General features: G+C 35.7%; 3 protein-coding genes across 7 annotated transcripts in view; all 3 read left to right on the top strand.

Annotated features, from left to right (window-relative positions):
• Nucleotides 1-6557: 6557 nt before the first annotated feature.
• Nucleotides 6558-18276, top strand: LOC101204851. Of its 2 annotated transcripts, XM_011656216.2 has the most exons (7): nt 6558-7148; nt 7363-7808; nt 8271-8453; nt 14983-15090; nt 15193-15396; nt 15478-17360; nt 17458-18276. In XM_011656216.2, exons 1-7 carry the CDS (start codon nt 7073-7075, stop codon nt 18005-18007), a joined length of 3450 nt encoding a protein of 1149 aa, XP_011654518.1. In that variant the 5' UTR covers nt 6558-7072; the 3' UTR covers nt 18008-18276. The 2 variants fall into 2 exon arrangements, with proteins under 2 accessions (XP_011654518.1, XP_011654519.1); XM_011656217.2 differs by lacking the exon at nt 14983-15090.
• A 5245-nt stretch (nt 18277-23521) lies between these two features.
• On the top strand, nt 23522-24424 carry LOC116403961. Its single transcript, XM_031885922.1, has 2 exons — nt 23522-24193; nt 24266-24424. Exon 1 carries the CDS (start codon nt 23570-23572, stop codon nt 24191-24193), a length of 624 nt encoding a protein of 207 aa, XP_031741782.1. The 5' UTR covers nt 23522-23569; the 3' UTR covers nt 24266-24424.
• Nucleotides 24425-64289: 39865 nt separating this feature from the next.
• The window catches only part of LOC101212476 (nuclear pore complex protein NUP155), an 18382-nt gene continuing 17193 nt past the window's right edge, over nt 64290-65478 (top strand). For 3 of the 4 annotated variants that reach the window (XR_004216498.1, XR_969413.2, XR_004216497.1), the window contains exons 1-2: nt 64619-64777; nt 65134-65303. Coding sequence is in view for 1 of the 4 variants with exons in the window: in XM_011656214.2 (XP_011654516.2) it covers nt 64619-64777; nt 65134-65303 (329 nt within the window). In the remaining 3 variants the exon portion in view is untranslated. Of the gene's footprint in view, nt 64778-65133; nt 65304-65478 lie in introns of all 4 variants that reach the window. The other variant, XM_011656214.2, reaches the window with a different exon arrangement.

The following is a 65478-nucleotide window of genomic DNA, read 5'->3' as shown; positions in this document are numbered from 1 at the left end:
CAGAGTTACATCTAGTGGTTACTATTTCGCGGTCCGGTCTTATACAAACTCATTGCATTTGATACCCTCACTCGCATGTCAACTACACGAATGCGTTGAATCATTGAATTTGTATCAAATACAAAGTGAGTTGTATCAATAGTGTTACCTGGATAAGATACCCAACTTTATCCCTATACTATATATCCTTTAAGTTGATCTTGAACATTGATCTTTGTATGTCTCTACATACTATTCAAGACTCATTAAACATCTTAGGATGTTAGTTTATTGGATTTGAGTTATTAAGACAAAATTAAGAATTTAATCACTAACAATTATACAATAGTAACACTTTATTAATAACGGTCAATGAATTATATTTACAATCTACCAGTTTTAGGACATAAATCCCAACAATAATAGTCATTAGTAGCTTTTCCATCAAGACAGGATGGATAAATCATTCCAAAATCAGTGTCATCTCTATATAACTCCTTAACATGGTCAAATCCAAGAATTTTTGCACTAAGGAGTAAAAGGATTGTACCTTCTTGACAAAGCATCGACTACTACATTGTCTTTACCTTGCTTATATTTGATTACATAGGAAAATGTTTCAATGAGCTCAATCCACTTTGCGTGCCTACGATTCAATTTGCTTCGTTCCTTAAGGTTCTTCAAGCTTTCATGATCAATGTGAATCACAAAGATTCAAGCATCAAAGATTAAGCTTTGATGATTATGGTGTTCCACTCGTTTCAGAAGGACCCATTACAAGATCTCAGGCATCAAAGATTCAACAATCATTGATTCTTCATGTACAATAATGGATAGGGTCGGTTCACCATAAATTTCATGTGTCACATACTGATACAAGGGACTAAGGATCATTTGGAGTTTTGAAGGTCAATTTTTTCTCGATTGAAGTGGACTATGGGGTAGACATTAAGCTTCCATGAAGCCAACATTTTGAAGACCTTATGACCTACTTAATATCACATTTTTATTATATTTTCATTTGTTTTAATTTAACAAGTTAAGGGTAACTACCATTGATAGCTTAATATTAAAGATGATGGTTGGAAATTAGTTGTTGGAAGATAAAAGGATTAGTTAATGAAGACTTTTTGGTATTTTCATTAATTAGGATAGAATCTCTACAAGGCTATATAATGTCTTTATCCTTTCAGTTGTAAAAATAAAAATTTATGAATGCAATTTGAAATCTCATTTTGAGAGTTTTTCCTTAATTTGCAATTCTTGTGATAGAATGTACGACAGCCATTCAATCTAACTTTGATCAAGTTTGATTGTGGAGTGACTCAATTTAGAACAAGATTTCCAAATCTTGCTTCTAGATCTTTGATCTAAGAGGTAATCTAATCCTAACTTTCTCTTGGTTGATTTAAATTAGTATAAAGAGGTGTTAGTTTCTTATTTCAAAGGTTCTTGCTACGTTAATAGCTTCGATCTTTGGATTGAGGATTATGATTGTGTTATCACATTACAACTGGTCCCATCATCTTTGCTATGACTGTGTACTGCTTCTTCAAAATTTTCACTCTCAACTCTAGATTTGGAGTTATTTGTATGTTGCTTTAAAAAAAAGATCTTTCATTAATTTTTGTACTTGTACCAAATATCCAGGTTTGAATGTCTCAATATCAGCCATCTAACCACCTTCTTCCACTAGTTGTAATAAGCACTCAACTAATACCTCATCCTCAATGGTTGTATATCAATGCTTAGTGGCTTTTGAATTTGTTAACACTATCTAAATTAGCATGTGAATTTTAGAAAAGAATATATAAAAAATCTGTAGATTGACATATATATAGCTTAGTTCCCATAAGTTAGAAGGAACCCCCATGTATTTCTAACTCCAATTACACACAAAAAATAGTTCAAGTACATAATATTGGGTTTGTCATAGCATAGATGATGGGGTCAACAAGTAGAGACACCCTGATGCTCTAGGTCTAATGAGCAAACCATTTCCTTATTTCTATGACTTAAAAATTGTGTTTGGAATAGATAGGGCTACTAGTGGTAGATGTAAGACACCCATTGAAATGGGATTACAAATTGCAAAAGATACTGAGGAAGATGACATGAACATTAATCTCGAAGATTTAGATATTTCAAATCCACATGGACTCGAGCGACCACCGTGGATGGATCCACTCCAACAAGTATGTCACATGATGTAGGGTCATCTATGCAAAGTAAGAAAAGGCGATCATATTCAGGTGACCTCATGGACACATTTCATGTAGGTTTGCGAGAAGCTTCCATGGAAATTGGAAAGATTGTTGCATGACAGGGAGGAAAATAGAAATAGAATCATTTCTAAATTTATCATTTTTACATTATTGTCATGAAAATTAATATAGTAATGAAATTAAGTCGAAGGTACAAAATATGAAAACACATTTCAATCCAATAATTGATATATCATAATTATGATGTAAAAAAAAAAAAAAAACTAAAAAGACTAACTATACCAAGGAATGCAAAAACAAAACCCCAAACACAACCATCAGGTTGGAATTTATGTCCAAAAACTTGTAGTTTGTAGTTTTAAATTATATTCTATTCAATAAAATAGTTATTGAGGACTTATTAGTGAAAATAAAATACTATAATCTTGAATCCAATAAACTAAGATCTCGAGGCTATCTAGTGTAGACTTGAACTTTATGTAGAGACAGAAACGTGAGTCAAGTTCGAATATATAGCCCAAACGGTTTATAGTATATGAATAAGGATGGACACCTTATTTTGAAAACATTATGAATGCAACCTGCTTTGTAGTCAGTACAAACAATGTAATCTTGAATCGTTCATGTAGAGACATGAAAATGGGGTATCCTATGCAAAGAGTTTACATAAAGACTACAAACTGTCTTTTATGATTTTGATACCAAAATAAAATAGTGTTTTTGGTCTAATTATTCTTTCTTGCTCAAAAGCGGGAAATTTTTGTAATGCATACTAAATAATAAAGAAAATTTGAGGTTTCTATACTATAAAAAAATTGTCACTTTCAAGTTATAACTGACTATTTCGATTATTGATGACCTTGGTAACTTAATCTTAATCTTGAGCTAAGTATGAACTTCTGTTCATATGGAATTATCCTTAGATTTGCATAGGTGAGGGCAGCTCAACAGCGCTGACCCAATAAGCTTTCTATTTTAGGGGTAAGAAGGGATGGATAATTAGAAACATAGGGTGCTAGATGAAGTTTACTCCTACCCGTTTTAGAGTTAGTAGATAAGTTGTTCTCTGAAGGACTGAATCCAAGTCTTGAACAAGGAGCCCCACCCTCTCATTGGCCCGAGAGGGATTCGGTTTATAAGTTGAACCTTAAACCAATTGTTCAATAGTGGATCAGTGGGACTCAAGGAGCAAGATGTAATCTCGGAGGTAAAACGGTGTTTTGACCCAACCGAGATTATGAACAACTTGTGAAGGATTAACTTACTGATCATAGTTATATCAGATGGACATAAATATATATATAGTGAGGGGAGTACAAGAGAGTTTAGTAGAATGATCCATTAATTAACAAATGTGGATTAACTCTGTCTAAAAGAGTTTAGTTTGTTAATCTCATATCATTGGAGCTCATTATCTATAGGTTCATTAGGTTCCCCTGCTAGCTCATATGGAACAAACTTAGAACAATATGTTAGAATAATTTGAATTGTTCGAATTAGGTAAAGAGAGAGAAACTGACCTATATGTGATATAGTTGTCGGTTATTAATTTGAGATAGAACTTTATGTTTAAATATTTAAAATATGAATACAGATTCATTTTCGGAAGCTCAGAATTGATGGAAATTATCAAAGTTGAAAAAGTCAAAGTGTTGACGTTTGACTTTGAAAAGTCAAACTTTGGCCGACTTTATATTCAAATGTGATTTGAATTCAAGAGAAATAAATGCAGATTCATGCTCGAATGGTCATAATTAGTCAAGATGGATAAAATGGTAAAAAAGTCAAAATATTGACTTTTTACTTGAAAAAATCAAAGTTTGACTTTAACTTAAATGGTCAATGACCATATTGTCCCTTGACTTAAGTTAATAGAAAAATCCAACATTTTGTTGGATAATCCCACTATCTCTTAGTGGGCTAAGTTGAAGCTTACATTGATGACACCAAGCCTACTAAGAGAAAATGCAATGGTGACTAATTCCACTTATTGTAAGTGGAAAGTGAGGTGTTGAATTTGGGTGAACTAGTTGAGTTAGGCTATTTAAAGATCTTTTTTTATTTATTAAAAGACTTTTGAAATTTTGAAATTGTTTTTATTTTTTTTTTACAAAATCATACTAATTGGTTTGCTCCGAGATCTTCAACCTAATTCCCTCCTCCAATTTCTATATCTCTTTCAAATTCCTCCACCTTTCGGGTCCCACCACCCATTTCTAAGTCTGAAGTATAGCATGTCAACACTAGTGGTGGTTTCAAGTTCGTGTTCGTGAGGAATTATCGAGAAATCGGGAAGCTACAAATGCATGACTTCTATTAACCTTAATTTCATTTAATTAAGATAGTAAAAAATAAAATACATGTTAATCTCTTATTAGGTAGATGCAATTAGAGTAATTTTTTGATCTGCAACTCTACTACATATGTATACTTTCCATCACATCAAAAACTAAGGGTGTGTTTGAGGGAGGGGTTGGATTATGGGGGGTTGGGTTAATCCAACCCCATGTTTGGGGGAAGGTTTATCATAACCCTAGTTTTACCCCTCAACCCTTTCTTAACCCTTCCTCAACTCTTCCCCAACTCTTTCTCTAACTCTTCTTCATTTATAATTAATCTATTTATTTATTTATTCTTATTTATAGTTTCTATATACTTATTAGTTTTTGTTAATTCTGATCTTTTTATTTTAAAAACACTTATTTTTGAGTTATAAATTTGGTTCAATTACATTAATAAAATTTTAATTTCTTCCTTTACTCTTGAATTAGATAATTTATTATAAACTTGATAATTAAAATTTTAATTTAATTATCTTTAATAAACTCTAATTTAGAATTCATGTCAATATATTTGTGAAATTAAGATTTTGATATAAATCTCAACCTTATTGTATTTTGTTAATTAGCTTAAATATCTAAAGAATGTCAATTCAATAAAAAAAAATGATACAAATTTAACAAATTACCATAAATTGATTATAACAATTACCAAACTATAAGGACTATTTGATTAAATTAAAAATTAGCGGGACCGTAATTTCGACAAACCAAACCTAGAGGTGGTTTGTCTATATTTCGTCACTTTCATAATATTATTTTGGTTATTAAATTAACATAACAGATTCTTTGTTATAGAGATGGTAGAATCATGATTTTTTACCCTATAATTATTGTAGAATGACTAAAATAAATATTTGAAAGTATATAAACCATGGTTAAAAATAATAAAAAATTAAAGTTGATATTTTAAAAGTAGCCTAAAATAAATTGAAGAGAAACCTAAAATTAGATTCATTGTAATTTCCCACAAACTATAGTTGGTAAAAGTCTTGATTGTTATTTTTTGTTTTTAGAACTTTGTAATTTCGGTGGTTATTTGTACTTATTTACATGTTTATGGGTCACGTGTCACATTCATAAAAAACAATTTATGAAACGTAACGTATATTAGCAAAATGTTGAAAATGAACGTTGTAGTTAAATAAATTAAGACAACTTATTTTACAAAAACTAGGACGATTTGGTAAATTAAATAAACAAAATTTGTGTTATTGAATTTATAATATGAATTAAAAAAGAAAATTATTCGCACTTAACAACTACTTAAAAAAGAGTGAAAATGAACGTCGTATTTAATGAAATTAAGAATTTTTTTTAATGAAAACTAGGACGATTTGGTAAATTAAATATACGAAATTTGTGTAATGGATTTAGAATATGGTTTTTTTAAAAAAATTGCACAAAAGTTGAAAATGAACATTATACTTAAAGAATTTAAGACAAATTATTTTACGAAAACTATGACAATTTGGTAAATTAAATATACAAAATTCATATATTAGATTTAGTATATGATTAAAAAAAATCATCCGCAAGTAAGGATTAATAAAAAAATGTTGAAAATGAGCGTCGTATTTAAAGAAATTTAGACAAATTATTTTACGAAAACTAAGATGATTGAGTAAATTAAGTATAATAACTTGTGTATTAAATCTATAATATAAATTTTAAAAAATAAAAAATAAAACTTTTTATAACACTACTCATATAACCTTTCCCCCAAACATATCTTATTATAACGATGTCATAACCCTAATTACATAATCTTTCTCCCAAACACATTTTATCATAACACTTTCTCCATAATTCTTCCTCCAAACACATCTTATCATAAGAGTAGGTTTATCATAACACTAGGTTTATCATAACTCTAACCCTCTATAACTCAACCCTTCCCCCGAACACATCCTAACATTTTCAAATTTTACATTCCAAACGGGTGCCATTCTAATGTTGGAGTGTCAAAATCCAATTTTACATTCCAAACCGGTGCCATTCTAATCTTGGAGTGTCAAAATCCTATCAAATAAATCCAAACAGCCCACATACATTTAATTTTAACTAACTGATTCCGAACCTAAGCAGCAAAACCACTTGAGAGCTCAAATACTACCAAGCTCTCTACTACTCAACCTTCTTCTTCTTCTTTCTTTCTCTTGATTCCCTAACGTTAAGTTTGTAAAGAAACCAAGGAATACACTTTCTATAATCCCCTGATTCAAAATTGTACTCCATTTTACCTCCAATTCCACAGGGTTTCTGCTTCCCCATTTGTGTTATAGGGTTCCACAGAAGATGGCATTGGATGAGAATATTGTGTTGCGCGATGTCACTAATGCTGGCATTGTCATCAGCGACCGCACTGTCAAACACCAGAGGCGCTATATTAAGTAATTGGGTTTGAAGATTTGGATGCCGTGTGCTGTGGTAGGGACTATTTGGTGATGGTTTTGTAAAGGGGTTCTATGGTTTCAGAGTTTATGTGTGTCTGTGACTAGCTATCATTTTTGGTCATTTGCTACAAATATGGAGAGAAGTTCTGCAGCTTGCGCTATGGAATGGAGTATTGAGCTGGAGAAGGCTCTCCGTTTGAAGAAACCAGGTTCGTCAATCGTCTGACTGATCTCTGTTCTTTAATTTCAAACGAAAACTGCCCAGTTTAGTTTCTAAAGTAGAGTAATCTGAGAAGAAAGGCTGCTTGTCTCTAGATTTCTTATCGGCTGTGAAATAAATTTAAACAACATTGATATCTAGTTTGGTACAGTAATAGGACTCTATTTATGAGCAATAATACTTGTAATTTCTGGTTTATTCAGGTCGGGCTGTTGAAGCTATACGTCAGATTGGCTGTCGACTTCAGCAATGGAGTAGAGAGCCAGAACCCAATGTAGCTGTATATAATATGTTTGACCTTGTTACTTGGGAGGATAGGCTATTTTCCAACACTATTCTCCTACGGCTTGCTGATGCCTTTAAGTTTGATGATAAGCATATTAGACTTGCAGTTGTTAGAGTTTTCTTATCCGAGCTATATAGCCGCGACAGCTCACGAAGTAAACAATACCAAGGGATTCTTTCAAAGGCAAGGGTGCAAAATCACCATGAATTACTTACTCGAGTCAAGGTTGTTCTTAATGGAGGGGATCCTGAGGCTAGAGGTCTAGCTTTGATTCTATTGGGATGTTGGGCACATTTTGCAAAAGACAGTGCCCAGATACGTTATTTGATATTTTCTAGTTTGTTTTCTTCTCATCTTTCGGAGGTAAGATTGCCTTGTACAATATTTTTTTCTACCAAAAATTTTGACATTTTTTTACAATCTTAGTGTATGTTTCCAATAGGGTTCAGTGCAGAAGTTGAAAGTTGCCTTATGATGAAAGAATATTTAAGAAATTTTTTTGTTCCTTTTCTTGCTTAATAAGGGTTCAGTAGAATATACCGTTGAAGCTAGAATAATTCTAATCATCATTATTTAGAAAAATGTCATGGATGCTCTCGAACCTACCAAATTTTATACTGCCTTTAATAATTTCATTTACCTAAGGTTTAGCCCTGATTTATTGTGAGTTGTGTTGTATTAGTGGATTAATAGGAAATTTAACAAAGTGTAGGTAAAGCTAGACCCGATTTTATGTATAATGGACATTCCTGTTAAAGAAGAGACTCTTTTCCTTCTTCACAAAGTTTTAGGCATATTTTAAACCATGGGCATTCTCTTATACAGGTAAAAGCGTCAATATTTGCTGCAGCATGCATTTGTCAGTTAGCAGATGACTTTGCGCAAGTTTTCTTAGCGATTTTGGTTAATATAATGACTTCTACTACATCCTTGACCATCAGAATGGCTGGAGCTCGAGTTTTTGCAAAACTGGGATGCTCACATTCAATGGCCAAAACTGCTTATAAGGTTATGCTCGTCTTTTGAGTTATTTTGATCAAATAGACCGCATAGATTTTGAGATGATAATATCGAGCATTTAGTTTTAAACTTAACCTTGAAAAAGGTGGCATTTCTTACTGTTTTGTAACGCCATGACATATTGAAGTTGAGGGAGTGTAAAGTTTCCTTTAGTCAAGGATGTGAGCTTGTTCACCTTTGAAGTACTTTTAAACATTTCAGACTTACATATGCATTAAATTAGTGTTCATGTTGATTCTCTCAGGGGGCATTTGAGCTGGTTGAGAACTCGACAATTTGTTTATACAAATGCCAATATCTTAGAAGTTAGTTCTGATCTTACAAATCAATTTGAGCATAGTTCTATGGATTAAACATATTGAAAGAAGAGACAAAGCACACACTAATTTACGTGGAAATTCGAGTACTCGGAGAAAAACCATGATTATTTGTTCTTATTTTCTAATGAATAATACAATAGGTAGAAGGGACAACAAATAAAAAATACAAGGGAATAAAAAAGGAAAAGATTTAGGAAATAAGGAAAATATTTAGAAAATAAGGAAAAGATTTTAACACACCCCCCAAGTTGGGACGTAAATATCAATGAGGCCCAACTTGCTAACACAAAAGTCGAAGTTTGGCATGAGAAGCCCCTTGGTAAGAACATCAGCAACCTGTTGACTCGAAGGGATGTACAAAATGCATATGCTCCCAATGTCGAGTATTTCTTTGATGAAATGCCGATCAATCTCAACATGTTTAGTTCTATCATGTTGAACAGGGTTGTTAGCAATACTAATAGCGCCTTTATTATCACAGAAAAGCTTCAATGGTGTCTCGCATTTCTGATGATGATTCGACATGACTTTCTGAAGCCAAATTTCCTCACATATTCCCAAACTCATAACTCTGTATTTGGTCCCAACGTTGCTCCTAGGCACAACATGTTGCTTCTTACTCCTCCCAAGTTACAAGATTGCCCCAAACAAAGGTACAATAACCGTAGGTAGACTTTCTATCAACAACAGATCCTACTGTCCAATTCGAGTGAGTATATGCCTCAATGGTCTTTCTGTCTGTTTTTCTAAACATCAGCCCTTTACCAGGTGTCGATTTCAAGTATCTCAAAATTCTGTTGATAGCTTTCATGTGTTTCTCATAAGAAGCCTGCATAAACTGGTTGACAACACTCACAACAAGGGAAATATCAGGACGAGTATGGGATAAGTAATTATTTTACCTACGAGGCGCTGATATTGTTCTTTATCAACTGGAACTTGATCATCAGAGTTTCCTAGTTTACAGTTGAATTTAATAGGAGTGTCAGCGGGACGACATCCCAACATACCTGTCTTGGTTAGCAAATCAAGGGTGTATTTTCTCTGAGATACGGAGATACCTTCTTTAGATCTGACCACCTCCATTCCAAGGAAATATTTCAGATTTCCCAAATCCTTGATTCCAAATTCATCACCCATTCTCTGCTTTAATTGACTGATTTCTGCCTGATCATCTCCAGTCAAAACAATGTCACCCACATAAACTATTAGAACAACAATCTTCCCTGTCTTGGAAACCTTTGTAAATAAAGTATGATCAGATTGCCCCTGACTGTACCCTTAGGACTTGACAAAGGTAGCGAATCTGTCAAACCATGTTCTGGGAGACTGTTTCAAACCATATAGGGCTTTTGGAGTTTACACACCTGCTGACCAAACTGAGCTTCAATTCTAGGTGGGGGCTCATGTAGACTTCCTCCACAAGGTCTCCATTCAAAAAAGCATTCTTAACATCCAGTTGGTATAGAGGTCAATCTTTGTTCACAGCAACAGATAGTAGAACTCTAACAATATTCAACTTAGCAATTGGAGAAAAAGTTTTTGAATAGTCAATACCATAGGTTTGAGTAAATCCCTTTGCAACTAACCTTGCCTTGTGTCTGTCAATAGTACCATCTTTTTTGTATTTGAGAGAGAACACCCATTTGCATCCTACAGTTTGTGTCCTTTGGGTAGAGTAGAAATTTTCCGAGTTCTATTCTTTTCAAGAGCTTACATCTCTTCCATGACAACATTATTCCATTGAGGACACTCTAAAGCAGTGTAGATATTTTTTCGGTATTATCGTAGAGTCAAGGCTTGCTGTAAAAGTTTTGAACTATGGAGAGATTATCATAGGAAACATAGTTGCGAATGAGATGTTTAGTACAAGATCTGATACCTTTTCTCAGAGCAATGAGAGTGTCAAGAGAGGAATCATACTCATCAAGTTTTCTTGTATGACCCTGTTCCGCTTCATTATTACTAGTTTATGTTCTGACCCCAGTCTAATCACCACTATTTTTTTCTTCCACATTTTCAAGAACAACAACATTAGACCTGCCATTCTCACTTATCGTATTATTAATACAAGGTTTAGTAGAATTTTCCATACCTTGATCTCGAGGAGGTTTAGAGTCTTGGACTGGAGCCGGCGGCTGACTAGTAGGGGAACCAACTTCCTTTTTGAGATTCCTCCTGTAATATGTTTTTTAGGGAACTTGATTTGTGGGTAGGACTATGGGATGAGGATTGATGTCAGACACGACACTAGGAGTAGGTTCGATAAATTCAAAAGTGCTGTTAGACTCTTCACTCACACTCTCCCCCTGAAGATGACTAACGGGAAAGTAAGGTCGATTCTTACAGAAAGTAACATCCGTAGTGACAAAGTATTTCCTGGACGACGGGTTAAAACATTTATAACCACGCTGGTGAAAGGGATACCCAACAAACACACGTGCCTGAGCCCAAGAAGTAAATTTGGTTTGATTAGAGCCAAAATTATGGACATAAGTGGTACACCCAAACATATGAAGAGGAACCTAAAAAACAAGACGAGTAGAGGGGTAGGACTCCTTAAGACAATCTAAGGGAGTCTGAAGGTGCAGAATATGAGACGACATTCTCTTGATTAAATGAGTTGCTGTAAGAATAACATCTCCCCACAAGTATGAAGGAAGGGAAGTGGAAAGTATTAGGGAACGGGCTCCTTCCAGAAGGTGATGGTTTTCTCGCTCGGCCACTCCATTTTGTTGAGGAGTGTAGGCGCATGAGTTTTGATGAACAATCCCCTTGGAAGCTAGAAATTCACTAAGGTTATGGTTTTGGAATTTCCAACCATTATCACTCCAAAGAATAGCAATTTTTTGATGGAATTGTGTTTCGATGATGTGATAAAAATTTTGGAAAATAGAGGAAACCTTAGATTTATTAGTGATAAGGTAGATCCAAGTAAGACGAGTATGATCATCAATGAAGGTTACAAACCACCGTTTTCCAGATGCGGTTGTTATCTTGGATGGTCCCCAGACATCATTATGAACAAGAATGAAGGGTTGGGTTGGTTTGTATGGTTGTGAAGGAAAAGAAACACGATGTTGTTTGACCTGAATACATACATCACAAGATAACGTAAACACATCAATTTTAGAGAAGAGATGTGGGAATAAATGTTTCATATATTGGAAATTAGGGTGGCCTAAACGAAAATGCCACAACATATAGTCTTGTTCAGAAGTAGTGAAATAGGAAGATAAGAGACTAGTCCTAGACATGCTACTAAAAGAGGTATCGTCATCAAGGAGGTAGAGTCCCCTACTATGCTGGTCAGTGCGAATCATCTTCTCCGAGCTCAAGTCTTGAAAAGAGACAAAATCAGGCAAGAATTGCTTTGCAGTTTAACTCATGAGTAATCTTGCTTATAGAAAGGAAATTATAAGAAAGTTCGGACATATGTAAAACATTATGTAAGGAGAGCCCTGCACAGGGAGAAATCTTCCCCTTTCCAGCAATGGAGGTCAAGGAGCCATCTGCGATTCTAATTGTCTCGTTGTCAACACAAGGAATGTAAGACAAAATGTTCAGAGGATTCAGTCAAATGATCTGTGGTGCCAAAATCCAGAATCCAGGGGTTCTTCCCATCAACACTAATAAGACCGAAGGAGTGAGGTATACCTGATTGGACAATGGCACCTAAAGTAGTAGGGCTGGGATCGGTTTGGTTCCCGTGTGGATGAGATTGTTGAGGAGGTTCAGCAGACTCACTCACATACGCCGGCCCTATGTTCTGTTTGTCATTGGAAGGGCGTTTCTTACTTCCTGGGGACGACCATGTAACTTCCAACACTATTCTTTGGTATGCCATTGTTTTTTGCAATGCTACTGATAGGAATTGGTTTTCCATTATGCTTGTCACTGCCACTGTTAGATGACCTCGCACTAAAAGCAGCGGAGTCAATAGTAGGAGTTGCAGAAATATTCATAGCACTTGTGCGATCTTCCTCGAGGTGGATTTCAGAACAAAATTCCATCAGAGAGGGAATCGGTCTTTGGCCTAGTATACGCCCTCGAACTACATCAAACTTAGGATTAAGACCAGCAAGAAAGTCATAAATCTTGTCATCCTCTTCAATTCTAGAGTACTACACACCATCAGTGGGATCACGTCAGACTAGTTCCCTGCATAGGTCCATTTCCTGCCAGATAAGAGGAAGCTTATTAAAAAAGGATATGACATCCATGGTTCCTTGCTTCCTCAACGTGTATAGGCGAGTGACATTCTAATGTTTGGAGTAAAGTGTTTAGGTTGTGTCCCAATTACTTTTGGCTGTTGCAGCAAACAGTAACGGCTTGCCAATCTGAGGTTCCATACTGTTAATCAATATGGAACCTCATACTGTTAATCAATACAGACCGAAGAATAGTCTTCTGCCTTTCAGTATCGTTCCTGTGGGTCGTCCGGTGGAGGGCGAGGTATTTTCCTTGCCAGAAAGCTAAATTTATGTCGTCCTTCAAGGACCATGTTCACTGACTGAGACCATGAGAAATAGATATTCATTCAACTTTTCTCTTGAAAGATGATACACCAAAGACTGAGCCATTGTATTAGTTGCATAAGGAGAGGATAAATTAGGGAACGAGTTTACCGGATTCTCAGAATATATCGGTACAAAAATATTGGATGTCGTCCCTAAGGCAGCTTCAAGTGCTGCAGTCTGTTGTCGAAGCCCTTCCAGTTGCTGTTGAGCTATTCCCGAGGAAGCTTGCACGTTAGAGTTGGAATGTGCCGAAGATTCACCAACCTCAAATGGTGAGTGAATTCGAAGATTCTTAACATCGGGATGATAACTAGGGTCAGTAGGTAGCAGGGCATACAAATTTGACAGTAGAAGTGGTGGTGGCCGGTCGGAATTAGGTGGCATAACAAAAATCGGGACGTGGGGAGCAATATAGGCTGCGGATGAAGAAAAGGGTTGGACAGAAGAAATGGCTGGCGCCGTCTGAGGAGCAATATAGGCCGCGTGGGAGGCGTGTGGTAGTGTGTGAGGCTTGTTCGGCGGTGAGGACGACTACAGAACTGACGGGAATTTATTTTCGAATGTTTTTTGTAGGCGGCTGAACCATTCGTCCATGGCAGCACTCATCCGAGCATCGATGACCGTAGCGACGGTGACACTAAAACTGATGGCTGTCTCTTCTGTTGGATTTCTATCATTGGTTGTGTTTTCTAGGGTTTCTAGGGTGTGTTCATTGTCCCACTGTGATACCATATTAAAAGGAGAGACAAAAGGCACACACCAATTTACGTGGAAACCCGAGTACCGGGAGAATAACCACGATTGTTTGTTCTTATTTTCTAATGAATAATACAATAGGTACAAGGGAGAATAAATAGAAAATACGAGAGAATAAAAAAGGAAAAGATTTAGAAAATAAGGAAAATATTCCCCTAATCTTTCCATAAATATTCTAGGATTCTAACAAGGAAAATATTTAGAAAATAAGGAAAAGATTCTAACAAAACACTAATTACTTTCCAAACTAAAAAAGAAGTCAATTTTTTAGTTCAGTTTGGAATTTGAAGAGTAGACTGGTGATAGATGTTCTGCTGTGTAGCATTATTATTTGATTATTTTCTTGCTGTGGTGAACATTTGGCAGGTAATTTTATGACTTTGTTTTTGTTATCCAAACTCAAATAGAAAAGAAAAGGGAAGGGAAAAAAAGGAACCAAAGTGAGAACCAATTCAACAGCCTTCCTAAAAGCATATGGGTATTAACTTTGCCACTCAAATGCACTTCAGATTGGATCTCCACTTCATCAATGGAGAAAGTTTTAATTATAAATCCAATATTATATGGACTGGAATGAAACAGAAAACTGATTTTCAGATTACTTCTCTAGTGTTGGGGGGTTATTTTGTAATTATAGTTCTTTGAACTCCAACTTGATTATTTTGTAATTATAGCCTCCTCATGACTTAGATTCTTTGGGGGATTACCTCTATTGCTTTACCCGGCACTCAGGTTGTTCTTTGTGATTGTAGAAATATGGAATATGTTCGCTGTTTCTTAATTAAAAAAAGAAAAAGAAGGGGTAGTTTTTGTAAAGAAATCTGCATGCAATATTTATATATATATTACTGGGCTGATTATGATTTCTTGTAGTTCAAAAGTATATTCTCTGACATGCTTTTAATTATCTAATTGGTGTAGGCTGGACTTGAGCTTGCCTCAGATACTAGTGATGAGAGTTTTTTGGTTGCAATGTTATTTTCACTATCCAAACTAGCTTCCAAGTCGATATTTATTAGTTCTGAGCAGGTAGATTCTACTTCGATGGTGGTTGGTTTTGGACGCAATGTAGGATTTTGGTCGTCTTGATCTTATAGCAATATCATACTTATTTCTGATGTCCCAACGCAGGTGCAATTTCTCTGCTCATTTCTTAGCCACAAAAAGTCTGTGCATGTTCGAGAAAAATCTTTAAGGTGTCTGTGTTTTATTTTCATGAAAGGAGCATTTCAGTTTGTTAATATGGAATCTGTGGTTAAAATTTTAATTGATGCACTAGATGAACACATGCTTCCAACTTCTTCACATTGTGATGCTCTACGACTGTTGCAAAAGGTCATTCCTGAACTTATATGGATGAACTCGTGTTTAAATTTTTATATTGAGATATGTTGAATCACGATTGATAAGTTGCAGATTCTTTTCTATGTGCGGCCAAACACTTCATTTTTGGATGCAAACAAATACTCTAACCTGGTTAAAGCTGTGGAGAATGCAGCCCAATCTCCAGTGAAGTTAAAGAGGCTCCTTGCTTTCCAAGTGTTGGTGCATTTATCCTTGCAGCTTTCCGGAAAAATGGAAGTAGAATCAGGAGTTTGTTCATTTTCTTTGTTGCCAGCACGGGTTATTTCACTAATCATGGATCAAATTGCCTCATTGGCGAAGATGTTCGTAGATCTTCCTCAGTCAAATTATGAAGTGTTTCTAGAAATTAAAGAGCTGCTAAACCTTCTCCTGCTCATTGTAAGAGAACAGTCAGATTTGTGGATTTTGCTTTTGGAAAAAATATGTTTAACTGCTGCATTAATTATGAAGATGCATGAAGATGCCTTTGATGGTCAGCAAAGAGACGTAGACTTTGAAGTAAACGAGAAAAATGATATCAGCTTGAGATTTGCATTCATTCTATATGGTTTTGTGGCAATCTCCATTGCTCATCTAGGTCAAGATGTCTCTATCACGTCTGAAATATTTGGCAAGGTGAAACTATTGGTCAACAGTGTATGCAAAAGCTGTTTGTTTAGTAGCCATACTTGCATAATCTATTCCTTGCTATTGAACTGTAAATTCGTTTTGAGTTGTAGGATAGCTGAGGTTTTTAGGATTTGCAATAACGATGGGTTTCCACATTTCACTTTTTGTGAAGATTTGACTGAAAACGAGATTTTTATGCTCGAGTGTGCTAAGAAGTTACTAGTAGTTGGGGATGAATGGCCTGCTTACAAGGCTGGGAGACATGCAGCATGTCATGGATCATGGTTTTCTGCTACCTTGATTTTTGGCCATTTAATTTCAAAGGTTCGCTCTGATGTCTTCCATTACTGGTTGAAATCTTTGTTTCAGTTTGCTCTTGCGGAAAGAAAAATCCAATTTCTACTGTTACCAAACTATGGTTTTCGCTTGGCAATCTGGTTAGAGAAGGAAGCAAGTCTAAACATGTTTCACATTGAAGAACAAATAAACCATCACCACACTGGGAGCATCACCGAGGGCATTTACTGTGACAAGCTTTTGGAGACCTACCAGTGTCTTTGCTCTTCAGTTGAGGTCTTAAAAGCAGCTGCTGTCCCACCGGTTCAGTCATTTTGTTTCCAGAGATGGTTTTTGTCTTTAAGAGCTAAGATTTTAGGAACTGTGGGGAGCATACTGAAGCAATTGCTAAACGTTTCATGTAGTATTAGTACTGACTATGGTAAGCTTGGGACAAACGATACCGGTATTTTCCTTGAATCTGTGAACGAATTTGGTAAATTATCTTTAAAGTTAGAGAGGCTGTCCCGTGAATTTGATCTCATTGGAACGACTTTTATTGGGATGGACACCAAGAGTTCGAACGTTATTTCAGCCCTTGCACTGAATTGCTCTTTGTTAGCCTTTTGTACTGGTTTTGCCTTTCATGTTCCTGACTTGGCTACAACTCTTATGACCAAAAATGTGGATGATTTCAGAACTAAATTACATGCAATACTCATTCAAAATCTGATTAGCAGGCTGCAGCTGGTAGACGATGAAACTAGTAAAATGCTTGCACAGCTTTTTGAGGTCACTGGACCACCAAATAACTGCTCGCATTTGGTTTCAAGAGGCAAAATATTAGACATGGGGTACGAAGTAAGAGGCATCTTAACTCTCTGTAGGTATGCCATTTCTGAGTTTATCCATATGCAAAGCAAATCAAGCGGAGTGGATAAGGGGACATTTCTCCAGGTTATCGAGCATGGCATGCAGTTTTTATCAAATATTGTTATGCAGTGGATACGCATTCCATTTCGAGTGCCTAAGTGTTTCTTTTGTGTAAGGTATACGTGCTGACATTTTCTTTTACCTTGTAAGTTAGCAGTTGGTGTACTTATTTTAATTTAATTGTTAACTGACGTTTAGTACTTCAAATTTCAGGCCTTGCATTGGCTGTGAACTCTTTGCCACTACTGATGTGCGTAAACTGGATGAAATATCTATCCCATATGGCTTCCATCTGTCATTAAATCTTTGTCTTCAACTCAAAAACATTACTCAAAATATGTCAGTTCAAATCCCCAAGATGTACTGCATTTTGTATTGTGGTTTGTCCTTCCAGGAACTAAAGCACAATGGGCAAAATCATCAGGTTTGTGAAGCTTGGGAAAACGACGACGTTGTAGAAATGCATAACAAACTGTTGCATTATGTGACTGAGTCGACCAAAAACGAGGCTTATATAGGCAAGTGCAGAACATCAAGTGTTCGTAAAACTGATAGGGACGTTGAAGTGTTTGTGCAGTTCGAGCCAGATGAGAAAGGGCAAGGATTCTCAAATTGTTTGTTTGATGTATCTCATTTTCCTGTAGGTTGTTATAGAATCAAATGGTATAGCTGTTGTGTTGATAGTGAGGGGTGTTTTTGGAACCTCCTTCCTTTGAATTCTGGACCATTACTTACTATCCATCAACTTTCATCAGCTGGGTGATTTTTCATCAAACAATGAAGTTTTACAGGCGATGGTAGTCTTTTCTCCCGTAGGTAAGAGAGGTTTGTATATAGAAAACATATATCAATGCATCTTAGATTATATTAATCTTTGTGTATCTTATTCCGTGAAGAACTATTTTTTCTTGTTAAAATATTTTTATTTTCTTTTATGCGCTGGCTCAGTGAATAGCTCTTCTGTATATCATGACCATGGTTGAACTGTGAGTTTTATTTGATATCTTAACAAGTCTCTTATGAGTTATGACACTACTACTTTCCATTTTATGACTTCAATTTTTAGGTGAAGTTGATAGTTGGCCCTATTGATTTTGAGTGTTTTCTTTGAAAAAGAACATAATTAAAAAATTTACGTTGAAGGTGAGTTTTTGTTTCTAAATGATCAATTTTTTAAAAACTAATTATATTTGTGCAATAAGGGATGGAGATAATAACATATTATTTTTAAGGTTAAAATACTATTTTGATTCGAATGAGCATTATTAATTTTTAGTCCATTAAGTCTAATTTTAGTTGATGTATTTTTAATATATCTTAACAGTTAATTGAAATTGGTTGAATAACTATTATAAATTATATATTTTTAAAAAATTCTTTTTTGGTTGTAAGTTTTGGATTTAGTTTTAATTTGGTTCTAAGTTTTAGTATGATATAATTTTGCCTTTTCTGTTTTTTTTAGAATCTATATTTTACAATTTGTACTTTTAACCTCCATGGTCTAAATTAAATGAGCTTAAATCTACTGCTTTCTAATTTGTACTTTATTGGCATCATCCAGATGCTGGTCAATATTGGTACCTCCAGGTGTGCCAGTTGAGCTGAGCTCATGTTGGCATGAAGAGATAGCTATTGATCATCTTTGGATTTACTCCATTTTTCTTCCAAGTGGCAATGTTGGCATGAAGAGATAGCTATTGATCATCTTTGGATTTACTCCATTTTTCTTGCCAAGTGGCAATAGGACAATCTTCTTGTTCTTCGTCCACTGGAATTCAATGAATTCTCCCTTCCTCTATGGATTGTTTGAACATCATATTGCACAATCTTCCAAGCAAGATATGGAAAACATCCATATCTAAAACGTCACACACAATTTGAATTTTTTAAGTTCCTCTAATTGACAAAGGAACCGAGCAAGTTTCACCTTTTTTGATCCATCCTATCTTGTAGGGATTAGAATGAGGCTCTGATTTCAATTTGAGTGCAGTAACTAGCTTCTTGGAAACAAATTTCTCGTTGCGCCACTATCAATAATCATGTTGCACACTTTGTTTTGGATGGTACAACGAGTCTTAAAGAGTATGCCTTTGCTGATGGAAATGTCATTTTTTGGAGTATACAAGACAATCTTTCGGCTTCATCGGGTTCTAAAATTTCATCTTGATAAAAGTATCCTTCTTACTCTTCGATAAGGTTTTCATCTTCCTGTAGGATGGCTACTGTCTTTCTTTTTGGGCAAAAATTGGAGAGATGTTCGGTTTGTCCACAATGGAAGCATTTGCTCAAATTAGGTCTTTGATATACATTCTCTGCTTGTTTCTATGGAATTACTTCAATCTTCTTCCCATTTGGATCACAAGCTTTGTCTTTCTCTTGTTCTTTAGTGAACTGAGTAAAAGAAAGGTGTCCAGCAGTAGGCTTATTGCTGGTGTTGACATTCCGCAGACCTCTTCTTGTATTTTTTTTCTTGAATTCAATTCATTTATCTTTTCTACAGATTCTGCATAAGTGATAGCACCAGAAAGATTTAGAAAAGGTTGTAATTTTACCTCGATATCAGACCTCAATCCTCCAACAAACCGAGTAACGAGGTGGTGTTCATTCTCCATCAAATTAGTTCTTGCTCCCAATCGGTGGAATTCTTCTATGTAATCAGCAATAGTTCTGGTTCCTTGCCGGCAATTTTGATACTAATTATAGAAGGTCTGTTCGTAGTTGGGTGGAAGAAATCAGGCCTTCATCAACTTCTTCATTTTTTTTGAAAAGGTAATATTATTATACAACAAGGAGGACCTCACAACCTGAGGGCAAGACACAAGAGCATAACACACTCACAAACATAGGAACAACCAAAGCACCAAAAGAATAACAACAAAAGCAACAAAAGAAAGAACAACAGAATCAAGAACCAAAAACAACAAACCCAAAAAAGACATCCCACAAAACAACAGGAGAAAACAAACACAAAGAAAACGACCCCACAACGTGGGGACAAGCAGACCAAAAGAATAAAACAAAAAGAAAACAAGTCAAATAAGATCTCGAGCATCCTCACGCCATGAAACAACACGAGTACAAATACAAATTCGAATAAGCTGAAACAGGACAGTGGGCTCACGAGCTTGACCACCATGGAGACGATGATTTCTCTCCTTCCAGATAAAATAGATCGTAGCACACCAGAGAACACGCCACAACTTCCTCCTTACACCCTTTCCAATACCCTAATGACAAATCCAAGACAACTTAACCCCCCAATATTCAATCCTATGAGAGGAAGCCATAACCTGAAGGACTCGAGACCAAATCTCACACCCAAAAGAACATGAAAAAAACAAATGTCACGAGACTTGAAACTGCCTCCAGAAAGAATGCATGACAACAAAACTGAATGATCCCACATACTTAACCTATCTCTAGTATCCAACCTATCTTTAATGGCCAACCAAGCATAAAAGGAATGCTTGGGAACAATTCTCCCACGTCACAATAAACTAGCCCAACAAATCCAAACTCTACGAGGACGAAAAGTATCCAATGCACTCGCGATCGAAAAACCACCTTGACGACCTGGAACCCAGACCCACCTATCCCCAACACTTAGACACAGACTAACAGCCTGAACCTTACCCCATAAATGTATCAACTCCATAGACACCCGCGACCACCTCCACTCTCCATTCGGACTAATAAACTCAGAAAGTCTAGCCTCCCATCGACTCGTTGCATCATAAAGCACCCTCTCATCAACCCGCTGAAGGATAGGACCATCCTGCAACCATGGATCCAACCACACTCTACACCGCCTACCATCCCTGATAAGAATCATGATGTTTCATACGGACCAATTACAAGATCGAAGGCATCAAAGATTAACCAATCATTCATTCTTCATGTACAAGAATGGATAAGGTCAGATCATTCTCAATTCCATGTGTCACATGTTAATACAAGAGAGGAAGGACCATTTGGAGTATTGAATGTCAATGTTTTCTCGATTGAAGTGGACTATGGGGTAGACATTAAACTTTCATGAAGACAACAATTTGAAGACCTCATGATTTAGTTAATATCTCATTATATTTCCATTTGTTTTAATTTAACAAGGTAGGGTAACTACCATTGATAGCTTAATATTAAAGATGGTGATTGAAAGATAAAAAGATTAGTTAATACCAAACTTCAATTTTAACGCCACTAGATGTACTTTCTTCATCTCGGATGTGTTCATGTAATTAATTTTTTTTTTTAGTATTCTTTAGCCAATCTAGGAAAATTTATATGTTTCTTTTACCGTCATAACTAGGACGATCTATTTTCATTTTATATTCTGTTGACTACCTTCTTCTATCATCAACATGTGGCCAAAATCTTCTATTATGATCACTTACTGTCTTTTCTTGCAGTTCATCATCAGTAGAGCTCCAATCTTGAGGTTCTTGGTAGTAATCTTGGTTTTTTTATGAGGTTTTTGGTAATCTTGGACTGGTCTCGTCCTTTCTTGAACTTCAAACCTTCTTTCTTGATGATTTTGCCCAACTCTATTTATTCTAGCCCCACAAATGCCTCGTTGCCCCCAATCTCGAACAAATTCTTGATGTTCTTGATGCATTAGTTGTGGATGAGTCAATGTTTCTAACCTTTGCAGGACTTCCTGCATTGTTGTTTGTAATCCCTCCATTGAAGCCTCCAAGGACAGCAAGTGCCTTGAGGTGGTTCTTGGAGAGAGGACAAATATTTCATCCATCTCTTGGTTTTGAGCAAGTTGCTCAGTTGTTGCCGGTTGGTTTCGTGTGATAGCCATAGGTCTCGAAAACTCATGGTACTTTGATACTATCAGATGTAATACCAAAGACTATTTTTTTTAGATGAATGAATATTCTGCTTCTCAATGTGAGAAAAGTAATACAAGTTGAAAAGTAATACAAGTTGGTTACTTTGTAACTAACTAAGTAGTTTTAACAAACCATAACAGTAAGTTAAAAATTAAAAGAGTAAACTAGAATGAAGTAGATTTAAGCTTATTTGATATACATCAATGTCTGTTAATTAATTTAAAAGGATATTTTAACATTAATTTTAATAAGGGCTCGTAGATATAGGATCTTTATTATAGGTTTATATCATAACATTATGTTGGAATTCTTTCCTTTTTTTCTAGGCTTTTTCCTTGTTAGAATCCTAGAATAATTATGGAAAGATTATGGGAATGTATTCCTTATTTTCCTAAATCTTTTCCTTTTTTATTCCATTGTGTACTCTATTTATTCTTCCTTGTACCTATTGCTTTATTTATTAGAAAATAATAACAACACAAACAATCGTGGTTTTTCTCCCGGTACTCGGGTTTCCACGTAAATTGGTGTGAACTCGTTGTCTCTCTTTTCAATATGGTATCAGAGCGGGACAATGAAAACACCCTAGAAACCCAAAAAAACCAAACCACTTATGAAAATCAAACAGAAGGGACAGCCATCAATTTTAGTGCTGCCGTAGCTGCTGCCATTGATGCTCGGATGAGTGCTGCATGGACGAATTATTAAGCCGGCTACAGAAAACGTCCGAAAATAATTTTTCGTCATTACCGCAGTCGTCCGCGCCGTCACCGGACCACCACGCGCCGTCACCGGACCACCACTCGCCGTCACCGGACCACTACGCGCCGCACCAGACCACCACGCGCCGCCGCCGGACCACCACGCGCCTGGTTTTCTTCCTCAGACGGCGCCGACCATCCCATCTGTCCAACCCTTTTCTTCGTCCGCGGCCTATATTGCTCCCCACGCCCCGATTTATGTTCTGCCATCTAATTCCAATCGGCTACCACCGCTTCTGCCGTCAAATCTGTATGGCCAGCCACCCAATGATCCTAGCTACCATCCCGATGTTAAAAACTCTCAAATTCACTCAACATTTGAGGTTGGTGAATCTTCGGCATATTCCAACCGTAACGTGCAAGCTTCCTCGGAATAGTTCATCAACAATTGGAAGGGCTTCGACAACAGATAGCAGCACTTGAGGCTACCTTAGGGACGACATCCACTCTACCGATGTATTCTGAGAATCCGGTAAACTCGTTCCCTAATGTATCCTCTCCTTATGTGACTAATACGGTGACTCAGTCTTCCATGTATCATCTTTCAGGAGAAAAGTTGAATGGCAACAACTATTTCTCATGGTCTCAGTCAGTAAAGATGGTCCTCGAAGGACGACAAAAATTTAGTTTTCTGACAGGGAAAATACCTCGCCCCTACCGGGCGACCCACATGAACGATATTGGAAGGCAGAAGACTCTATTCTTCAATCCATATTGATCAATAGTATGGAACCTCAAATTGGCAAGCCGTTATTGTTTGCTGCAACAGCCAAGGATATTTGGGACACAGCTCAGACACTTTACTCAAAACGTCAGAATGCCTCTCGTATATACACGCTGAGAAAGCAAGTTCATGAATGCAAGCAAGGAACTATGGATGTCACATCCTTTTTCAATAAGCTTTCTCTTATATGGCAAGAAATGGACCTATGCAGAGAACTAGTCTGGCGTGATCCCACTGATGGTGTACAGTACTCGAGAATTGAAGAGAATGACAGGATTTATGACTTTCTTGCTGGTCTTAATCCTAAGTTTGATGTAGTTCGAGGGCGTATACTAGGTCAAAGACCGATTCCCTCCCTGATGGAAGTTTGCTCTGAAATCCGCCTCGAGGAAGATCGCACAAGTGCTATGTATATTTCCGCAACCCCTACTATTGACTCTGCTGCTTTTAGTGCAAGATCTTCTAACAGTAGCAGTGACAAGCATAATGGAAAACCAATTCCTGTCTGCGATCATTGCAAAAAAAATGGCATACCAAAGAACAATGTTGGAAGTTACATGGTCGTCCCCCAGGAAGTAAGAAACGCCCTTCCAACGACAAACAGAACACAGGGCGGGCGTATGTGAGTGAGTCTGCTGAACCTCCTCAACAATCCGATCCACACAAAAACCAAACTGATCTCAGTCTTGCCACTTTAGGTGCCATTGTCCAATCAGGTATACCTCATTCCTTCGGTCTTGTTAGTATTGATGGGAAGAACCCCTGGATTCTGGATTCTGGTGCCACAGATCATTTGACTGGGTCCTCTGAACATTTTGTATCTTACATTCCTTTTGCTGGGAACGAGACAATTAGAATTGCAGATGGCTCCTTGGCCCCCATTGTTGGAAAGGGGAAGGTTTCTCCTTGTGCAGGGCTCTCCTTACATAATGTTTTGCATGTGCCCAAACTATCTTATAATTTGCTTTCGATAAGCAAGATCACTCATGAGTTAAACTGCAAAGCAATATTCTTACCTGATTCTGTCTCTTTTCAGGACTTGAGCTCGGGGAGGATGATCGGCACTGCTCGGCATAGTAGGGGACTCTACCTCCTTGATGACGATACCTCTTCTAGTAGCATTCCTAGGACTAGTCTCTTATCATCCTATTTCACTACTTCTGAACAAGATTGCATGTTGTGGCATTTTCGTTTAGGCCACCCTAATTTTCAATATATGAAACATTTATTCCCACATCTCTTCTCTAAAGTTGAGATGACTACCTTATCTTGTGATGTGTGTATTCAGGCCAAACAACATCGAGCCTCTTTTCCCTCACAACCATACAAACCAACCCAACCCTTCACTCTTGTTCATAGTGATGTCTGGGGACCATCCAAGATAACAACCTCATCTGGAAAACGGTGGTTCGTAACCTTCATTGATGATCATACCCGTCTTACCTGGGTCTACCTTATCACTGATAAATCTGAGGTTTCCTCTATGTTTCAAAATTTCTATCACACAATTGAAACACAATTCCATCAAAAAATTGCTATTCTTCGGAGTGATAATGGTCGGGAATTCCAAAACCATAACCTTAGTGAATTTCTTGCTTCAAAGGGGATTGTTCATCAAAACTCGTGCGCCTACACTCCTCAACAAAATGGAGTGGCCGAGCGAAAAAACCGTCACCTTCTGGAAGTAGCCCGTTCCCTTATGCTTTCTACTTCCCTTCCTTCATACTTGTGGGGAGATGCTATTCTTACAGCAGCTCATTTAATCAATAGAATGCCTTCTCGTATTCTTCATCTTCAAACTCCCTTAGATTGTCTTAAGGAGTCCTACCCATCGACTCGTCATGTTTCTGAGGTTCCTCTTCGTGTGTTTGGGTGTATCGCTTATGTCCATAATTTTGGCCCTAATCAAACCAAATTTACCCCTCGGGCTCAGGCATGTGTGTTTTTTGGGTATCCCCTCACCAGCGTGGTTATAAATGTTTTCACCCACCATCCAGAAAATACTTTGTCACTATGGATGTTACTTTCTGTGAGGATCGACCCTACTTTCCCGTTAGTCATCTTCAGGGGGAGAGTGTGAGTGAAGAGTCTAACAACACCTTTGAATTCATCGAACCCACTCCTAGTGTTGTGTCTAACATCATTCCCCATTCCATAGTCCTACCCACAAACCAAGTCCCCTGGAAAACGTACTACAGGAGGAATCACAAAAAGGAAGTCGGTTCCCCTACTAGTCAGCCGCCGGCTCCAGTCCAAGACTCTGAACCTCCTCGAGATCAAGGTATGGAAAACCCTACTGAACCCTGTACTAAGAATATGATAAGTGAGAATGACAGGTCTAATGTTGTTGTTCTTGAAAACGTTGAAGAAAAGGACAGTGATGATGAGATTGAGGTCAGAATAGAAACCCGTAATAATGAAGCGGAACAGGGTCATACAGGAAAATCAGATGAGTATGATTCCTCTCTTGACATTCCCATTGCTCTGAGAAAAGGCACCAGGTCTTGTACTAAACACCCCATTTGCAATTATGTTTCCTACGATAGTCTCTCTCCTCAGTTCAGAGCTTTTACAGCAAGCCTTGACTCTACCATAATACCAAAAGATATCTACACTGCTTTAAAGTATCCTGAATGGAAGAATGCTGTCATGGAAGAGATGAAAGCTCTTGAAAAGAATAGTACTTGGGACATTTGTACTCTACCTAAGGGACACAAAACTGTGGGATGCAAATGGGTGTTCTCTCTCAAATACAAAGCTGATGGTACTCTTGACAGACACAAGGCAAGGTTAGTTGCGAAGGGATTTACTCAAACCTATGGTATTGACTATTCAGAAACTTTTTCTCCAGTTGCTAAGTTGAATACTATTAGAGTTCTGTTATCTGTTGCTGTGAACAAAGATTGGTCTTTATATCAGCTGGATGTTAAGAATGCCTTTTTGAATGGAGCCCTCGTAGAGGAAGTCTACATGAGCCCTCCGCCTGGATTTGAAGCTCAGTTTGGTCAGCATGTGTGTAAACTCCAGATATCTATATATGGTCTGAAACAGTCTCCAAGAGCATGGTTTGACAGATTCACTACCTTTGTCAAGTCCCAAGGGTACAGGCAGGGACACTCTGATCATACTTTATTTACAAAGGTTTCCAAAACAGGAAAGATTGCTGTTCTAATAGTTTATGTGGATGACATTGTTTTGACTGGAGATGATCAGGCAGAAATCAGTCAACTAAAGCAGAGAATGGGCGATGAGTTTGAAATCAAGGATTTGGGAAATTTGAAATATTTCCTTGGAATGGAGGTGGCCAGATCTAAAGAAGGTATCTCCGTATCTCAAAGAAAATACATCCTTGATTTGTTAACCGAGACAGGTATGTTAGGATGTCGTCCCACTGACACTCCTATTGAATTCAACTGCAAACTAGGAAACTCTTATGATCAAGTTCCAGTTGATAAAGAACAATATCAACGCCTCGTGGGTAAATTAATTTACTTATCTCATACTCGTCCTGATATTTCCTTTGCTGTGAGTGTTGTCAGCCAGTTTATGCAGACCCCTAATGAGGAACACATGAAAGTTGTCAACAGAATCTTGAGATACTTAAAACCAACACCTGGTAAAGGGCTGATGTTTAGAAAAACAGACAGAAAGACCATTGAGGCATACACTGACTCGGATTGGGCAGGATCTGTTGTTGACAGAAAATCTACCTCTGGTTATTGTACCTTTGTTTGGGGCAATCTTGTAACTTGGAGGAGTAAAAAGCAAAGTGTTGTGGCCAGGAGCAGCGCTGAGGCTGAATATAGAGCTATGAGTTTAGGAATATGTGAGGAAATTTGGCTTCAGAAAGTTTTGACAGATCTTCATCAGGAATGTGAGACACCATTGAAGCTTTTCTGTGATAATAAAGCCGCTATTAGTATTGCTAACAACCCTGTTCAACATGATAGAACTAAACATGTTGAGATTGACCGACATTTTATCAAAGAAAAACTTGACAGTGGGAGCATATGCATTCCGTACATCCCTTCGAGTCAACAGGTTGCTGATGTTCTTACCAAAGGGCTTCTCAGACCAAACTTCGACTTCTGCGTTAGCAAGTTGGGCCTCATTGATATTTACGTCCCAACTTGAGGGGGAGTGTTGGAATTCTTTCCTTTTTTTCTAGGCTTTTTCCTTGTTAGAATCCTAGAATAATTATGGAAAGATTATGGGAATGTATTCCTTATTTTCCTAAATCTTTTCCTTTTTTATTCCATTGTGTACTCTATTTATTCTTCCTTGTACCTATTGCTTTATTTATTAGAAAATAATAACAACACAAACAATCGTGGTTTTTCTCCCGGTACTCGGGTTTCCACGTAAATTGGTGTGAACTCGTTGTCTCTCTTTTCAATACATTATATTTTTATTCTCTACTTATTTAAAAAACAACATAATAGATTGATTATTTACACAAATATTAGGGTTACTTTACAACTATACCATTCACATTTTGTATCCATTTATCTCATTTATTCTCTATTCATTTAAAAAACAACGTAATAAATTGATTATTTACACAAATTAGGATTATTTTACAACTATACCATTCACATTTTGTGTCTATTCTTCTCACTTAATGATTTAGAGTTGTAGTGATCCTGCAGTTTTTCAAAATCATGTTCTTGAAAAACCATTTCCCCAAAGATCTTCTTTTAAAAAAGGTATTGTAATTAAATGTAAGAGTGGGCGAATTTGAACCCATGATCTTTTATCCACAAGTATAAACAGGTGCCAGTTGAGCTAATCTTCTTTCCAAAGTCATTTCTCACATAATCTTCTCTCTCAACATAAACCCCCTGTCAACCCTTGTCCAGCTTACCACCATGGAAGATCCAATAGTCGCCTCTCTCTGTGTCGTCGTTGCCAACTCGACTGTCCCGTTCCTTCATGTCGCCTTTGACAACCCAACTGCCACCTCATTTCGTGTCATCGTCACAACCCTCCCCATCCACCATGTTGTCTCCTTTCTCCTTTTGTCCACTCTATCGTCGTCGTCGATGTGTTTGCCTAAATCCAACCACCATGTGGTTTCTTCTTCAAATCTCGCAGACGTGGTTTGATTAGACTCAGCAGATTCAGATTTGAGCATCGACACATTGACATGAACACAAGGTGGGTAATAGGCAGTTTGTGTTTATTTCAAATAATATATATATTTGAGCTTATTTCAAATAATACATATATATATATATATATATATTCATGTTTATTTTAAATAATCTATATATATTGGGTTTATTTCAAATAATCTATATATATATTTGTGTTTGTTTCAAATAATTCATATATAACATAGTGTAGCGTATAATTTTAAGTTGCACAACTGAGACATAGGGAATAAATATCATATCCTTAACTTCTTGAAGTGTTTTAATACACTATTTTTTAGGCAACTAAACCCTGTATCTGAATTGTAATAAATCATTCTTAGAATTCTACATCAAATATCAAGCCATCATTTTGTGAACATAAGTTGCTTGAGATAGTGTTAGAGTTCTATTCTTACGATCCTTAATGATTTGAATTCCAAGAACATAGCGCTCCTCTTCCAAATCCTTCCTTCGGAATTGAATTGGTAGACATTTTTTTAACATAAGCTAGATATTCTACATCATTTCCAATGAGTAAGATATCATATGCATAACGTATTAAAAAAGCTACTTTACCTTAGATGATGTTCTTGTAGACACAAAGTTCATCAAATTTTTTGTTAAAACAAAAAGAATTGATTGATGTAGAAAATCTAATATTACAAGATCAAGATGTCTATTTCAACCTATAAATAGATCAATTCATAGCTTAAAAACTACTCTTGACCTTTGGTTAGTAACCCCTCAGACTGAGACATATAGATGCTCTCTTTAAGATTGTTATTCAGAAAAGTAGTCTTGACATTCATTTGTCATAGTTTCGTAGTCATAAATGTGGCTATGGATAACATAACTTTAATAGACATAAGCATAACAACAAGGGAAATTGTTTTTCTTATAGTCAACCCATTCCTTTTGTAGGCCTACACCCTCCTAGCTACATCTCTTTGTTTCTCTTATAGATCATTTTGCACACTATGAGATTGATCTCTTCAGATGGTTCTACAAGTTTCAATACTGAATTAAAGTACGTACTCCATTTTAAGTTCGTTGGCTTTGAGCAATTGGTCCTTGTCTATGTCATTCATTGCTTGTTTATAGAACAATGAATCCTCAATGCCACCAACCGATATGACAACCTAAGTCTTAGTTGAACCTAAGTAATAGTTAGATTGTGATACGACTCTCTCTGATAAGAATCATGATGTTCCATACGGACCAATTACAAGATCAACAACATCAAAGATTAATCAACCATTCATTCTTCATGTACAAGCATGGATAAGGTCGGATCATCCTCAATTCTATGTGCCACATGTTAACACAAGAAAGGAAGATCCATTTGGAGTTTTGGATATCAATGTTTTCTCAATTGAAGCAAACTATGATGTAGACATTAAGCTTCCATGAACCCAACACTTTAAAGACCTCATGATTTAGTTAATATCACATTTGTTTTTGTATTTTCATTTGTTTTAATTTGACAAGTTAGTATACTACCATTAATAGCTTAGTATTAAAGATGGTGGTTAGAAATTAGTTGTTGGAAGATAGAAAACTTAGTTAATGTTTTATTTTTACTAGGAAGATCCATTTTTATTACTTAGTTAATGTTATATAATGCCTTTATCCTTCCATTTGTAAGAAGAAGACTTTTGATGAATGCAATTTGAAATATCATTTTGAGACATTTTCCTTAATTTGCAATTTTTGTGATAGAATGTATGCGAGCCATTCTATCTAACCTTGATCCAGTTTAATTGTGGAGTGACTCAATTTAGAACAAGATTTTCAAATCTTACTTCTAGATCTTTGATGTAAGAAGTAATATAATCCTAACTTTATCTTGGTTGATCTAAATTAGTATAAGGAGGTGTTAGGTTATACTAATTTGGATATAAGCTAAAGAAAGCTAGGATTAGATTACCTCTTAGACCAAAGATCTATAAGTAAGATTTGGAAATCTTGTTCTAAATTGAGTCACTCTACAATCAAACTTTATCAATGTTAGATTGAATGACTCTCATGCATTCTATCATAAGAATTGCAAATTAAGAAAAAAGTCTCAAAATGAGATTTCAAGTTGCATTCATCAAAAGCCTTTCTTCTTACAAATGGAAGGATAAAGGCATTGTATAGCCTTGTTGAGATTTTGTCCTAAGTAATGAAAATGTCAAAAGAAAACGTTTCAAGCTTTCTATCTTCCAACAACTTTGTTCCAACCACTATATTTAATACAAAGCTATTAATGGTAGTTACACTAACTTGTCAAATTAAAACAAATGAAAATACAATAAAAAGTAAATGCGATATTAAGTAAATCATTAGGTCTTCAAATTGTTGGCTTCATGGAAGCTGAATGTCTACCCTATAGTCTGCTTCAACTGAGAAAACATTGACATTCAATAGTCCAAATGATCCTTCATCTCTTGTGTCAGTACGTGGCACTTAAAATTGAGGATGAACCGCCCTTATCCATTATTGTACATGGAGAATGAATGATTGATTAATCTTTGATGCCTTCGATCTTGTAATTGGTCCGTATGAAACATCATGATTCTCATCATTGTTGTTTTATAATAATATTACTTTTTAAAAAATGATGACTGGCTTGCTGCTTGAACAAGATCGAGAGTTAATGTTTTTCCTTGGGGCATTTCTTACCATTCCCCTATTTTATACTATCCTAACTTTCAGCAGAGACGGAGGTTGGTATCGTTTCATTTCTTTAACCATTGGGTTGAGGATTCATCTTTTATAGATGTTGTCTCTTCGGTTTGGGTTCGCCATAAGGATATAAAGAACATTAATTTGTCAAGTATGGAGAAAGTTATAAATGTTTGAAGTTAGGTTGTTGAATATGAAAAATGTCGGGGAAAATTATGAAATGTTCTTTTATATCTAAGTTTAGAATTGATGAATGTCATATTTTGTGCGTCATCTTAAGTTTGTTATAAAGATACAAGATTATATAAGGATCTGACAATCAATTTTGGTTTGTTTAACAGGCTATGTCTAAACACTAGGAAACTAGCCTAAGGTTGTGTGTGACAAAACATATTTCTAAACTGTTATCTATGATTATGTATCTTTGTTTGAATCGATTTTATGAACAATACATGATTTCTATGAACAGTTTCAAGCCACAGTTTCAAGCTTAGGTTTTATGATGAAACTTATATGTGAGCACGTTATTATCGACTTTCTGAAGAGTAGTTGAAACAATATCATTTTAATGCTTTTAGATTTTCAGTTTTTCCACGAACAATCTGAGTAAGCTTAAGTTTTACGAAGGATAAAGATAACAGACATGTTTTAATGTTTTCATATGGCCTTTTAAGATTTATGTTAACTACATGACTAAGATGTTGAGCCTGAGTCTATATAGTATCGTGTGCACACATGTTAGATTTTGTTGTAAGTGTTGGGTAGGCCCCACTACTACATTGTAGAGCTAGTAAATGTTGGTTGTACTAGGTGTCTGTTGGAATTTTTTGTCCTAAAACTTGTAGTTTGTAAATCATATTCTATTCAATAAAGTTGTTATTGAGAAATTAAATATTATAATCTTAAATCCAATAAATCAAGTTCCAAGGCTATTTTTTGAATAAACTTGAACTTTATGTGTAAACATAAACGTGGATCAAGTTCGAGTATATAGCCTAAATAGTCTATAGTATATGAAATAAAGGTTGGGCGCCTTATTTTGAGAGACTATGGATGCGGCCCACTTTGTAGTACAAACGATGTGATCCTAATCGTTCATGTAGAGACATGAAAGTGGGGCATCCTATGTAAAATGTTTACATAAGACTGAACCATGAATTAGTCATTTTTACGTTATAACACCGTTTACTGTTTAAAACTGACTATCTCAATTATTGATGACCTAGGTAACTTAGTCTTAATCCTGAGTTAACTATGAACTCCTGTTCACACGAGATTATCCTTAGATCTGCATAGGTGAGGGCAGCTCATCAGCGTTGGCCCAATAAGCCTCCCATTTCAGGGTAAGATCGGGTGGATAGCTGGGAACATAGGGTACAAGATGGAATTCACTCCTACCCGCTTTAGGGTTAGTAGATAGGTTGCTCTCTTAAGCACTGAATCCAAGTCTCACAAGGGGCCCACCCTCTCATTGGCCCGAGAGGGATTAAGTTTATAGGTTGAACCTTAAACCAATTGTTCAATAGTGGATTAGTGGACTTAAGGAGCAAGATGTAATCTTGGGGGTAAAACGGTATTTTGACCCAGCCAAGGTTACGAGCAACCTGTGAAGGATTAACTTACTGATTATGGTTTTATCAAATGGACACAAATATATCTATAGTGAGGGGAGTGCAACTACGGGACTTTAGTGGAATGACCCGTTAGTTAACGAATGTTGATTAACTCGGTTTAAAAGAGTTTAGCTAGTTAATCTTGAATCGTTGGAGCCCATGATCTATAGGTCCATTAGGTTCCTCTGCTAGCTCATATGGATTAAACTTAGAACAGTGTGATGAAATAAGTCGAATTGTTCGAATTGGGAGAAGAAAGGAAAACCGACATATACAGTGATATAATCGTCGGTCTTCTAATTAGAAATAGAGCTTTATGTTTTACATACTATAAGTATGAATGCGGATTCATACTAAGAAGCTCGGAATTGGTCAAAAATAGTAAAAAGTCAAAATGTTGACTTTTGACTTTGAAAAGTCAAACTTTGACCGGCCTTATATTCGAATGTGATTTGAATTTTGGAAAAATGAATGCGGATTCATGCTCAGGAGGTTGGAATTAGTCAAGACGGACAAAATGGTAAAAAGTCAAAATATTGACTTTTGACTTAGAAAAGTCAAAGTTTGACTTTTGACTAGAAAAATCTAATGACCATTTTACCCTTGGACTAAGTTAGTGGGAAAATCCAACATTTTGTTGGATAATCCCACTAACTCTTAGTGGGATATGTGGCTATATGAGATATAGACACCTAGCCCACTAAGTTCCACTAATTGTTAGTGGAACATTAGGTGTTGAGATTTGGCAAATGAATTGCATGCATTTTTGCATGTAATTAGGCTATAAATAGAGATGTTTTCAAATGTTGAAGGACTTTTGCCTCTTTTATCATTTTCATAATCTCAACAAAAGAAAAAAGAAAGCTTCCAATCTCATTTTATCTCCATTACTTTCTACACCAAAATTGGGTCCCACAACCCGGTTCTTTGTCTAGAGGATAGCAGTTGAGTACTAGTGGTGGTCTCGGGAAGAATTGGTAAGAAGACATCAAACCTTTTGTAAGCTTCAAAGGTAATACTTCTTAAAACCCTAATTTGATTAGTTTATGGTTACATGTTAATTGTGGCAATTAGGGTAGAAATTCGATTCTTTTTCCGCTGTGCATGACTTAGTTCTATCAGCGTCCCCTACATAAGTAGATTTTTCATGATAGTTAAAATGTTTAATAGACTTGATATGCCTTGCTAGATTTTAATGGCTACATCTAAGTATTTGAGAAAGTTGTTTATAGAGTCTGTTTTGTTATGTGTATATATGTCTTTGCAAGATTTTGATACTTTACAGTTTGTGTAAGCTTTGGGCATTGTGATTAAGTAAACCTTTGATGGAAATCCTTCTAGTTATGATCTCTCCATCAGGTTTGATGGCTAAGTGAGTTATTCCAGGGCTATATTTCATGTATGTCTATGAATTGTCTAGGTTCCTTTGTGTTGTGTTCATATAAGGTATTTTATATATAAGATTAACATATATATCAGGTTCAAGAATTCAGTAGAGTCAGTAGGTGTTGTTAGAGGAGAACGATGATAGTCGGCTTCATGTTGTCTTTTGGGCTAAGCTAGCAGGTAGTTTGAGAGGGAGTGTGACAGCCTCTCTTTGCCAGAAATCCAGGATTTGGTGGTTGGAGCTTGGTGATCAGAATATTGCCTTCTTCCATTGTTTTATTCATTCTTGCATGAGCCGTAATTTTGTGCTTTCTGTGGTTGATTTGGATGGCTCCTGGTTGACTTCTCATTATGGGATGGTTAGTTGGCCGTTAATTATTTTTGTAACAGTTTGGGATCCCAGGTTATTGGCTATAGGGAGTTGTCTCCCTTGATTAATCAGTTTATGTGGTGTGAGGACTGTTACCAGGCGTTATAGGCTTCTATTGGACGTGAGGAGGTTAGAAGGGTGTTATTTTCTATGGATAGTGGTAAGGCTCCTGGTCCTTATGGGTTTTCTGTTGGTTTCTTCATGTTATGATATATATATATACATATGTCCTTTATTGTAATTTTACTTAGTCTCTAGGGTTTAGTTTATTCTCTATATAAATATGTAACATTGCTTTGACTCAATGAGAATAAGACATATACGTTTCTGAATTCTAAATTACATGGTATCAGAGCCCTCCATTAGGTTTGGAGTTTGGGTTACCTTCCGGTGACCATTTGTCAACCTCCATTAGGTTTGGAGTTTGGGTTACCTTCCGGTGACCATTTGTCGACACCGCCCATACCATAAGAAGCACCACCTCCGTCCGCCCAAGTCTGTCTTCGCCGATCGCCGGAAAACACCGCGCGTGACCTTCACGCGCCGCCGGAATCATCGTCACCTTCACCCACGCGCCGGCGCGTGAGAGCGCGTGAGAAGTCCGATTTGTCTTCTGTCTTCTGGGCTTGTCTCGAACCATTGTTTCCTGCCAGTCTGTACCATTGGGTCTATCAAATAACATTCGGGTTTGACGAAAACCGAAGGTTACACGATTGGTTTTGTGTCTTTTTCCAATTTTGCAGCTGTTTGGATTGATTTTCTCTTTGTTCGAGTGGACTACAATCAACGTGTGACTTCAATATGGCCGACATAAAAAATTTGGTAGTCTCCAACGTTATTCCCTTGGCCTCTAAGATCACAGAACATAAGTTAAATGGATCCAATTATTACGATTGGCGTCGGACAATTTTATTTTATTTGAGAAGTACTGATATGGATGATCATATGACTGAAGATCCCCCAAAAGATGCAAAGCAGAAGAAGGATTGGCTTCGTGATGATGCCCGTTTATATCTTCAGATCAAGAATTCAATTGAGAGTGAGATAATTGGATTGGTTGATCACTGTGAGTCTGTTAAAGAACTTTTGGAATTTTTGGATTTTCTATACTCAGGTAAAGAGCAAGTGCATAGAATGTTTGAAGTTTGTATGCAATTTTTTCGTGCGGAACAGAAAGCTGAGTCTGTCACCAGCTACTTTATGCGGCTTAAGAAGATCATTGCCGAGCTTGGCTTGTTGTTACCTTTTAGTCCTGATGTTAAAGTTCAACAAGTTCAACGAGAGAAGATGGCTGTTATGATTTTTCTGAATGGACTCTTACCTGAATTTGGAATGGCAAAGACACAGATTCTCTCTGACTCCAAGATTCCATCATTAGATGATGCCTTCACTCGAGTCCTTCGCATTGAAAGCTCTCCGACTAGTGTGTCTATTCCTCAACCCAGTAGTGCTCTCTTTAGCAAGAACAATAACCCTCGGGCACCTCAGAGGAATAGTACTGATCATCGAAAACCAGAGTCTGTAGAGATTGTTTGTAACTACTGTCGTAAGCCAGGCCATATGAAACGTGATTGTCGGAAATTGCTATATAAGAATAGTCAACGATCTCAACATGCTCAGATAGCCTCCACATGCGATATACCAGAGGCGTCAGTTACTATTTCTGCAGATGAGTTTGCTAAGTTTCAGAATTACCAAGAGTCATTACAAGCGTCATCTTCCTCTACTCCGATTGCATCCACTGTTGCCCCAGGTAATATAAAGTGTCTTCTTACATCATCTACCAAATGGGTCATAGACTCTGGTGCCACAGCTCATATGACAGGTAATTCTCACCTATTTTCTAGACCGTTGTCCCCTGCCCCTTTCCCATCTGTTACATTGGCCGATGGCTCCACATCTTCTGTTCTTGGCTCTGGCACTATTCACCTTACCCCATCCTTTTCTCTCTCTTCTGTGTTACATTTGCCTAACTTATCCTTTAATTTAATTTCTACTAGTCAACTTACTCATGACCTAAATTGTGTTGTCATGTTCTTTTCTGGTTATTGCTTGTTTCAGGATCGTGTGACGAAGAAGATTATTGGTAGAGGATATGAGTCAGGAGGCCTTTATTTCTTTGATCATCAAGTATCGCAAGCTGTGGCGTGTCCTGTCGTTCCCTCTCCTTTTGAAGTCCATTGTCGTTTAGGTCATCCATCTTTGTTTGTGTTGAAGAAACTTTATCCAGAATTTAGGTCTTTGTCCTCTTTAAATTGTGATTCGTGTCAATTTGCAAAATTTCATCGTCTTAGTTCGAGTCCTCGAGTCGATAAACGAGCAATTGCTCCATTTGAGTTAGTTCATTCTGATATTTGGGGTCCGTGTCCAGTTGTATCTCAAACAGGCTTTCGTTATTTTGTTACTTTTGTTGACGATCATTCTCGTCTAACTTGGTTATATTTAATGAAAAATCGTTCTGAGTTATTATCTCATTTTTGTGCCTTTCATACTGAAATAAAAAACCAATTTAATGTCTCTATCAAAACTTTGCGTACTGATAATGCGGGTGAATATTTTTCTCATTCTCTTGGCTCTTACTTGTGTGAAAATGGCATTATTCATCAATCTTCCTGTGCTGACACTCCATCTCAAAATGGTGTTGCAGAGCGGAAAAATAGGCATTTACTTGAAACTGCCCGTGCTTTATCGTTTCAAATGCATGTTTCAAAAATCTTTTGGGTTGATGCTGTCTCTACAGCTTGTTTTTTGATTAATAGAATGCCTTCCTCTGTTCTTAATGGTGAGATTCCCTATCGTGTTCTTTTTCCTACCAAGCATTTGTTTCCTATTGCTCCTAAGATATTTGGTTGTGTCTGTTTTGTTCGTGACGTTCGTCCTCATCATACTAAGTTAGATCCCAAATCCTTGAAGTGTATCTTCTTGGGTTATTCACGTGTTCAAAAGGGTTATCGTTGTTATTGTCCTACCCTTAAAAGGTATCTGGTTTCGCCTGATGTTGTCTTTTTTGAAGATACACCCTTTACTTCATCACCATCGAGTTTGTGTCAGGGGGAGGATGACAATCTTTTTATATATGAGGTTACCTCTCCCACACCATCCTTGTCTACTGATGTGTCTCCTTCCCGCCCGTTGATTTCTCAAGTCTACTCCCGACGACCTCCACCACAACCTTCAGACTCATGTCCTCCATCAATGCTTCCTTCATCATGTGATCCAGCGCCAAGTGATGATCTTCCCATTGCTCTTCGCAAAGGTAAACGCAAGTGTACTTACCCCGTTTCTTCCTTTATTTCCTATCACCAGTTATCTCCCTCCACATATGCGTTTATTACGTCTCTTGAGTCCACATCTATTCCTAACTCTGTTCATGAAGCTTTGTCTCATCCTGGCTGGCAAAATGCAATGATTGAGGAGATGACTGCTTTAGATGATAATGGTACTTGGGATTTGGTATCTCGTCCTGCAGGAAAGAAGGCCATTGGTTGTAAATGGGTGTTTGCTGTCAAGATGAATCCTGATGGAACAGTGGCTCGTTTAAAGGCTCGCCTTGTTGCCAAAGGTTATGCTCAAATCTATGGCACTGATTATTCAGATACATTCTCTCCGGTTGCCAAGTTAACTTCCATTCGCCTATTTCTTTCCATGGCTGCTACCAATAAATGGTCGTTGCATCAACTTGACATTAAGAATGCTTTTCTTCACGGTGATCTTCAAGAGGAAGTTTATATGGAACAACCACCAGGGTTTGTTGCTCAGGGGGAGAGTGATAAAGTATGTCGCCTTCGAAAATCTCTGTATGGTTTGAAACAGAGTCCTCGTGCGTGGTTTGGTAAGTTTAGTCAAGCCCTTGTATGCTTTGGTATGAAGAAGAGTACATCTGATCATTCAGTTTTCTATCGCCGATCTGAGAAGGGTATAGTTCTACTAGTTGTATATGTTGATGATATTGTTATTACTGGAAATGATGTATTGGGTATTTCGTCTCTCAAAACTTTCCTTCAGGGTCAGTTTTATACAAAAGATTTGGGCCAATTGAAATATTTTTTGGGCATTGAAGTGATGAGAAGCAAGAAAGGTATTTATTTGTCTCAACGAAAATATGTACTTGATTTGTTGTCTGAAACAGGAAAATTAGGCGCCAAACCAAGTGGCACTCCAATGATGCCAAATCAGCAACTTGTTAAAGAAGGAGAATTATGTAAAGATCCTGAGAGATATAGGAGATTAGTTGGGAAGTTGAACTACTTAACAGTGACTCGACCAGACATTGCATATTCTGTAAGTGTTGTAAGTCAATTCATGTCTTCCCCTACAGTGGATCATTGGGCTGCAGTAGAGCAGATTTTGTGTTATCTAAAAGCTGCTCCTGGACGTGGGATCCTATACAAAGATCATGGACATACGAGAGTTGAATGTTTTTCTGATGCTGATTGGGCGGGGTCTCGTGAGGATAGGAGATCGACTTCTGGATATTGTGTTTTTGTAGGTGGAAACTTAGTTTCATGGAAGAGTAAGAAACAAAATGTTGTTTCTCGTTCGAGTGCTGAGTCAGAATATAGAGCTATGGCACAATCTGTGTGTGAAATAGTATGGATTCACCAACTATTATCTGAGATAGGCTTCAGTATTACCGTGCTAGCTAAATTATGGTGTGATAATCAAGCTGCACTTCATATTGCATCTAATCCAGTATTTCATGAAAGAACTAAACATATTGAGGTGGATTGTCACTTCATTCGTGAGAAAATCCAAGATGGGTTGGTGTCCACAGGATATGTGAAGACCGGAGAACAATTGGGAGATATTCTAACTAAAGCTTTAAATGGAACAAGGATAAGCTATCTGTGCAACAAGCTGGGCATGATCGACATATTTGCTCCAGCTTGAGGGGGAGTGTTATGATATATATATATACATATGTCCTTTATTGTAATTTTACTTAGTCTCTAGGGTTTAGTTTATTCTCTATATAAATATGTAACATTGCTTTGACTCAATGAGAATAAGACATATACGTTTCTGAATTCTAAATTACACTTCAAATGTGCCTGGAATGTGGTTAGGGAGGATTTATGTGATGTTGTTTTCTATTTCTTCGAGACTTGCTATTTATCTCATGGTATTAATGTTATTGCAATTACTCTCATTCCTAAGTGTTGTGGGACTGAGCGTGTCACCCAGCTCCAGGCACCTGCTTACTCAGTCTAAGACTCGATGTGAAGTTCATCGAAGTCATTCACCTTCAAAACAACTTCAACTGATACATGACATCAACACTTGCAAAACTTTTAAATAGTGGAAGTCTTTCATTTAAAATCAACGGTTAAATTATACTTTGAAATCTGTAATACAACCCATAGGAAATAGTTTTAAAACGTATCATGGAAAATAAATAAAACACGAAGATATAAATATTTGAACAATCAGAATACTATTTTAAACAAAACAATGTCCTTGCATAACGATAACTAAGTTGGCCTAACAGTAGTAAGTTTAGCATACAGAGATCCAATCTGTATCTGGAAAGAGGAAAAACATTTTGAAAGAGTAAGTCGAAAGAGTTTAGTCAACTACAGTTTTATAAAACAGGTTTTCATAAACATTTTTGTATAAAACCGAAGCTTAGATACATTTATCACTAAACAGCCATAACATGAAACTTGAAATATTTGCATAGTTTTTCGAAGACAATCGTCCATAGCCACGAGCAGTATTTACCCCTTCATCCAAAGATAGAACAGTCATTGAGTAGCTAACCCTCTTCTTTTAAGGCATAAAATATATCCTTCTTGATGTCCAATAAACTATAGGTTCGTCAACCTTACCATGAGTACGAAGTTAACCACATGTATAAAATAGGTCTCATGGAATTTTCGAGCATGGAATATTCGAGCATGGAGAAAACATTTGAAAACATGGAAACATCCTCTTGAACATGATCCTGAAATCATTCAAACATAATATAACTTAAAATATTGGTTCATAAACATTTATCATAAGATATTACTTGAAATCATGATTAGTAAATCATTTCCCAAGCTATTGCTTGTAAAGGTTGAATACATGTTTTGGAAATCAATGTGTTACTCATTGTCATTTGAATAGAGCCTTTGTTGGGAAATTTCTCTCAAGCTTCCTTGATCTGAAATTTTCATATTTAATACTTAATTAAGCCCTTCAACATAAAAATATCCAAAGCTTACCTTAAATTTCTTTAAAATAACATTATAACTCGAAAATAGCCCATCGGAGCCCAATGACATGGTGGATGAGGCTGGCTGCGCGTACATGGTTTGGAGCCTTGCCACATGCTAACCTCTCAATGGGGCTGCCATATGCGTCCTTGTCGCCTACCTAGCACGCCCATCGCGTGCCTTTCGCATGTTGTGCTCTCGACAAACCGTGTGTGCTAACCTCTAAAGCAAGGTCATGCACGTAGCCTGAGCGCATGTCTTGTCGCTTGGCTGTTCCATGGCCTTGTCATGAACGTGTCTTGCCGCTTGGCTGTTCCATGGCCTTGTCATGAACGTGTAACCTGATCAAAATTACCTCTAAACCCAAAACACACGCCCATCTTGCCTACACATGCAAGTCTCTCGACCACTATCCAGAACACTATTTTATTTCAAGAATCATGATCCAACTTTGTAAAATCATAACTTAAATCCATAACACTTTTGACAAAACTTCCTTCTATAAAGCTGCTCTAAATTGTGTTAACTTTATTACCTCAAATTTGCAAAGGAAAATTTCACAAAACGAGTTATGTAGTCCTTTGGAAGTGCACCTTACTCAAATTCACCTGAAAAATTGATAAGGCAATCATAATCCTCAATCCAAAGATCCAAGCTTTTAACATAGCAATAACCTTTGAAATAAGAAACCAACACCTCCTTATACTAATTTAGATCAACCAAAAGAAAGTTAGGATTAGATTACCTCTTAGATCAAAGATCCAGAGGTAAGATTTGGAAGTCTTGTTCTAAATTGAGTCACTTCACAATCGAACTTGATCAAGGTTAGATTGAATGCTTCGCATGCATTCTATCACAAGAATTGCAAATTAAGGGGAAAATCTCAAAATGAGATTTCAAATTGCATTCATTCAAAGTCTTGTTCTTACAAATAGAAGGATAAAGGCATTATATAACATTGTAGAGATTCTAACCTAATTAATGAAAATACCAAAAATTCAAAAGAAAACTTTAATTAAACTTTCTATCTTCCAACAACTTTCTTCCAACCCTCATCTTTAATACTAACCTATTAATGGTATTACCCTAACTTGTCAAATTAAAATAAATGGAATTACAATAAAAATGTGATTTTAAGTAAATCATGAGGTCTTCAAATTCTTGGCTTCATGGAAGCTTAATATCTACCTCATAGTCTGCTTCAACCGAGAAAGCATTGACATTCAATACTCCAAATACTTCAAATGCTTCAACCGCGAACACGTCCTTATACTAATTTAGATAAACCAAGAGAGTTAATATTAGATTACCTCTTAGATCAAAGATCTATAAGCAAGATTTAGAAATCTTGTTCTAAATTGAGTCACTCCACCATCAAACTTGATCAAGGTTAGATTGAATGGCTCGCATGCATTCTATCACAAGAATTGTTAATTAAGGAAAAAGTCTTAAAATGAGATTCATTCATCAAAAGTCTTCTTCTTACAAATGAAAGGATAAATGCATTATATAGCCTTGTAGAGATTCTATCTTAATTAATGAAAATACCAAAAAGTCAAAATAAAACATTAACTAATCTTTTTATCTTCCAACAACTAATTTTCAACCATCATTAATACTAAGCTATTAATTGTAGTTACCCTAACTTTTCAAATTAAAACAAATGGAAATACGATAAAAATGTGATATTAACTAAATCATGAGGTCTTCAAAGTATTTGGTTCAAGGAAGCTGAATGTGTTCTCCATTGTCTGCTTCAACCGAGAAAATATTGACATTCAAAACTCCAAATGGTCCTTTGTCTCTTGAACTTACATGTGGCACATGGAATTGAGGATGATCCGACCTTATCCATTCTTGCACATGAAGAATGAATGATTGGTTAATCTTTGATGCCTTCGATCTTGTAATTGGTCTGTATGGAACATCATGATTCTTATCATTTTTTCCCTCGTCAAAAAGATTCGTTCTTGAATCAAGAAAGTCACCACTTACATCAAAAGGACGAAATTCGGTAGCATTGAAACAATAATTCTCATCTCCCTCACCTTGCAAAGTAATTTTGTAGTCATATAATTTCATATATAAGTCATTCATGGAACAACGCTTGGGATTCTTAAAAAAACAATAGTGATTCTTCCAATAGGTACTCCATGCCAATTTCTAAGTTTTGAACATCTTATGCTTGTTGCTATGGTTTAATTTTGAGGCAAATTTTGAGTGGTTCCTCTTTGATTCGACCTTGAAAGACATATGACATATGACATTGTTGATTTTAGAAGCAACCTTTTAATCAAGCATCTTTACGAGTGTCTTGACCTCTCGTATGAACTCAAAAGAAACACTAGAAAAACATGGGTTGAGCTCACCCGTTAGAAAACAAGTTCTTTTGTATATAAGATCAAGAATATTTTATTTTGTAAACAGAACAAATTTAACCTTACTAACTGTCTCACAGTAGCTCTACTTTTCGACTTTTTTTCATTTTTCAGTCTAGGCCATAAACTATCCTCATGCTTTTCATTCTCACACTTTTTCTTGCAAGATTCATTTTCAATCAAACTACATGCTTTTTTTTTTTTTTTTTTGCCTATTATTTCTCTAACTCACCAACATCAGCATAAACTTCAAGATTAGATGTTACAATAAAATCAGATAGTTTTTGAGAAACTATGTCATCTTCAACTTTATCATTTTTTACCACAACAATAGGCCTAATTTTTGTAGGTACACTAACATTCTTCAAATTTTGGTCTCGTAAATTCAACTGTTGAGTCAACGTATATAAATATTTAACCGATTTATTTAATTCAACCAAACTTTTTCGAAAAGATTTTGCATTGATGACTTTTGAAACTTCTTCCTTAGGCATGTAAATGGATTGGCTATCAATTCACCTCGTAAAGTTTTCCAAAATTGAGCATCATAGTTGTAGGAAACACGACTATTTTTTTCTTGATAAAACATTCTCTCTAACTAAAAAGGATCTCACACACTCAACTCTCCATTTGTTCACTCGGGAAGACTCATGTTTGCACACAAAAGGTAGGTTATTTGGGAAGGTAGCTAAATTATGATATTGGATAGGCCTATGAAATCCTTGAAATAGTGAGCTATTCAATATAAGCAAGACAAGATAATTATGAAAGCAACCACAAAAAGAACAAAAAAAAAAAAAAAATGAAAGGTTATAACAAATAAGGAAAAATAATTTTTTTGGATGAAACATAACACATAAATTGATTTGCAAATAGAAAGGATTTAGGCAATGACTTTGGCAAACCACCTTTCTTACAAGTTGAAGATAAGAGGTTAATCTAAAAGTTTGTTGAAGGGCACAAAGTGAAATTCTGTCATTTTTTATTCTTTTCTCTAAAAAGGTCTTAATGGTGGTACGGCTCGTAAGCTCATTGTCCTGTTTCAGCTCATTCGTTCTTGTATCCATGCTCGTGCTGCTTCTTGGAGTGACAATGTTCATAATCTTATTTAGTTTGTTTTCTTTTCGTCTTTCCTTTCTTTGCTTGTCCCCGAGTGGTGGAGTTATTTGTGAGGTTGTTATTGCTTTTGTTGCTTTGTTGTTGTTTATTTCTTTTGTTTATGTGGTTTCTTCCTATGTTTGTGAGCATTCTCAGCTCAAGCTGTGAAGTCTTCCTTGTTGTTGTATAATAATATTACCTTTTTTAAAAAAATTGTTATACTAACAAAGAAGCATGAGAGAATTTTATGATTTATGATTTACATCCGAAAAACATATAATATGTAACCAATCGTAAATATACATTAAAAAAGGGTGTGCATAAATATATACAATAAATACACACATTCATACACATTTTATTTTAATTAACTCTTTTTACACGGGAAAATTTACAAAAAATAGAAAAAATGAAATTGCAAAAAGGTTTTATATTCTGAAACCTTTTTGCAAATCATTCTCTCACGACATGAAAAATTAGATTCACTATCAATTAAATTCTTAATCAGTATTGCTTCTTATTAGAAAGTACTTATATAACATATATAAAAGCCAGAATCCAAAAAAAAAAAAAATACTTTTAAAGACATATTTGTTCCTTTAAATTTAAATTAATTACATTTTTATGTCCTCTTTTCTAATTTGAAATAAATAAACGATTTAAAATTAAATATATCAAATTAAAAACTTATTACATTTTTAGAAAGCATCTTCAAGCTCTTAGAAACGTAAGGGATAATTGAATAATTATAAAAATATGACTTTGTGTGCCTTTTGCCATTATTATCTCTGTTTTATACATGAAAATATTGTATGGCTTTGAGCTCTACATGGATGTGCTCCCATTTACACTGCTACAAAAACATACTCTTTTTAATGTTTACATTTTAAATATTCAATATCTTTTTAGAAAAAACGTCAAGAAATGAGTGATTTCAGAGATAAAACATCAAAAATTTTTATAAAAAGATGGAAGTGGACCAACTTTTGAAAACTTTTTCACGCTCGATCTTTATTGACGTTTCAAAATCGTCAAGTGATATGTACTTTTTCTTGACATTTTAAAAACATCAAGTAGTATCTATTTTATCTTGACGTTTTGCAAGCGTCAAGAACTTTTATGAAAAAGCGGAGGTAGACGAATTTTTGAAAGAAAAATTCACACTGAATTTTCTTGACGTTTAAAAATGTTAATCTGAATTTTCTTGACGTTTAAAAATGTTAATTGATATATATTTTTTCTTGACGTTTTAAAAACATGAAGTAGTATCTATATTTTTCTTGACATTTTGCAAAACGTCAATATGAAAAGGTGGGATAGGCGAATTTTCAGAAAATTTTTCATGCTTGGACCTTTCTAGACGTTTTAAAAATATCAGATGGTATCTACTTTTTCTTGGAATTTTAAAAACGTCAAGGGAGATCTATTTATGACGTTTTTTGAACGTCAAGAATATTAAAAAAATAGTAACAAATTTTTTAGAAAAAATTTTGGTCTCCAAACTCCAGCTTGAACGGCCTCAAATTGTCATAATTTCCTTTTCAAATAATTTTTCAAAATTTTATTTTCTTTTTCCATATTTTACTTGACATTTGCAACATTTACTTGTTTGGTGTTTTTTTAAATGCCAAGTAATGACCATTTTTAATAAAAACAACTAGTTAAAAAAAGTGAAGATTTTATGGACCATTTTCAAACATTGTTATATTGGTTATTACTTACTTGAACTTAAATAAATGTGAAGTATAACTAATATTTACTTGACGTGGTAAAAATATGTAATGTTCATCATTAATTGATATTTTTTTAATATAAGGATAAAGGGGTGGGTAATAGCATGCTTAGTTTGCATGTTTAGTTTAAACTTGGGGGATTTCAAATTTTGTCTAAATTTTAAGATTTTTTTTAAAAAAATTCCTTAAAATAATGAGATTATAGCTTATTAGCTTACTTAGATCTTGCATAAAAAGAATGACTCTCAACCTTTGAGCACTGAGCCGAGGTTTGTGATGTGAAATTATGAATTTTGATGAGTATATGAATTTATTGTTTGCTTTAGATGATCCCTTATATTACTAAACTTCTTTTTTCCAGTATTTTTATTCACTTAGAAAGTTATTTCAACCATAGTAATGTACATTTCATTTGTGAACTTTAATCACTATGGTTTCTTTACCTATGAATTGTCAAAGCAAGCACAATACCATAAAACTTATTGGACTAACTTATGAATTGAATTGATTAAAATTGCATGATTCGCCAAGCCTTAAATTTAAAATTAAAATGATTTGCGATATATTTGTCTAATTCTACAATGTTGTGTTTTATGGTCTCTTATATGTTCTTAAATGTGATGTATGGTGAAGAATCAGAGTATCTAAGTTCTAATGTTGCTAAGAAACTTAATTGATACGCGTTGATACACCCATTGATACCATAAAACTTCTTGGACTAATTTTGTGTTTAGAAGTGCAAACAACGCTCTAGTTCAAAAACTACTTTGCACAATTCTAGCAACCCCTTTCTTGTTAAAAAGGATAGGGTAGATTCACATTCAACTTCTTCTTCTTCAAAGCCTTTGAACATTGTTGCTAATGCTCCTTGAAGGACAAAATTAAAGATGAAGAACTTCTTGAAATCTTCAAGAAGGTGGAGATAAACCTTCCTTTACTTAGTGCAGCGTAACAAATTCTAAAGTATGTCATGTTCCTCAAGGAGCTTTGTACAAAGAAGAGAAGACATTCCGACAAAGAAAACATCATTGTAAGTCAAATTAACTATGTCATGTTAGACCAAGGACCTCGATAAACGTTATGCCTATGAGTGTTTTTAGAGAACTATGGCTAAATAATTTGCAAAAGACCAATATAAGCATCCAATTAGTGGATAGGTCCTATGTTAGCCCCTAAGGCATAGTTGAGGATGTCCTTATTAAGGCAGGAGACCTTATTTTTCCCGTTGATTTTTACATCCTAGATATCCATAAGACATGTACACCTTGAACACCTAATATCTTATTAGGTAGGCCATCCATGAAGACTGCCAAGGCCATAATTGAAATGGATAAAGGTAGCTTATCTGTAGAATTCAATGGAGATAGGATATCATTTAACATTAATGAGTCTAGGAAATATCTTATGGAGAACTTTTTTCTCGACTACCTTAATTCTTTCAAATCTATTCCCATGACATGTGATAGCTTGTTTGGAAACCACTTTGAAAACTATGTTGTTGAATTTGGTTAGGTCAAAATGCATTGGATTCCATTGATATCAAAACTTGCATGGGGAACTCTTTGCTCTCGGTCGAAGCGACAATAGCCCGTAAAAAGTAGGAGAGCCAAGTCTGTTAGATTAGAATGCGTTGGGTTCCTTCGATTTTAGAACTTGCATCGAGAACTCTTCACTCTCGGTTGAAGCCACAATAGCCCGTAAAAAGAAGAAAAGCAAAGTCGGTTTGCTTAGAATGCGACAAGTTCCTTTGGTATAAAAACTTGCATTAGGAACTCTTCACTTTTGGTCGAAGACACAATAGCCCATAGAACGTAGGAGACCCAAGTTGATTAGGTCAGAATGTGTCGGGTTGCTTTGATATCAGAACTTACATGGGAACTCTTTACTCTCGATTGAAGCCATAATAGCCTGTAGAAAGTAGGAGACCCAAGCCGGTTAGGTTAGAATGTGTCGGGTTCCTTTGATATCAAAACTTGCGTGGGGAACTCTTTACTCTCATCGAAGCCATAATAGTCGGTAGAAAGAAGGAGAGCCAAGCCGGTTAGGTCAGAATGCGTCTGGTTCTTTCAATATCAGACTTACATGGGGAACAATTCACTTTTAGCCGAAGCCACAATAGCCCGTAGAAAGTAGAAGAGCCAAGCTGATTAGCTCTGAATGCATCTGGTTCCTTCAGAATCAGAACTTGCATGGGGAACTCTTGACTCTCGGTTGATGCCACAATAGCCTATAGAAAGTAGGAGAGGAAAGTCAATTAGGTTAGAATGTGTTGGGTTCCTTCAATATCAGAACTTACGTGAGAAACTTTTCACGCTCGACCGAAGCCACAATAGCCCGTAGAAAGTAGGAGAGCCAAGTCGGGTAGGTTAGAATGCATCGGGTTCCTTTGGTATCAGAACTTGCATTGAGAAGTCTTCACTCTCTACTGAAGCCACAATATCCTGTAGAAAGCAGGAGAGCCAAGCTAGTTAGGTAAGAATGAATCTAGTTCGTCCAGTATCAAAACTTGCATCCAGAACTCTTCACTCTTGGACGAAGCCACAATAGCCCGTAGAAAGTATGAGAGCAAAGCCAGTTTGGTTAGAATGCAGTGGGTTCCTTCGATATCAGAACTTGAACTCTTCACTCTGGGCCGAAGCCACAATAACCCACAGAAAATAGGAAAGCCAAGTCGGTTAGGTTAGAATTTGTTGGGTTCCTTCGATATCAAAAATTTTGTGGGGAACTCTTCCTTTCGGTCGAAGCCACAATAACTCATAGAAAGTAGGAGAGCCAAGCCGGTTAGGTCAAAATGTGTCGAGTTCTTTTGATATCAGAATTTACGTGGGGAACTCTTTACTCTCGATCGAAGCCACAATAGCTCGTAGAAAGTAGGAGACCTAAACCGATTAGGTCAGAATGTGTCGGGTTGCTTTGATATCAAAACTTACGTGGGGAAATCTTCGCTCTCGTTTGAAGCCATAATAACCCGTAGAATATAGGAGAGCCAAGCTGGTTAGGTCAAAATACATCGAGTTCCTTTGGTATCAGAAATTTTGTGGGGAACTCTTCCTTTCGGTCGAAACCACAATAGCTCGTGGAAAGTAGGAGAGCCAAGCCAGTTAGATCAGAATATGTCGGGTTCCTTTGACATTAGAATTTACGTGGGGAACTCTTTACTCTTGATCGAAGCCACAATAGCCGTAGAAAGTAAGAGAGCCAAACCGATTAGGTCAGAATGCATCGCGTTGCTATAATATCAGAACTTATGTGGAGAACTCTTTACTCTCGGTCAAAGCCACAATAGCCCGTAGAAAGTAAGATAGCCAAATCGATTAGGTTAGAATGCGTCGGGTTCTTTCAGTATCAGAACTTGCGTGGGGAACACTTCACTCTCAGCGAAGCCACAATATCCTGTAGAAAATAGAAGGCCAAGCCGGTTAGGTCAGAATGCATCGGGCTCCTTCAGTATCAGAACTTGCGTGGGGAACTCTTCACTCTTGATCGATGTCACAATAGCCTATTAGAAAGTAAGAGAGGCAAGTCGGTTGTGTTAGAATGTGTCAGATTCCTTTGAGATCAGAACTTGCGTGAGGAACACTTCACTTACGGCGGAAGACACAAAGCCCGTAGAAAGTTGGAGAGCGAAGCCAGTTAGGTCAAAATATGTTGGGTTCCTTCGATATAAGTGATGGAAACGGTAGAAGTGCACAGCGGAATTAGTATAAAATTTTACTCTAATTACAACTAAACACTTTAGTGATAAACATGCATCACAACCCTAAAAAGAAACAAAATCAAAATTTTAGCTATTATCGTAATCTTTGTTGCTTTTCTATTATCGTAATCTTCTCACGTGCTCTTCCAAATCTCCTTACGAAATCAAAATCGGGACTACCACTAGTGTTGACCCTGTTGGATCGGTATGGCAACCCTAGAGGGGGGTGAATAGGGTTTAAATAAACTTTTTGACAAATAAAAAGTAAAATCAACTAATTAGATATTTTCTAAAATTTAAATAAAGAACTTTGTAAACTTTGTTAAATAACAAGATTGATAAAAAGATATGAATGGAAGTATGCAATCAAACTCAACCAATAAGAATATGTAACTAAAATTAAATTAAAAAATAATTAGAAAAGAGTTAGAGAAGAAGACACCGTAATTTTATAGTGGTTCGGTTAAACTCAACCTACATCCACTTTCCCAAGCACCTCTTGGGATTTTGATTGAAAATCTTCTTTGGACTCATTCCACGGATTTGAGCCGAACCGATTCTTGCTCCTTTTTCGGGTTCAAGAGCAAATCCGATCCTTTCCACGGGTTAGGATCCAACCGTTACAATATGTTGAAGTTTTTAAATCATACAAAAGAAAACTCTCTAAAAGAGTGAGTATACAATTTGAAGCTCACAAATTTAATCCTCACAATACAATAAGAAGCTCTCAAGAATAAGATGAAAAGAATAAAAATTGGAAGCTTTAGAGAGAATAACAATGTTGACTTTTTGCACTTTTTGAGGATTGTAAAGATGTTGTGATCTTGTGTAAATGTGAAGTATTTAAAAAGAGAGGAAAGATAAATTCAAAATCATTTGGGTCATTAGATATAAGTAAAAGAAAAATGAATGGTTGAGATTTAAACATAATTAGCCGTTAGACACAATACAAATAATAATATGTCTTTTCAAAATACTTTGTTTAAAAAGAAATCAATAAAGCAACTTCACCCTCTTTTAAAAAAACTAGCCGTTAGACACAAGAAAAAATAATAATATTAAAATCATTTTCCTTTTAAATTCATTTTCTTTATAAAAGCCAATAAAACATAACAAAAAGCCACATTTGTTACTCCTTCATTGCTCCAAGTGGCTTTCTCTAATTGGTTCAAATTGAATGCTTGGTCGCCACGTCACCATCTCGGGTATTTTTCCGTTAACTTTCTTTTAGCAATATTTTCTTCATTTGAACTTCGATTTGGGTGATTCAAGAGGCGTTAGAATCATTTTTCCAAGCTCTACGATATGGTCTATTCAAATTAATAAAATTATCAATAAAAAAAATCAGATTTGTTATTATCAAAACATAAATTAATTGAATAATTAAAATAAATAAATTTGAGATTAAGGGCCAAAAAGCCAACAGACCCGCTATTCTCCAGACTTTGTATCGAGTTGTGAGACTCGAACGGTAGAGAAAATAGGGAGAGAGATGGATTTAGGAGGAATAATTTGTGGAGAGAACTTTTGGAGAGAAAAAGGAAAATTGGTTTGAATTTTGCAATTCCAAATTATAAAATCAATTTTTAACAAAACACAACCTCACTTTTTATTTCCAATCCATTCCTTTTATAAGCAAACTACATGCAAATTCAAAATTTGCATGTAGTGAGCTTCCACTCTCCACACTTGGCATATTACCAAGTAGGTGTCTCACATGCATGAAGCCATTTGTTATTTACATGCAATATTCTTCCAAGGGTAAAATGGTAATTTGACATTTAAAAAGTCAAAAAGTCAACATTTTGACTTTTTACTATTTTATCCATCTTGACTAATTTCAATCTCCCGAGTATGAATCCACATTCATTTTTTCAAAATCAAATCATATTTGAATATAAAGTCGGTCAAAGTTTGATTTTTCAAAGTCAAAAGTCACCATTTTGATTTTTTACATCTTTGACATTTTTCATCAATTCCGAGCTTCCAAATATGATTCCATATTGATATTTAAATCATATTTAAACATGAAGCTCTACTTAAGTTATAACCGATGTATATCAAATATATATTTATCGGTTTCTCTCTCTTTACCTAATTTGAACAATTCAAATTATTTCATCATAATGTTCTAAATTGATTCCTTATGAGCTAGCGAGGGAACCTAATGGACCTATAGATCATGGACTCTAACGACTTGAGATTAATTGGCTAAACTCTTTTGATCGAGTTAATCAACCTTCATTAACTAATGGGTCATTCTACTAGAGTCCCGTAGTTGCACTCCTCTCACTATAGATATATTTGTGTCCATGTGATATGACCATGATAAGTAAGTTAATCCTCCACAAGTTGTTCATAATCTCGATTGGGTCAAAGTACCGTTTTACCCCCAAGATTATACCTTTTCTTCTTAAGTCTCACTGATCCACTATTGAACAGTTGGTTTAAGGTCCAACCTTTAAACCGAATCCCTCTCGGGCCAATGAGAGGGTGGGGCCCCTTATTCAAGACCTGGATTCAGTCCTTAAGGGAACAACCTATCTACTAACCCTAGAGTGGGTAGGAGTGAATTCCGTCTTGCACCCTATGTCACTAGCTGTCCACTTAATCTTACCTTTGAAATGAGAGGCTTATTGGGCCAACGCCATTGAGCTGCCCTCACCTATGCAGATAGGATAATTTCGTTGTGAACAGAAGTTCATAGTTAGCTCAAGATTAAGATCAAGTTATATTTGACATCTATAAACGAAATAGTCAATTTTACAAAGTTAACGATGTTATAACTTAAAAGCGACTATCTCATGATTTCAATCTTATGTAAACTCTTTACATATGATTCCCCCACTTTCATGTGTCTATATAAACAATTTAGGATCACATTGTTTGTACTAACTACAAAGTAGGCCGCATCAATAGTATCTCCCGAATAAGGCGCCCAACCGTATTTGTATACTATATACTATTTAGATTATTTACTCGAACTTGATCCACGTTTATGTCTCTACATAAAGTTCAAGTTTACATAACAATAGCCTTGGGACCTTAGTTTATTTTCTTTAAGATTATAATATTAATAACGACTTATTGAATAGAATATGATTACAAACTACGAGTTTTATGACATAAATTCAAACAATAAGAACTTACGTGAAAAAATCTGGAAGGATAAAAGCCCTATGACAGCAGAAGATTTTACAGAACCATTCCTTAAACTAATTTGGAAATCTTAAAATACGAGTACATTGACAAAAATTTAGAATCAAAATTCTAAATAAAAGATATAGAGAACTTACTTTTCTTGACGTCTCTGAATCTACAAATCACTAAATTGGGACACCACCAGTCGGAGACCTTCCTATCCTTTGGGATGAGATTGGTTTGTGAGAACCAATTGGGATGAGAAATTTTTTAGAGTTAGTTGAGAGAAACTCTTTTCTTTTTTCAAATCAAAAGCCTTGACTTTCTTTTGTTGATGAATTCATTAAAGAAAACTGTTTTCTTTTAGATATTTATAACTTTCTTTTCTTCTTGGAATAGGAAAAGTAGTATGAGAGAATCATGAGATTCTATTATCAAATCTACTAACTAATTAACAATTAATCATTTTGTTAATAATTAATTAAATCATATGTAATTAATATTTTGTTCAAATCTTATTTAAATGAATATATTTCCAATATCTTATAGATATATATTAATATAAATAATTAAATCATATTTAATTAATATTTCATTTAAATCTTATTTGAATGAATATCTCTTCAATATCTTGTAAATTTAATTAAATAAAACTAAATTATTAATTAATTATCCAATTAATTAATAGCTAAATTAAATATCTTATATTTAACTTAAATTAAATTTGAATCATATTCAAATATAAATTTCTCTCCTAACAAATCATTTTAATATGAATCCAATTCACATTAAATTAATATTTGAACTCATTCAAATATTTTATCTTTCATAAATTAATGTTGAATCATATCCAAAATTAAATTTATATAATAAAGTTTGATAAACTTTATATTATAATGTATCACTATACATTAAACTAATTCTCAAAGTAGATTTGAACATTTCAAATTACAACCAATATAAATAAATATCATTGTCCTTTACGAGATAGGAAGGGGACCTAAGGGATATATAGATCATAAGCTACAATGATCTAAGATTGATTGGCTAAACTCTGCTGAAGCCACAATATCCTGTAGAAAGTAGGAGAGCTAAGCCAGTTAGATAAGAATAAGTTGGGTTCATTCGTTATCAGAACTTGCAACAGGAACTCTTCACTCTCAGCGGGAGCCACAATAGCCTGTAGAAAGTAGGAGAGCAAAACTAATTTGGTCAGGATGCGGTGGGTTCCTTCGATATTAGAACTTGTGTTTAGAACTCTTCACTCTCAGTCGAAGCCACAGTAGCCCATAAAAAGTAGGAAAGCCAAGTTGGTTAGGTTGGAATTCTTCGGGTTCCTTCAGTATCAAAACTTGCATGGGAAACTCTTCACTCTTGACCGAAGCCATAATAGCCTATAGAAAGTAGGAGAGCCAAGCCGGTTAGGTCAGAATGCATCTGGTTCCTTCAATATCAAAACATGCGTGGAAAACTCTTCACTCTTGGTCGAAGCCACAATAGCTAGTAGAAAGTAGAGAGCCAAGTCAGTTAGGTCAAAATGCATCATGTTTCTTTGGTATCATTACTTTTGTGGGGAACTATTGCTTTCGGTCGAAGCCACAATAGCTCGTAGAAAGTAGGAGAGCCAAGACAGTTAGGTCAGAATACATCGGGTTCCTTCGATATCAGAACCTGCTTGAGGAACAATTCATTGTCGGTTGAAGCCACAATAGCCCATAGAAAGTAGTTTAGTCAAGATGGTTAGGTCAAAATGCTTCGGGTTCCTTCAGTATCAGAACTTGCTTTGAAAACACTTCACTCTCGGTTAAAGCCACATTAGCCCCTAGAAAGTAGGAGATCCAAGCTAGTTTGGTCAGAATGTGTCGGGTTCCTTCCGTATCAAAACTTGTGTTGGTAACTCTTCACTCTTGGTCAAAGCCACAATAGTCTATAAAAAGTAGGAGAGCCAAGTCGGTTAGGTTAGAATGCACTGGTTCCTTTGGTATCAGAACTTGTGTGGGGAACTTTCCACTCTCTGTCGAAGCCATAATAGCTCGTAGAAAGTAAGAGAGCCAAGATGGTTAGGTCAGAATGTGTCGGGTTCCTTCGATATCAGAACTTGCGTGAGAAACACTTCACTATCGATTGAAGTCATAATAGCCCGTATAAAGTTAAAGAGTCAAGATGGTTAGGTCAGAATGCGTCAAGTTCCTTCGGTATCAGAACTTGCGTGTGGAACACTTCACTCTCTGTTGAAGCCACAATAGCCCCTAGAAAGTAGGAGAGTCAAGTCAGTTAGGTCAGAATGTGTCGGGTTTCTTCAGTATCAGAACTTGTGTGGGGAACTTTTCACTCTCAGTCGAAGCCACAATAGCTCGTATAAAGTAGGAGAGCCAAGTGTGTTAGGTTAGAATGTGTTGGTTTCCTTTGGTATCAGAACTTGCTTGGGGAACTCTTCATTCTCGGCTGAAGCCACAATAGCCCGTAGAATGTAGAAAGTCAAGTTGATTAGGTCAAAATGCATTGGGTTCTTTCGAGATCAAAACTTTGCGTGGGGAACTCTTCTCTCTTAGTCGATGCCACAATAGCTCGTAGAATGTAGGAAAGCCAAGTAGATTAGGTTAGAATGTGTCGGGTTCTTTTGATATCAGAACTTGCATATGGAACTCTTCACGCGGCCGAAGCCACAATAACTCGTAGAAAGTAGAAGAGCCAAGCTGGTTGGGTCAGAATGCGTCGAGTTCTGTCTGTATCAGAACTTGCATGGGGAACTCTTTATTCTTGATCGAAGCCACAATATCCCATAGAAAGTAGGAGCACCAAGTAGGTTAGATCAGAATCCATGGGTTCTTTCAATATCAAAATTTGTATGGGGAACTCTTTACTCTTGGTCGAAGCCACAATAGCTCATAGAAAGTACGAGATCCAAGCTGGTTAGGTCAGAATGTGTCGAGTTCCTTCGATATCAGAACTTGTGTGTGGAACTTTTCACTCTTGGTCATTTGTCGTTAAAATATCACCTTTAGTGGTGAGTGCAATATGTCACCATAAAAAATAAATAGTGACATAACATATGTTACTAAAAGTATATCTTTTGCGACGCGTAATGGTACGTCACTAAAACTTTTAGCTACGCAGATACAACAACAGTTCTAGCGACGAATGGCTCTCTGTCGCTAATACTTTTAGCAACATGTTATTGTATTTTAGTGACGTTTGGTGCGCCACTAAAAACGAAATTTCTTATAGTGATTCTTGAATAGAACATTTAAGAATGCACAATTTTCATTTTCTAAAAAGCATTTCATCAAAGGCAATATAATTATGCACATTATTTCCTTCTACAAATTGCATATATATATCATAAAATTCATAATTCTCAACTTTATACAACTCAGTCATGTGTTTAAAACCAAGAACTTTTGCACTAAGGGAAGAAAACAATGCATACCTTTGTGACAATGCATCGGCCTCCACACTGTCCTTACCTTTCTTGTAGTGAATGACATATAGAAATGTCTCTACCTATGTAGCATACCTTTTTTTAAAACTTGATTTGGCTTTTGAGGTACTTCAAGCTTTCATGATCTGTGTGGATGATAAATTCTTTTGGCCACAAATAATGTTGACAAACTTGTAAAGTTACAAGTGCATGTAATTCCTTGTCATATGTGGGGTAGCTAAGTTGTGCTCTATTTAACTTCTCACTAAGGAACATGATTGGCCTCTTTTCTTGTATTAAAACAGCTTCAATTCCTATTCCACTTGCATCACATTCAATCTCAAAAGATTTGTCAAAGTTAGGCAAAGCAAGACAAGATGCATTAGTCAATTTATCTTTTAATTCATTGAATGCATTTTCTTATTTTTCTTTCCATTCAAATTTCACTTTTTTTTCACAAGTTCATTCAAAGGTGTGGCTATGCTACTAAAATTCTTAATAAACCTTCTATAAAAACTAGCCAAGCCATTAAAAGATCTCACCTTAGTGGCATTGGTTGGTGTGGGCCACTCTCGAATAGCTTTTACCTTTTCTTCATCAACTTTACACCATCATTTCCAACGATGAAACCTAAGAAATTGGTTTGTTCTAGACAAAAACTACGCTTTTTGAAGTTGACATAAAGCTTTTCTTCTCTAAGTTTAGGCAAAATTGTCTTGACATGCAAAATATGTTCATCCAAGCTTTTTGAGTAAACAAGAATATCATCAAAATATACAATAACAAACTTTCCAATGTATTCTCTCAAAACATAATTCATTACCCTCGTAAAAGTGATTGGTGCATTAGTAATACCAAAAGGCATAACAAATCAAATTTTATTTTGAAAGTCATTTTCCACTCATCTCCCTCATGCATTCTAATTTAATGATAACCACTTTTAAGATCAATTTTTTAAAACAAATTTGCACCATGTAATTCATCCAACGTGTCATCTAATCTAGGAATAAGATCTCGATACTTTACCGTTATTTTGTTGATGGTACGACAATCAACATACATCCTCCATGTTCCGGGTATGAAGTCAATTTGATATTCAATTCCTCTTAAAGGAGGTAGACCCGTTGGTGCATCTTCATGTAGAAACATGTCATTAAATTTATGCAAAAGGGACTTAAAAGCACTAGACAAAGCATCATTAGAGTTAGGTTCAGCCACTAAACACATTCCTTTGCACACAAGTACAAAGTTTGGTGCTTCATTTGAAAATAAGTCTTTCAATTTCCCCTTTCTTATAACCAAACTCACATTCTTTCTTTTTTCCTCAAAATCGCTTTTTTCTCTCTATTGATTTTCATTCACCTTTTGTCCCTTTTTTTTTTTTTTTTTTTTTGCTTTTCTATCTTTTTTTAAACTTGGTTTCTTCTCTCCTCTCTTGTTCTTCAAATTCCTTTCTTTTCTAATTTCATTTGATCACATTGGACTTCAAATAGAGACAATGGAAGCAAAGTAAACTTCTTTCCATTTAAAGTAAATGTGTATTTATTCAACAACCCATTGTAGGTGAGCTCTCTATCATATTGCCATGGTCACCCCAATAACATATCACCTGCATGCATTGGTACTACATCACAAAGGACTTCATCTTTATATCTTCTCAAGGTAAAAGAAATAAGAACTTGGGAGTTTACCTTAAGTTCACCTTTGTGAAGCTTGTATTGTTTTGGATGTGGATGAGTAGTAAGTTGAAGTCCTTTTACGAGAAAAGTACTCACCACATTGGTGCAACTTCCACTATCAAATTACCAAGCTACATGGAGTTCCTTCAATCAAGCATCTTGTGTGAAACAAGTTCTCCCTTTGATCTTAGACCCTTTCTTCCTTGATTTGTACGTTAAGTACTCTTCTTGCAACTAAGGATATGAAGCTACCTGCTTCAATGTACTCATCATTATGTGCATCAGATTCTTCCTCAAGTGGTACATCATGCTCATCATATCGTCTTCTGAATCAATTATCCCATTTCTTATCACCATGACTTTTTTATTGACACAAAATTTGCTCATGTGTCCAAACTCTTTGCACTTCTAACATTGAATGGAACTAGACTTCTCCTTTACCTCTTCATTCTTTTTAGTGTTGGAGCTCTCAACTTCTATTCTTTTAGCAACCACAAACTTTCCTTTTGCTTCACTCCTATTTACCAAACCATCCTTGTTCCAAACATTAGATTTTGAAAAGGTATTAGACTTAGAAGTATACCTCTTGGAATGCTCCTTTTCTTCTCTCAATTGTTCTTCATTTTGATTACATAATGATAAATATCTTCTAAGTAAATATGTGAACTTCTATCAACTGGATGAGCAATTTCTCGATTCAAACCTCCAAGAAATCTAGACATGGTGTCTTCTTCTTCTTCTCGAATTTTTGCTCTTTCCATCAAAGTTTTCATCTCTTTATAATATTCTACCACACTTTTTGTTCCCTACTTCAAAGCTTGAAATTTAGTTTTCAAATCTCGCTCATAATATTTTGGAACATACCTTTTTCTCATGGCATCATTAAGTTCTTTCCACGTTTCGATGAAATCTTCCTCTTTCCTTCTACTTTCAGATTTGAGATGTTGATACCAATTTCTGGCATGGTTAGTGAATTCAACAATGGCAAGTTTTATCTTCTTATTATCACTAAATGTGTTGCAATCAAACACAAGTTCTATCTTTCTTTCCCATTTCAAGTATGCCTTTGCATTTGCCGTTTCACTAAAGGTGGAATTTTGTGCTTAATTCCATTGGCTCTATCTTCATGAACTATTTCGACTCTACGAGGTTGCATAAGATTATTTCTTCCTCTTCCTCTCATGTTTCCTCTTCCTCCAACTTGTCTTTCTTGTTCCGCAAAATCAATCACTTCCTCATCTTCTTGCAAGGCTCGTTCTACTCTTTGTTGTTGTGCTCTCCTTTCTTGCCTATATCTTCCCTCATTCTTTTTATCATTCCTTGAATGGCTTGAAGAAGGGCCATAGTAGGATCTTGTACTTGTGGTACTCCTTTACCCTGTGACATTTTCAAGTTAATAAAAGGACCTCACCACACTTCTCATCAGTTTCACTTCAAAACACTCGTGTTTATCACTCAAAGGTAGGCTTTTGATACTAGGTCAAAGATGTAAGAGCTAACTTTTTTTTTTGGTGCAATCTCAAAAAAAAGTTTAATGTAAATCAATTCAAATGAATAACTCTCACAAACTAAAACTAGAATGTAATTCAAGCTTTAGGATCCCAACATAAAAATTTGAACAAAAAAAAAAGATTTGGATCTTCCTTTTGTTTTTTTTCTTTTTCTTTTTTTCAATGATCCAAAAGCAATTTGAAAACTATTTCAAGACAAGTTGTAGTATGTCTTGTATTACATGTAAAGAAATTTTGGAAAAAAATAAATTGAAACAAGTAAAGATAAATTCACCTTAAGAGTCAACCAAGGATGATAACCAAATTCTCTGATACCAAATGATAAGTGCCCACTATGTTTGTTAGATGCTAAGCTAGAGGTCCTCCTAGGATCTTTGCAAACACACACAAAGAAAGCTACTTAGATCAAACCTAGAATCTATGATGGTCACTCTTAGATCATGAGACAACTCACTCCAGAAATAGTTTGATCAAGACTAATTCAATGAATTGATTTTTAACAACAAATCTAACAACAAGATTTGAAAAAAATAACACCAAAAGGGGTTGAATAAGCACAAGCTTTTTAATATTGATATCTTACTTTTTCAAGAGCATTACAAGCCATTTTATAGGCTAAATGGTTATGCATTGGGTGGAAGCCCACTATTCACACTTAAATGCTATTTAAAGAAAATACATGCCTGGGGTGGGAGCCTAATAGTCATCCAAGTACACTTAAATGCATTTTGAAGAAAACAAAACCTAAGAACTTAAAACTAGATTGCATACTAATTAATTAAAGGTCAAATTAAAGAAAAATAAAAATGTAGAAAGTCTTCTAGAACTTTTTCCATGTCATCTTTGATCAATTCTCATCTTGACTCATTGAACTAACATTGTAAACAAATTATTTGTTGCTTCATATGAAGTTGCTAGTTTTTGAAGGTGTAGTGTAAACATATCTTGAATTTTCTTTGTTTTACTTCTAGTAATTGGTTCTTCAGGTACATGCAAAGGTTCCATGGTTGAATTCATATCACAACTCAACCTAAAAAATTCGAGTTGAGTTGAGTTGGATTGGGTTGGCGGGTTGATTTTTTTTTTTTCATCTCTCCATAATTTATACAAAATTTCATATTATTTTTCAGTATGCAAGGTGAACAAATTGTCATTCAAGGTGCAAGATGATATATATATATATGTTATACATTCAAATTGCAAGTATACAATTTCCATTCAAAAGGAGGTTTATTTTTTGGTTTTAGGTTTATATATATACATAATCAGGTTGGGCCGGGTCAACTCGACCCCTTACTTGCACAACTTGCTTCAACTTTTTTTTCTCCAATTTTCTAACTCAACCCTTACGATTTGAGTTGGATAATTCAAGTGGGTCAGATTATCGGTTTTTTTGAACACTCCTAATATACCCAATTCACATACAAGGGATATTCCAACTGTTAATAGATGTCACTCCACACCCTTTAACTCCCATATTGGGTTCATAAAATTCTTGCATGGACATCTTATTTGAAATCATCAAGATGAAACTTAAACCTCTAAAAATTGGAATACTCCCCCTCTATACTCAACCGACTTATTTCTAAGTTTGATTTAATCCTTGTTCATTGTTAAAGATCTTTAGCTAAATAGGTTTGATTATTGAAAGTTAGCAAAAATGGACTTAAAAGGATTTAAACTACATATCTTTTGATCTTTAGCACATATAAATATCAGCTAAACTAAGTTTTTGTTGGCAAAATTTTAATTAACTTCTAAACAATTTTTTTTTTTTTAGTTTTCAAAACTTGCCTAAGTTTTGATTGTTATTGAGGTATTCTTTACAACCTTTTCCTTTAATAAATGATCCTATAGGTTTGACGATGCAAGTAGTCTGTATGTATTGTTATTAATGAGAAACTTAAATTCCAAATAATCAAAATCTTATTCCTTCACTCAACAGAAATCTTATTTTCTGTCTATCATTACACCTTCTGTTCTTCTCCATTTATTCTCTAATCCAATCACATTAAATTTGAATAATCACGACACATGTCATTCTATTATTATTACGGTAATAATAAAAATGAGAAACAACTATAGTAAAGTATAGTACCAACCAATACTACCTCAGAATGCATCAGGTAATCCTAGAATATTGTACTTAACCATGTAGTTCTTGTTGTTCTTTGATTTCTTCTTGTAGTTCTCGACTTTACCAACCAAGCCCCTTAGTAATCTCGAAAATGTCCTCTCCTACATGATATTTGCCTAGTCCATACTATTGAAGTAGTCCAAAATAAAAATGATATTTGACATATGCCCTCGTCTTCTCTTTGCTCATCATAGCACTCAATGTAATATACCAAAGTCATTTCATAGCATCCATACTATTTTCAAATTCCATCTTCTTATATGATGCTTCAAGGTATTTATGTGAATATCCTGTACTTGTTGTAATACTTCAAGGTTGAATCTTCCAATTTGCATTCAGCCCTTCTAACACCTACTAAATTAGATGTCTGCCACAATCTCATCACTAGTAAGAAATCTTCCTTAGTAAATCTTTAACCGTTCCGTTCAATTCAAATGTCGTACCATCCTTTGCCTATCGTCTTTCAACTTTCTTAGTAGGAATTAATGTATGAGTGAGCTATTGAACAATATCCATGCCTACAAATCGCCTAAATATTGTCTTCTTGAAAAGAACAAGTTGAGTGGGAGTGAGCTTCTCTTTCACTATCTTGTTAGCTGCCTCAATATAAGTAAGAGGACAAGTTGGTGGTTTGGTTGGAAAGTTAGTCGTGGGTTAGGGTGTAATTGGGGTGGGTTAAGAGACCTCCATATTTTCGGGTTATTTGGGTTGAATTAAGTTTCCAACCCAACTGGTGAAATATGGGGTGGGTTAAGAGACCTCCATATTTTTTGTTAATTTCCAAGAGATCTGAGATCTAGCAAAGATCGGAGACAGAGGAGATATGAGATCTGAGTCAAATACAGATAATTTTTATGCTTGACCAGGACATAGGAGATTTGAGATCTGACGAAGATTGGAGGTGGCGAAGATCGAAGATGTCAAAGATGAAGGAGATGTTGAAGGAGACGAAGGAGACATAGGAGATCTGAGATCAGAGGAGAGGAAGGAGAAGGGATGGAGGAGATGTCAAAGGAGAGACGAAAGAGATGAAGGAGGAGAGACAGGGCTGAGACGGAGGAGATGCCGGAGATGTTGCGACACGCGAGGGAGAGTCGAAGGTGAAGTGTCGTGTGAAGATGTGAGAATTAAGAAGATGATTTTGCTTGGCCTTGAAAAGTGAAAAAGAAAAAATGAGAAAACTTAATTAGTAATTTAATTTCCTTATTAAATAAATAAATAATGTATATAGGGTATTTAACCCAATCCAACCCACCCTAAACCCCTTGAAAAAATTCTATTTTTTTAACCCAATCCAACCCACATTTTTACACAATCCTTATAATATGAGTTGGGTAGTACGGGTTATTTGAGTTCAACCCATATTCTTACGTCCCCTAAGTCAGTCTTTGACTGAAATTTTGAATTGTCTAGCCATACTACATAGAACAATAAGAAACAAACGTAATTAAGTTTTTTGTTAAATCCTTGTTACTCGATGCAAGCTACACGATGTTACATGCATTGCTTGACATTAAACACTCGCTATCGGTGGTTATTTCTTGAAGTTACTTTCCTAGACCATAAAATTCCTAGTTTCTTCTTTTTCAGGAAGAACTAGAAACTCAAAGGAAGGAATGGGCATACAACATGCTATTATAAAAATGAACATGAATAGAAAATAGACCGTGTAAAAAATGAAATGTTGAATGCTTTGAGTATTGAGACAGTCAGTTGCAGATGATGAAATAAAGTGGAAAATGAAGCAACCTTACCTAATAGAAGTGATAATCAAAGAGAAAATGAGCTCGACAAGAAGAAGACAAAATAATGATGACAAGAGAGAATGGGTGAAAAAAACGTTCAAAGTGAGGAAGGGCTGAAATGATGGAGTAAAACGAAAGAAATTAACGTGCATCGAGTGATGTATTAGCAAGTATGTTGATTAAAACAATACTAATTGATTATCGCAAAACGTGCAACGAGTAGCTTATGTCGATCATTGTGCCTCGAGTATCAAGGATGGAGTGGCCTTTGCAAATGGCAGACGCGAGAAGTGAATTTAGGGGCAATGGATAATTTCAGAAAATTATGACACAAGCAGAAGATTGGTTTTCATTCACTTTAAGAAGAAAATAGACCATTTTTCATTTGGGCCCTTGAAATGAGGTCGTGGGTACAAAATAGAAAAATAAACCCTTGGTACTTTTGCACATGAAAGATTGAATTCCATAGGGTTTCTTGTATATATACTTTGGAACACTAACGTTTATGAACGGGTAGATACCAAAGCGTAAGTATGATTATAGTGCAATGAATCCATCTTTGCCACACACAATCCTAGTGATTATTTTGCAAAAAAGGAAAATGTTTATTGAATGAAAAGATATTATTAAAATAAAAAACATGTATTATTAAAAATTAAGGACTAAGAAAAAAGAAGTATATATTGTGATGTTCATTGTTCAACCAATGAAACAATTACGAACCGTGTTAAAGAAAGAAGAAGAAAGCAACGGTTTACAAATTGTATTGTATTATAGTCCGGGTTGTACCGACTGTGGAACCCGGGTTCAGAAGGTTCCCAATTAAAATTGGCCTGACTTCCCCGCCACTGCGAACTCGCTCAAAAACCCTACCTCAAAGGCTCTAACACTCTCCCAAGCTCTCTACTACTCAACTTCCTTCTTCTTCTTCTTCTTCTTCTTCTTCTTCTTCTTCTTCTTCTTCTTCTTCTTCTTCTTCTTCTTCTTTCTCTTGATTCCCAAACGCTTAGTTTGTACAGAAACCAAGGAATATACTTTCTATGTTCCACTGATTCAACTTTCCTACTCCCCTTTACCCTCCAATTCCACAGGGTTTCTGCTCCCAATTTCGCTTCCCGATTTTGTTTTAGGGCTCTTCACAATATGGCATTGGATGAGGACGTCGTCCTGCGCGATGTCACCAATGCTGGTGTTGTCATCACTGACCGCATTGCCAGAGAAGTTGCCACCCAACTTGATCTGGAGGAATCGCTGGAAGCTTCAAGATACGCTACTGATCCCTATACAACCCACCCCAGGGAGGTAATTGTTGTTGGTTTATGATGGGTTGTTTTGAAAATTTGAATTGAATCTTTAGCAAGTTCTACATGAACTTGGCTTTATATTAGTTAAAAAATTTGCAAATGTTGATATTTGGTTTGTATTATAGTGTTTTTTTAAGTATATTTTTATTGAGTGTTACAATCAGCAAATTTTCATTGTTATTATTTCATTTTTGATACTTTCAAGAACTATTAACCATTGCATCTTCTACAAACAGTCAAAGTCGTTCTGTACACGGTCAGCTGTTTGGTTTGGCAATGTACAACCTTGCGTACTTGTTTGAATTGAGAAATTGCATTAATTTCATGCTATTATGTTCATTACTTCTTTTATAGTGGCCTCCTCTAGTGGAAGTGGTGGATACTTGGGAGTTACCTCCAGTGCTCATAGAAAGATATAATGCTGCTGGTGGGGAAGGAACTGCCTTATGTGGAATATTTCCAGAGATACGAAGAGCTTGGGCATCTGTTGACAATTCTTTATTTCTTTGGCGATTTGACAAGCGGTGAGTATAATTTGGCCATGTTAGATAATTTCATTATTAATGTGTATTTTGAAATCTAATTGTGATCCACAATATTGTTTGTTGCACCAGGATATCTTCTTGTCAAATTGAACATTCAACGTATTTGTAATTGTGATGATTTTGGAATTAATGTTTGGTCAATTTCTTTTTTTCA

Source organism: Cucumis sativus, chromosome 5 (genome assembly GCF_000004075.3).
Source record: "Cucumis sativus cultivar 9930 chromosome 5, Cucumber_9930_V3, whole genome shotgun sequence".
NCBI lineage: Eukaryota > Viridiplantae > Streptophyta > Magnoliopsida > Cucurbitales > Cucurbitaceae > Cucumis > Cucumis sativus.
The sequence above is the reverse complement of the archived record's forward strand: the minus strand, read 5'-3'. Positions and strand labels throughout refer to the sequence as shown.

Bases quoted from the DNA above. Each gene is read 5' to 3' on its own strand.
- LOC101204851 (XM_011656216.2), top strand. From the start codon at position 7,073: ATGGAGAGAAGTTCTGCAGCTTGCGCTATGGAATGGAGTATTGAGCTG. The intron at 15,397-15,477 runs GTCATTCCTGAA...GATAAGTTGCAG, and splicing joins CTCTACGACTGTTGCAAAAG to ATTCTTTTCTATGTGCGGCC. The intron at 17,361-17,457 runs GTATACGTGCTG...TTCAAATTTCAG, and splicing joins AAGTGTTTCTTTTGTGTAAG to GCCTTGCATTGGCTGTGAAC.
- LOC116403961 (XM_031885922.1), top strand. From the start codon at position 23,570: ATGGAACCTCAAATTGGCAAGCCGTTATTGTTTGCTGCAACAGCCAAG.